Here is a 57,303-nt window from a genome sequence, read left to right as displayed (position 1 = left end):
TTAAGGCAATCCTGTGAAGGACACAACATTCATTTCAATAAAGTAGCTTTCCTTCGTTTTGAAAAAGAAAAAATCTTGTCTTTCTTTCTTCTTCTTCTCCTTTTATAAATTTTCTTTGACGACAAGGAACAGAGCAATTCATATTTCAATTGATGACCATTCAATGTTTCCTTACTTGATCAATGAAGTAAAAGACAAATAGCATTCTCCCTTGCCACACTATTCTGTATTCATCATGTATATTCTCAATAAATAAAAACTTCATTTATCAGAAGAATTATGAGAATTGAACAACAGATAAACTCCAGTAATCATAATCATACATACATTGCAAAAAATCTGCTCCTGTATTGTACAAAATATTTTTTTGCTAAAAAAAGAGGAGAATTCTTAAAAACAATTTATTCCATAAACAGAGATAGGTAAACACCTAAACTCAAAATCAACAAAGGAAAAGAATTTATAGGAAGTCCACAGTCAAACTTGGAACACATCAGATCAGTTCACCTAGCTTGCTAAAGCACCTGCCATAGAATTACTTTGCGTGACCATGTTAGATGCATCTCCATTCCAAAGCGATTCCACTTTCCAAACAGAGAAGTCTCACTAAAGCAGTTTCCCACTTGAAAACAATTGAGTCAGCAATATCAGTAACAGCGTTGTGCACTAGACCATCCCATCCGCAACAAAGCCTTCATAGCCACTTCAATTAAATCCAACCTCAACATCCTAGGATGACAGTCGCTCAACATTGATTGCTACAAAATTCATGTCCAATAGCCACACCAACAAGTTGAAGAGCCGGGCTATAAAAAAAATTCAGTTAATTTCTGAATTTGCATTTTCCCTAGGAGTCGAGCTTGAGGCAGTACCATTTTGTGCCGCAGCATCAGAAAGCAACTTCAACTCCTTCGCCTTCCCAATACGTTCATCAAGCTCAGTACACCCAAACAACTGATTCCTCAACAACCCATGCAAATGCCCAAACAACTGCTTCTTAACCAACTCAAACGCCCAATCTAACCTCTCCAATTGCTCCATAGCATTCTGATTGTACAGAAACAACCCATAAAACAGCTCAAAACTATCTTTCGACGTATTATCCACTAAATTCAACAAACTCTCATACCCTTTGGTATTAATCGGCGTATCCTCTAAATCAAGCTTCTCCAACACCCTCCCTAAGAAATGTGTAATGAACTGAGACCCGGCCGCGTACTTATCGTGCTCGGCACAAGTCATCTCCTCAACCCTACACCCAGCTCTCCTAAAAACATCCAAAAAATTCTCACACCTCCTAATTCTACCCTCTGAACTCCCAATCCTAACCTTATCATAAACAAATGGCAAACCTCCCCACCCATTTTTCCCAGATTCAGGTCCAAACATAGGATGAGTACATAATATATCAAAATCAGGAGGTAAAATTTGAAGAAACAAATTACGAGGAAATTCTTTCACTGATAAAACATCAACAAAAAGCGTCGATCTCTTAAGACGTTGCAATGGAAGTGAATTCAACATATATTCAGTTGATAAAATCGAAGTACACAACAAAATTACCTCCGGATGTTCTTCGCACAAATCATGAGGATCAGAAAAGTACGAAACACCGAGATTCGACGCAATTTTCGAGTAATCTGACCTAGAATACGCAAGAACAGTATGACCTTGTGAAACTAGGGTTTTCGCGAGAAATTGGCCGTAATTTCCAAACCCAACGATTGCAACCTTGAGCTTCGGGTAATCCGATGATGGTGAAGATGAATTGCCATTAACGGCGGCAAGTTTGGATTCATAGTCGTATGGTTGAGCTGCATCGATGCTGCGAATAGTTAGGGTTTTGACGCCGCCATGAAATTTCCGGCGAATAGAAAGGAGGTTGCCGGAGTTATTAGAGAGACAAGTGTGGTTCGCCGGAAAAACCGCCGGCGCCGGCGAGAGTTTGGCGGTGGTTGTGGAGGAGAGAAAAAGCATTTGGATGTGATTGGTCGGAATATTCGAGGGAGAATTTGGGGATTTTTTTTTGTTGGAGGTGGAAAATTAATTTGGTGGTTCTCAATAATATGGAAAATTATATTTTAAGGTTTTTTTTTTTTTTTTTCCCTTACTTCAGTCACTCGTTAGTTAGACTACCAAACATTTCAACATTATACCGGCATGGTTTTAGGAGAGCCTACATCCGGATATACCATCATTTGGAGTCAATTTTTTTTTGCTCATTTGTTGATTAAATAAGCAAATGACTCCGAGTGTATATAACAAATGTTAGGGTTTTAGTGTTTTATTAGTAGTTTAAAAAAAATCATGTACGAATCTGTAAAATAAGTCTGGTATTTTTAGGTCGGGTTTGAGGTTCGTCCTGAAAAATACTCCATACCAATAAAGATGCAGAGGATCATGTAACTCGTTCGTCAAAATAAGTCTAATAATAAAAAGCCACGCAAAAATGTTTTTCCTTATAAAAAGTACTACTCAATATGGAAGTTTTGTCAAAAATAGAAATTGTATAGTATGTGAAACTATGAATGGTGTAAATTTAAAAGTGTTATACGGAGTAGTTAAAACACGAAGGAAGTATAATTACGGAACTAGTTTTAGGCCCGGGCGATGCCCCGGGTCATTTTTTGTATATAATAAATTAAAGTGAAATATATTGGTGGTTTTATAATTGAAAAAAAATATTATTGAATTTTTCAAAATTCATTATGAAATAAGCAATAACCTAACTTTTATACTCATATTAGTTTGTTTTATTTGTTAAAGGAATCTTTATCTACCCTTATAAATTTCTTCAAAGTAAACACATGTTGTGGTTTTAAAATTGATATATATTTTTGTGTTACATATTTTAAATACGTAGTACATATAACCTATATGAATTATGGATGAGTAAACGAAAGAATGAGATTATATTGAAATCAATTTGCTATTATATATATATAAGTTCAATTAAAAATTTAGAATTTATGAACATAAATTTTTTGTGAGGAAACATTGATGAACGATTTTAATATGACATGAGTCACACATGACCCCACATCATTTATCAAGTCATGACGACACGTGGTAAGAATCATGACACGTGACATGATTACAATTTTTGTCATGGGTTTTAATATATATATATAGATAAATAGATATAGATACTTCATATTAGCTACTCCACAATCCACAGTAGGGTACTCCTTACATGAGTCAATTAAGTCGATTGACCTAGCATCAAATGGACCGTGTGGATCAAATATCGTAAAAGATTGTTTATCTTCAACTAATACATTAATACGTAACATTCATAATTTGATTAGGTTAGATTAGATTGTACTAGTATATGTATGTGTTGACTGACTATTGTCTGTTAAGTAGTTGCTTTGGTGAGATGCGAAGATTAGGTTAGAATATTGTATGTGCGCGTTTGACCTATTAATTAAGTACAGTAGTAGCTTAGCTTTGGTGAGATGTCATTCATGCATGCAAATGCAATACATAATTTTATAATTGTGTGATAATGATGCAAACAATTTAATTAAACATCAAATTTTGGAGTAATAAGTGTATCTGTGTATGAAGTTGATAGAGTGATTTTTTGAACTTTAGATAGATACAATGTGAATGCATTGGAAATTTGTTCCAATAATTCTTTAATACAATTTCCTAAGATTTTAACCAACAAATCTAGTTACGGTGTACTAACATTCTTCATTCGTACTCAATTTCAACTTGTTGTATCAACAAAAACCGAGAGAGAATAAATTTCTAGTGAAAATTAAACTAAGAGTATGTTCTCATACGTTTATTTTCAGTTCAGTTTAGTTCAGCTCAGTTCAGTTCAGCTCAGCTCCTAATTAATTTCCTTCTCTTATAAATATTCAGTTCAATTCAGTTTAGCTGAGTTCAGTCAATGAGAACAGACCCTAAATCCCTTAGTTGTTAGCTTGCTAAAAGGGTCAAAAATTAAAAAAATGTTGTCTAAAGACACAAATACTCCAAGTGTAATGTATCTATTTGTCGTGGAGTGAGTGAAAGAAATACTTTCCTTTGTCATAAAATGAAAATATAAGAAGTGTGGAAAATTAATAAGAAATACATCGATGGATTAGAAAGTAAGAAGATCAACAAAAGGCACCAAATAGTATCATAATTTAACATAACATTAAGTAGGTAAGAGAACAATAATGTACAAAGTCACAATGACTTAGACCACATGTCAAAAAATGTAATCGTATTGAAAAACTATTATTATTATAGTAGCTTTTTATTGGCTGATATTGATTTAATTTTCAATATCAAAACTAATTATAAATCATTTGTGTAATTTTTAAATTCATTTATTAATTATTAAATAAATATTGAATTTTTTATCATTCTACTAATTAATTTACAAATTTTATTTTTTATTATTATTGAAAATAAAAATAATTCATAAATTAATTATGAAAATATAGAAAAAAAATAGTAAATTCAAAAAAAGAAAAAACATTTATAATTAATTTGTCATAAAAAAAATAAAAATCAGCCAATAAAATATTAATTTAAGGATCACTATCAAACAATTTTTAGTCAAGAAAATATACTCATGGGTAGTTGGTGATTTTCTTACTAATATTTTAAGTAGTCTTAAGAGCTAGTCTTACCTTATACGAAGTTATTTAAAAAAAAAAAAAAAAAAAAAAACAACGAAGTACGAAGTAGCTAATATTATGTCATGCATGTTGATTTTCCTTACAAAGTTCAAAGATACATATTGACATGTTGTCTGTATAAGACCCACAATTAATCATTTGTATGTCCATGTCCATGTCCATGGTCTTCTAGGTTGAAATAAAATCTATTATTATATTTTTAAAATTAGATATAGTGTGAGGTTTATGTAGTGATGTGTTGTTTTTGTGGAAGAAAAACGTGAACCGAAAATAATACTGCAAATCAAATATATTATATACTCCGTAAGGTTTACATGTGATCTATTGATCTGGAGGTGTAGGTTTGATAAAAATAATTAATGTATTGTCATCATATATATAGTATGATACAGAGTATATATATTGTTTTTTTTTTTTTTTTTAAGTAGATATATTGTTAGTTTATTGTAAAAATAAAAATTATTTTTAATCAACTAGCATTCAAGCCTCATATAAGAATATAGACATTTGTCATGTAATAATAAATTAAATGATTGCACCAAAATAAAATATAAACAATTGAGGCACCACTTGGACCCAATAATAAGGCAATAACCTAGTTAGTTTTAAATTAGGAAATTTATCTATTCAAAAAAAATATTAGGAAATTTATAAATACTGTATATTTTAAAATTAATTAATGAATAAATGATAGATTCGATTCCAAAAATACCAACTCCTACATTTAGGAATGGTTCTAATGGATCACAATAAATTAGGATGGGTACACAAAAACACAATCTCAATTGCATGAGATTGTTAATTAAGATTTGATGAACATCTGTTTCACTCTTCTTTTTTTTTTCTTTTTTTTTTTTTTGACAGAACATCTGTTTCACTTTCAACACTAATACATGTAATACCATAATAATAATAATATAATAATTAATTGGAAATTAAATTTTGTATTTTACCACCCACAAATAATTCAATTTTTGAAATTACTACCAAAAAAAAAAAATTAAAATACCATAAAAAAAAAATAGATTCACCACCAAAACCGTTAAATCTAACATTTTTAAAAAAAAAAAAAAATTCTTCGATTTTCGTACCAAAAACATGACCTTCACAAGAAGTTTACATATATGGGATGATGGGAATGCATGGAGGGATTAATTAGATGTTCATTGAAATAATTATTAGTTTGAATTAAGGCTAGTTGTCTATATTAGGATCTTTTACTAATGTTTGGTGCAATTAAGTAAAAGATGCCACTAGTTTGGCTTTGTATCGACATGGGTAGGTCAAAATGTCAAATATTTATGCTTTCTACTTTAATTGTTAAAACTTTTATTTCATAAGAATTATTTAGCTTTACTTTGGTAGGTAAGTGCAAGACTTTGAACTCTGGTTTTACTTAGTCTTTGACATGAGGTCATATATATATATGCTGGAGGCTTGGAGCGTTTACATTGTGATACAAATTAAAGGTAGGTAAATAGCTTATGTAGGACATCTTGTAAATTCTAATATGTAGTATGCAATAATTGTTGTAATGGCCTGCATGCAGAGGATAAATAGTAAAGGGAAGATAGGTCGTAAATTCGTAATAGTGTTCTTCACTCTGTTTATTTTTATTTGCCATGTTTTCTTGTTTAAGACGTCCGTACTAGTATATATTACTGATTAATTACTGACACGTCTACTAAAAATAATCAAATTCTTATAGATTGGACAAATAGGAACGAAGAGAATATTCGTGTTTGATTTCATGTACCAAGCATAGGTTTGGGGTGTGGACTTTGGAGTATGTAACTTGCAAATAGAATGATTAAAATAAGTGAATTAATTGATGAGGTGCCTTAACAATAATACAACACGTAGGTTTTTTTTTCCTTTCTATTTGAGGAAGATACAATAACACGTAGTTTTGCAGACAAAATTAGAAGAAGAGTATGAACACAATACCTTCATAATTGATTTTTTGCAACCAACTTAAAATTAAAGTAATTTTGTCGAATTGACACCTACCTTATCCCTTTTCTTGGGATGTTTGACAATATAATCAGTTCATTTAATTTGTACTTAATTAGCTCAGAATATGCAATATGTAACATTATCACTTATAATGCTTGGGGTGGGTTCGCCCACCTGTTCTGTCATTTTGATCATTTATAGGTGTCCGTTGTAGTATGTATCACTTCCGGTGCATTTTATTCACCTTCTGATTTTTACTTATTTAATCTTATTTGAACTTATTAACCTTTATTAGAACTTATTGTTGTTATGAGCTAAACTTGGTAGCTCAGAACATGCAATTTGTAATATTATCACTTATAATTAAGCTTGGGGTGGATGTGGATTCGATCCACCTGTTCTGTCATTTTGATCATTTATATAGAATATAGGTGTCCGTTGTAGTACGTATTACTTACGGTGCGTTTTATTCACCTGATTTTTACTTAACTGAACTTATCTTAACTTATTTTATTTTAGTTATAAATCAAACTTGACCGCCCTGATTAACCCTCATCACAACTTATTTGAACTTATCTGAACTTTGAAATAAGTGAAAATAAGGTGAACAGAACAGGAGCTTAGAACCTCAAATCAACTTTCATTTATTTTCTCATACGTACTCTTATGAATCATTTATCGACCTTATCATCTATTTTTAATTTACTAATCGCAAGATTCGCAACATATTTCTCTTTGGTAAGTTGTTACAGAGTAAAATCATTATGCATGTCTCGTACTTCTTTAGAAATATTTGCAAATTGAATCTATATGAAAACTTTAAGCAGAACATATACTACGTGTGTATTGCTATTTAGGGTCTGTTCTCTTCCGTTGAAATTAAGTTCAGTTCAGCTCAGCTCAGTTCAGTTAGCCAAATTTCATTCTTTTAAGCTCTTATTACAACGACGACGACGACGACGACGACAACAACAACAACAACAACAACAACAACAACAACAACAACAACAACAACAACAACAACAACAACAATAATAATAATAATAATAATAATCAATAAATAATAATAATAATAACAATAATAATTGAAATAATAATACTAATAATAATAATCAATAAATAATAATAATAATAATCATCAATAAATAATAACAATAATAATAACAATAATAATAATAATAATCAATAAATAATAATAATAATAATAATAATAATAATAATAATAATAATCAAAATTAATAATAATAATAATATAAATAATAATAATATGTACATTTGTATATACACATATGTATAGTAATTAATAATCAAAGATCACTAATCCGTAGTTAGAAATCACTAATTAATAAGTTCAGTTCAGTTCAGTTCAGCTGAGTTCAGTCAATCGGAACAGGCCCTTAGAGACATGTATTATTCCATATTTTAAAATTGTCTTTCATTCGGTGATACTTGGACCAACAATAGGATAGGATTTTCTAGAAATTATAGCTAACCTTTCTACTAGACACTCAACTTTATTTGACTTGATCAAACACCAACTCTTGATTATAATTAACCAGTTTAATGATTGAGTCGACCTAAACTTTCATCTAACCAATGTTGTATTTCTACTCCGATCATTATAATTAGTAATATACTGCAAAAGATATCCCTCAATATATACCATATACTTGATGAAAACTCTTAAAATTAAGATTTAAAATTATTGAAAACAATACCAATAATAATTTATCTACTTCTACTTGAATTCTTATCAATGCCATGTTCATTTCCACTTAATTATTTAAGATTTCAACCTTTAATTTCAAGCCAAGCCACGTTAAGGTAAGCCAAATATATATAAGCTTGACTTTTTATTTTTGTGATTTTGTTCGGATCTTTAATAGAACAATATTCTATAGTACATTAATTAATTATTTTAGTACGTACAAATTAAAGTATAATGCAACACGACTTTAATCGTTATAATTAAATTACGTCGAGGATAATCAATACTATAAGCTACGAAGTATTTAGAATTATTGACAAACATGCAATTAATTCGGTGATGTTTTTTCATTGAGAATTAAATTTGCAATTTGAGACTTGATTGAGAAAGAATATTAAAACGAACGCTCCAAAATTAATAGGAAGTTAGCATGCATGAAACGCACTTCTCGTTTAGACAGCCACATAAATTTCTACTACTCGTACCATTTTGCACGCAATTTAATTGTTTTGATAGATGCATGACAATTGATTGAAGAGAGTGATGGATCGATCAATAATGATTTCGTATCTTTTTTTTTTGAGGAATAATGATTTCGTAAGTAAATGGATACAAGTTACAATTAGGACAAAGCAAAATTAAAAGGAGGGTTACGTTCCAAAAAAACTAAGGAGTGGTCGAATGGAGATATAGATTTTGTGGAAAACTTTTAATATACTACCTCCGTTTTATATTTTTTGCAATTTTAGTTTATTATTTGTGAGATATTAAATATTCCAAACTTGTAAAAAAATTTGAAACTGAAGTAGTTTATGACTTTATAACATTCAAAAGATGGTGAACCAGTAATAATTGGTGTTTGTTAGATGTGCATAGAGACAACGTGGTACAACATATACTTTGTAAAAAATGTTTCATGTCAATATCTATTATTATCTAACCAGACCATCTAATACCCTCCAAAATTTAATTAAACTAATCATTAAGTACATGTAAAATATATACTTCGTAGTATAAACTATTTATTTTATCATCCTCAGTGATAATAATACAAATGAAATTTTGCCCCTACTTTAATTTACTCTTAGGGCTTGTTCTCATACGTTTATTTTCAGTTCAGTTCAGTTCACTTCAGCTTCTAATTTCCTTCTCTTATAAAATATTCATTTCAGTTCAGTTCAGCTGAGTTCAGTCAATGAAGCCAGGCCCTTAGTCGATGACAAATTGTTGAATGTCACACCATATATGAACAATAAAAACAAAGGTATAGTATTTAATTAAATGTGTTCAATTATACGCAAAAATTCTATAGGTCTAATTTCTTCTTCTCTTCTTCAACCATAGACATTGAAGTGATGAGTTTGGTATAGTATTACGTACAAATTGTACTTTTTAACTTTAATAATATTGGGGATTTAAATATTTAATCCCTATTACGAGCATTTTAAAAGTGATCATCACAAGGGATGAACATTCTTCATTATAAAAGTATCTAGCTTGCTAATCCACGCCACTTCTAACTTGATAGGGCAGTTGTTTGTTCCCATATGGAGTTTCGATTTATTTTAAATTTTCCAAATCCTATTAAAAACACAAATAGTAGTTTGTTTAATTTTCTAATTTGATTTAAAGTTAAAAAAATTCGCTTAAAAGACTAATTTAAAGTTAAGAATTATCACCTAACTACCTCAGTGGGGCAGATATATTTGGAATGTATAAAAAATGAGCTTATGTAAACGTCAACTTATTAAAGTATATATATGTAAGTACTATGCAATATGTATTAGGTAGAAAATGCTACTCGCACAAATTTGGTACAAGAACACAACCATAATAATGACATAATAATTGATGTTGCTAAGCTAGCTGTATTACTCGATCAATTACTGTTTTTTTAACAGATTGAGAGTACAAATTAATTTAAATATGGAAATTAAGTGTACAATTTACAAAATATCTCATTCTAAACATGTAAATATGATGGTTGTTGAAATCAAATACAAGTACTTATTTAGGATTGTTAATTTGGCACACATTTTAGTTAAATGTGTTTCTCGCCAGATAACTAAACTTGCGTATTTAGCATATTTCTTAAATAGGAAAATCTGGTAGCTAACCTGGCAAATCTAACATATAAGGAGTTTGAAGTCATCTACTCATCCATATTTTTTTACTTTTAGGAAGCTTGTATGCTAAGATACTCCACAATTAAGCGTGCATACATGACATATGCACATCTAATATTGCGCCTTGGTGGTCGAGTTGTTAGATGATATGCTAATTAGCTTATAAAATTGAGGTATGCCAACAGTTTAAACTGAAATGAAGAATACAACATGCATGTGTAAAAGCAGAGTCGTCCCACCTTGATCTTGTTAAAACTTTAAAGTGTCATTTTATTAATCAACACATGAAAAAATAAATTAACTTTCATGATTTGTACATTTATTTATCATCTCATGAAACTTACTTTCACTTAGCTATAATTTACTTTGATTAATATTATACATGCTTAATAACCTAATTATACTACTTGAGCAAAAAAAATAACATAGGTACATAACCATCAGTAACAAAAAAAATGCAGTTAATGAGGCTGCAATGGATTCAGGAACCCCCAAAACATCCTGTATCCCCTCTCTAGCACCAACGGCTCAATACGTACGTGCTCGAATATTGTTATTGTTGTTGTTGTCGTTGTTGCTGTTGTCGCCGATTTCATTATTTGTTACCACTACCTTGTCTACCTAGTACCATTGACCACAACAAAATCGACCTTCTTCTCTGGAATCTCAGACGAGGGAGGTATTTGAAGACGATCATCACTAGGAGAAGGAAGCATGAATGTTTGATCCACCCCATTTTGTTCATTATTAGTCTCAAGCATCAATTGTTTTCTAACAAGATCATGCAAATAACCTGAAAGTTGCTTCTTTACCATCTCAAAAGCCCAATCCATTCTATCCAACTGTTCCATTGCATTTTTATTGTACAAAAACAATCCATAAAACAACTCAAAGCTGTCTCTTGCTGTGTTATCCACCAAATTCAACAAACTTTCATACCCTTTTGTGTTAATTGGTGTGTTTTCTAGGGCCAACTTCTCCAAAACCCGGCCCATCATGTGGGTTATAAATTGTGACCCGGCCGCGTGCTTGTCATGGTCGGCGCAGGTCATCTCCACCATCCTACACCCAGCATTCCTGAAGACGTCCAGGAATGCCTCGGCCCGAGAGGTCCGGGTCGGGTCTGACCCGACCCGGACCTTGTCGAAGACAAACGGGAGCCCGCCCCACCCGTTCTTGCCCGAGTCAGGGCCGAACATTGGGTGGGTGCAAAGGATGTCAAAGTCCTTAGGAAGGACTTGTAGGAAGAGGGAGCGGGGGAACTCCTTGACCGAGAGGACATCCGCAAAGAGGGTGGACCGACGAAGGCGGTGGAGGGGGAGCGAGCGGAGGACTTTCTCCGTTGATAGAATGGAGGTGCATAGAAGGATCACCTGAAAAAAGGATAACAATAATGTACACAATTAGAATTGGTCAAGCTACTACTTCGTACCATGCATTTCCTACCAAATCCAATTTATTGATGAACAATAATGTTGTAATAATGAAAATAACTACTAGTGCTACAAAACCGCGTGAACAAAACCAACTTGATACGTGAGATATTTTACTAGGACGACTAGAGGAGACAAATGGGGACTTAAATTCATTGTTGTACTACTACGTATGTCAATTTTAATCCGATTCATTGCATGATAAAATAGAACAGTTTTAGCATAGGAGACTGTAGACAAGTCGTGCTTAATTTTGAAATTCGATCACGTTTACAACATTATCCTTTACAATTCTCGAGTCGTACGCACCAGATTTTCAATCATCGAAATGTCACAACCTTATAAGTAAAGGAGCGTTTTAGATTTTACTTTTAGAAAGTGATAGATTACAAAATAAATAATTGACCTTCTTGTGTCTTTTTTAAATAAACACGACGTGGTCAAACAAAAACGGTTCAAAATTTTTGCGTAAGGCTACTTTATGTCATTTTAACATCCCATTTTCTAACTTGTTGTATATTTTGTCTTTTTTCTAAAAAAGATGCGAAATACTTGAATAGGCTAATGAATTAAAAATCAAAGTCACTACACATTATTATTGTACGTCATTTGCTACAATTTCATAAACCGGCTAAACTAGGTGATATGATAATGAATATTTTCACAATGGATAATTGTCATGTTAATAAGGTTAAAAGCCATAAAATAATCAAGTTTATGGACTTCATTAGTACTCCTTATTTGTTTTAATTTATCAACAATGATATAGACTCTAAAAGTAAAGAATAGCTCAAATGGTGAGAGATTTCCTCCTGATTTCTGGAGATCCTGAGATCGGTTTTTACCCTGCCCTAGTGGCTTTCTAAACACCAAATTTAAAACAATAATATCGACTCTTTAAAAATTTATACTTAAAAGTGAGACATGTTTAATTGTTACGCTAGGTCATTTATTAATTATTATGGGCCAACTTATAAAAAGCTACTTGAATTATCTATGCAAGTTGCATTTTTTTTATTTTTTTTTTTTAAGTTTCAACCAAAATAATTCCCACTCTTTCGAAATTATTGTCCCAATCCCATTATCTCAACCTATCACAATATAACCATAAATGAAATGACTAACTAGTATTTTTGAGCAACCACAAGTTATAATTATTATGCCAATAATTATGATAATAACAAACATCGCAAAATAGTAAACGTGACTGAATAAAAAAGCTCACCTCAGGATGCTCCTCACATAAATCATCGGCATCAGAGAAATACTCGACGCCGATCTCCTTAGCAGCACGGGAGTAGTCGGACCTAGAATAAGCCAAAACTCTATGACCTTGCTGAGCAATAGTCTTAGCCAAAAACTGACCAAAGTTACCAAACCCAATAATACCAATCTTAAGCTTAACATCTCTATTAGCAACTTCAAGGGGGTCACTACAACTCCGAGTTGATGATGATGAAATTGATGAGGATACAACGAAATCATTAGACTCCGACCCACCACCGCCGCCACAACGAACATGAAGGTTGTTGTTGCGGCGGTGGCGGAGAGGGAGAGCGAGGTGAGTAGGAGGAGAAAATAAGGCTGAGCATTGTTGTGAGTGGTGGTTGACGGCGGCGGCGGCGGTGGTGGTTGAAGGGTGGAATGATGAGATAGAAAGCATATTTATTTACTATTTAGGGAATAATAAAGAGAATGAGAAGTGGAGAGTAGAGAGAAAAGGGTAGGTGGACAAAGTTGGAGGGCTAAGAGTTAGGACTAAATAAGCTAGATCTTGGCAACGAGTTATTGGGAAGAGAAATGGTTAGATTTTATAGAAGTTAGTAGTAGTCATAGGAGTAGTAGAGGACACCACCTTCCTCTCTTTAGACTTTTTTGGGTGATTTTGACACATGTCAACTTGTGATGGTGGGTGGTGTTTTTAGGTGGGACCTACTTTTTTATATTACTAATCATTTTTTTTTATCAAAGATATTCTTGATTTATTTATATTAATAGGTCTTGTTTAGTGATTAGTTGTTAGCTATTTTGACTAGCTGATATATCTAGCTTGTAGATGTTTGCATTAGTTGTTTGCATTAGTTGTTTGAAATTAGTTTGTATGTAAAAACAATATGTTTGATAAATAATTGGTACTATACCTATTTTGACCTTTTTATACCAAAAAAACTCTTTTAAATACGAGTATTTATCAAATGAACACCCAAAATACCTTTTTAAAAATGTTAAATAACTCTTTTTGCTTCAAAACCCTTTTAACCAAATATCCCTAATAGCAATCTGGTTTGATTTAATATACATTCAAGTCACCTACAAAAATTAAATTAAGCAATAAGTAGGTGTAATTAATCATGTGTACAAAAGGTTAAACCAGATTTGATTGAATTCTTATATCAACTATCAAGGTGAAAAAAAAAAGCACATGAACTTAGGATAGGAGTTTGAAGGTTAATCTCATTAAATATACTTGTGTGTTAATCAAGTTTTACCCGTATTGCTTTAGCTAAATTGTTTTTGTCCAATTTCGTTTATCGGGTAATATTGAACTGAAGTATTTAGGTTAAATTCGAAAGTTGACCAATCATGCTAAGCCACTTCTTATTACAAAAATGGATTAACTTGCCGTACTAAATTTGCTTTGAATTGTGATGCTAAATATCGTGAGATAAGAAATTGGTCATTATGACATGCGATAAACCGATCTCCCAACACTATAAACACTAAATATTAATCATAATGTATTACAATAATATAAGCCGCACTAATTAATTGTATGTCTTACAAGATACTAGAGTTAATATTTTATACTCCGTTATGAATTTAATCAATCATTATGTAGTCATATATAATAATAAGATATTTCGTGTATCACTCTATATCATTATATATATGGTCATATAACCATGTCAAATCGATCTTATTACACCAAAATAATTAAATAGTACAAGTAAATCTCCTTAAAGCTATTTCGACATTTTACATGTATTAGGTATGGTATGTATGAGACTATGATCGAGTTAGGTAAGGCGACACATTAATTTGTTTTAGTTTTTTGGGGGAAATATCTTAGTACAATAGTTAATTTGACCCAAACACTCATTTTAGAATAATAGGAAATTTAAATGTTTGACCTAGCCATTATATTACAAAAGTAAAGGTTAAAATAAACAAGGAAATTAAAAGGTGTAACAAATATAGCAAAGTCGGCTTTCTACTTGTTGGTGAAAGTTATACTAGCTTATTGCTATATTTAGTATGAGACATTACAGAGACTTACATGTTGTATTTGTGACCAAAATTATGATGAAAACTCACAATGAATGGTGAGACATAAACTATGAAATCCGTTAATTAGTAGTTAGTTCCATTAAGAGTATTGTATATAGGACCATCGATAACTGAATGTTTTCGAGTTGGTTAGGTCAAATTACCATTGTTTAGGGGAGGCAAATCAGGCAAATAATTTCGGTCATAGTCAACCTAATATAAAATGCGTTGTTGATTTTATTTTAAACGATTACTCCATATATAGTCGTATTTGTTAGTTTTGATTTCTGTTGTAGATATTGTATGATTTATCTACTGTGTATATAATAATGAGTTAATTGAATTTTTTACGGTATAAAATAAAATATTTCAAAAAGGTAAATTAGGTTGGTTACTATGTACTTGTATTAATAACCTAAATTTTACTTTCTCCATTGTTTATATATAATCACAACATGTGGCCTTAATTGAGTCTTTGACACGCATTTACGGAAGTGAAAAAATCAATTAATATTCTTTTTAAACGATTAAAGGTGAAAATTGTTTAATATGACATATAAGTGTCAATATTTCAATTGAGTGTATCTATTGTTAACTTTCAATTGATTGTAAAGTATTAACCATTCTTATTGAAATTATTATCAAACACTTGTTGCATTGACTAAATGAATTTATAATGTATAAAAGATTATTAGACGGAGGATATTCCAAGTTCTAATTAAACTCGATCATCTAGGCCTTAATCAATTGATTATGAGAAATTAATTAAAGAAATGGCAAAGATACCACAACATTATATATAGTGACTAGCAGCCTTTGACTGTTTACCAATTTTAAACAACAAGTTATTAAATCCAATTATTAAATAAATAAATAAATAAATAAAATACGAAGCAAATAGATATAAATAAATACTTGGTATATATTTGTAAAATGTTTGACTGTAAAAAAAACATGGATTTTAATGGAATTTCCCACGTGAGTAAACTAGCTAGCTGAAAATTATAATGCTTATGATTATAGGTACGACCAAATTTTGCCGGCGGCCCAAATTAAAATTGATGATCAATATTAATTAGGTAATACTCAAGAAAAAACAAAAAGTTTCACTACTCGTACTTTCCTAGTTATTCACTTAATTCCTTCGACTGGGTAATATACTCCATAACATTCATGAATCTTTATATCAAAGTCATAAGAAACATTATAATATTCACTCCGTTTTTTTTTTTCTTTGTATGTGTCCTATTTTAGATTAAAAAATTTTGAACAAAATTATTTATTGATTGAAATATAAAAGGTACGGAGTATATAAGAATTAAGAACCAAAAAAAAAATCCTTTTAGATTGAATTGGTTGAGATTTTATGTATTATGATTTCAAAATGTAAACTTTTTATACATTTTAATCACTAATGATTTCGTTACTTAAAAATATTCATTAAACGTTTAAAACTTGTGGATAAAAAATAAAAAAAATCAAATGAGATAAAATATTAAGAACCGAATGTATACTGAAAGTGTGTTTCTACTGCGGTTGGCCGCACCATACAACAGGGTGCTAAATTAGCAAATGATAAAGTAACTCCACCAACCTAATAACCTCTCCAACCAAGTAACCCCTGATGACCGGACCAAGTAACCCCTGACCAAACCTAGTAACCTCTGACCGGGTCAAGTAACCCCTGACCGGACCAAGTAACCCCTCCGATTTAGTAACCCCTGACTGGACCAAGTAACCCCGCTTAAGTAACCCCTCCAGTAATCCCACTTAAGTAATCCCTCCAGTAACCCCTCAAGTAACCTCATTTTAATAACCTCCCAAGTAACCCCCAAGTAATCCCTACTAACCCCACTTAAGTAACCTATTTAGTAACCCCTTAAATAACCGGCCCCTGACCTACCCATTTAGTAACCCTTTAAGTAACCCCCGACCTAGTGACCCTTGACCCACCACCGTACCACCCCCAAAACGCCACTAGCCCCACCCCCAATACGCCATGCCACCACCACCACCATACACCAAACCCACAAACAAACATAGATCCAACTGAACCCACAACCAAATCGTTAAAAAAAAATTAAATTGAACAAATACCTTTAAAATTAACAATGGTTCAAATTTCACTTCAAATATGGCTAAAAAGGCTAAATTCGACCGTGAAAACTCTAGATCTAGAGTTCTTATGGTCGAATTTGGCCTTAAAAACCTTTAAGTTGTTTTCCGACGACGGAGTATGAGGAGCTCACGGAGTACGATGACAGGTTGGTGGAGCACATGCGTTCTTCCTTTGTAATTGCAGGTAGTTTGTTATGCAAGTATGCTGCCCTTTTTTTGGAGAAAGAGGAAATAGCTTGGTGAAAGAGATGATATGGATAGCTTACCGGAGAAGAAGAAATTAAAAGAGGAGAGAGATAGAGAAGAAAGGGAAGAAGAATTAAAAAATTAAAAATATATATATATTGTGCCTGGTCGTACGGTACGGTCAACCACATATGAAACTTTGTGAATCCTTTAGAGCAACTCCAAGGGCAAGCTAATTGCCAAATTAGCTTGCCATGCCACTTAGGATAGCAAAGCTATTCTTTCTTCTAGCTAATTCATACCACAATGGTTAGGCTAATTAGCATTTAGATTTTTCAGCTTTATTTTTTAAATAATTAGTATTTTATTAGAGACAATTAATTTCTAAGCTAATTAGCTTAGTTAAGCTAATTTGCTTGGCATTAGCTTGGCCAAACTAATTATCAAAGTATCCTCCAATAGTTTGACTATTAGCTTGAAAATTATTAAAATTGCAATGTTGCCTTATAAAAATAACTACTCCATATTATCCAACTTAAATTTAGTGATATAATAAGTAAACAGATTAGATCTCATCATTACCTTTACGACCATGACATGCATGCACTACTAGTATTATTGATCGATTAGGTTGGTCGATTTATTTTTGGATGTTATACTAAAATTCGCATTATTGTCATCATACACATATTCTTTGTGGATAATGTAATACTTCGTATACAATATCGAAGTACATTATAATACAAGTACGTTAATAATTGTTGTTTAGCTAATGTTTAATAATATGTAAGAGAAACAACCTGATAAAAAGGGTGTAAGAAGAGACCGGAAGAATCAATTACATACTACTAAAAGCGAATCTTAAGACACACTTGTCAATGTATTATTAAAAAATTCCCCGCCAAAAGTACCTTCTAAAAAAATTATCAATTACATACTACTAAAAGCGAATCTTAAGACACACTTGTCAATGTATTATTAAAAAATTTCCCGCCAAAAGTACCTTCTAAAAAAATTATTGTTACTTAAGGAAAAAAAAATTATATCTAAATTATGACATAATTTGTTTTATATGAAATATAAATTTTTTTCTAAAAGATTAAACTATCCATTATAAGTTTATAATTTAATTATCATATGTTTTTTAAATATTTTTTCTTGCATGCTTTTATTTTTAATATACTCTATATTTTTTAATACTCAAGTCATTATATTAAAAAATTTATAATAAAATCAATCAATTACATACTACTAAAAGCGAATCTTAAGACACACTTGTCAATGTATTATTAAAAAATTTCCCGCCAAAAGTACCTTCTAAAAAAATTATTGTTACTTAAGAAAAAAAAAATCAATCAATTACATACTACTAAAAGCGAATCTTAAGACACACTTGTCAATGTATTATTAAAAAATTTCCCGCCAAAAGTACCTTCTAAAAAAATTATTGTTACTTAAGAAAAAAAAATTATATCTAAATTATGACATAATTTGTTTTATATAAAATATAAATTTTTTTCTAAAAGATTAAACTATCAATCAATTACATACTACTAAAAGCGAATCTTAAGACACACTTGTCAATGTATTATTAAAAAATTTCCCGCCAAAAATACCTTCTAAAAAAATTATTGTTACTTAAGGAAAAAAAAATTATATCTAAATTATGACATAATTTTTTTATATAAAATATAAATTTTTTTCTAAAAGATTAAACTATCAATTATCAATCAATTACATACTACTAAAAGCGAATCTTAAGACACACTTGTCAATGTATTATTAAAAAATTTCCCGCCAAAAATACCTTCTAAAAAAATTATTGTTACTTAAGGAAAAAAAAATTATATCTAAATTATGACATAATTTTTTTATATAAAATATAAATTTTTTTCTAAAAGATTAAACTATCAATTATCAATTACATACTACTAAAAGCGAATCTTAAGACACACTTGTCAATGTATTATTAAAAAATTTCCCGCCAAAAGTACCTTCTAAAAAAATTATTGTTACTTAAGGAAAAAAAAATTATATCTAAATTATGACATAATTTGTTTTATATAAAATATAAATTTTTTTCTAAAAGATTAAACTATCCATTATAAGTTTATAATTTAATTATTATATGTTTTTTAAATATTTTTTCTTGCATGCTTTTATTTTTAATATACTCTATATTTTTTAATACTCAAGTCATTATATTAAAAAATTTATAATAAAATCAATTACATACTACTAAAAGCGAATCTTAAGACACACTTGTCAATGTATTATTAAAAAATTTCCCGCCAAAAGTACCTTCTAAAAAAATTATTGTTACTTAAGGAAAAAAAAATTATATCTAAATTATGACATAATTTGTTTTATATAAAATATAAATTTTTTTCTAAAAGATTAAACTATCCATTATAAGTTTATAATTTAATTATTATATGTTTTTTAAATATTTTTTCTTGCATGCTTTTATTTTTAATATACTCTATATTTTTTAATACTCAAGTCATTATATTAAAAAATTTATAATAAAATCAATTACATACTACTAAAAGCGAATCTTAAGACACACTTGTCAATGCATTATTAAAAAAATTTCCGCCAAAAGTACCTTCTAAAAAAACTATTGTTACTTAAGAAAAAAAAAAATTATAACTAAATTATGACATAATTTGTTTTATATAAAATATAAATTTTTTTCTAAAAGATTAAACTATCCATTATAAGTTTATAATTTAATTATTATATGTTTTTTAAATATTTTTTCTTGCATGCTTTTATTTTTAATATACTCTATATTTTTTAATACTCAAGTCATTATATTAAAAAATTTTATCATGAAAGTGAAATTCCCCAATAAAATCAGTCACAATAAAATTATAATGAAATTATTGGAGAGAATACGCATATATGCTACTTTTAATGATAAAGTATATAAATTTTTAGTTTAAGGCAAGTATATAATCTTTATATTGTCAAATTATATTCCAAGAATAATTATATATGGAGTATATGGGTACCACTAGACCTTTATATGGTGTAGCATCCGTAAAATTTAGAGGGAACAAGTATCCTTAGCTTGCTAGCTATTACAGCTAATTAGTTTTTCTTTTTTTTTTTTTTTTTTTTTTTTTTTTTAGAGCCACAAGGGAGGGTGATGAGAATCGATCCCAGGATCACCTGGAATCAGGAGGGGAGCTAACCACTTGAGCTATCCCTCACTCCCAGCTATTACAGCTAATTGTAGTTTATCTTCTTTTAATAATATGTTATAGTGTGTTACTTGTTAGTTTGAGCTCATTTAAAAAAAAAAAAAAAAAAAAAAAAAAAAAACACTATAAATATTTTTTCTTGCATGCTTTTATTTTTAATATACTCTATATTTTTTAATACTCAAGTCATTATTAAAAAAAAAAACACTATAAATATATGTCTCTTTTATGAATAAAAGAAGATTTAGACGTCACATAAAAACATCTTAGCTCTACTCACATCACATGTGCCTCTAAATTCTCAATATAAATATATAACCAATTCAACCGGTCATAATAATACAGTACTCAACATTTATACGTATAATAACAATCTCTACAATGAAATACGGTAGTATATTAATTATTACCCAAAATAAACTTATTGAAATAAATTAATAAATATTTATTGCTACTCGTAGTTTCTATTCTTAACCAATGATGAAAAATTCAAAGAATACGCCAAGATACATGATTTTCATTTCATATCACTTGATTAAAAAAAAAAAAAAGGTGTGTAATGAGGAATCTAAAAGTTTGACACTTGTAATATTGTAAGATTTGTTGCTTAAACTAATTACAATTATGCACATTTCTAATCTAATTTTATTACTAAATGATTTTATTTTTTAAAATTTAAATCAAAGAATATAATTCAATACCCGTGTGAATTGACTATAAAGTCTATAATTTATTAATAAATAGTTAGGCATATAAGCCAAAAACATAATGCGAAGTATGCAAGCAAACAATAGCCATCACCTCATTTCATTGACCAAAATTTATGCAAATTTTAAATATTCATGTAAAATTTTCACTTTAATAATTAAAGATGTGAAGTTATTAATTAAATGTTTTAAAAAGATAGTTAAGGATAAGATCAAATAAATCATGCGCAAAAAACTAATCTCACTCTCGGTCCGCTTCTTCTCATATAATTGCGGTAATTAGGGGTTAATTAACCTCAACCCTATACATGTAACAACTCTTTAATTATTATATACGATTATTCGTACAGTTTGATAGGTGTTTTTGTTGAGCAGGTTTAAATGGGTTAATTTTCTCAACGCTATACAGCAAATTGAGTTGAATTAAACACATATATTTGATCAAAGTCGCTTAGTTTGGTTCATATTGTAATATTTAAATACTCCCACCTTTCATAATGTTAGTCCCATATATTATTTTGGGCGTTTCAAAATGATCTACCCATATTGAATCTATTCCTTTTTTTATTTTATTTTATTTTACTAATTTGGTCTTATAATTTCTAATCCCATAAGTGAATTGATGACATGGCAGTAATTAAATATTCCGATTGGTCATCAATCCCATTAGTGGATTGATGACATGGCATTCGATAGATATTCCTCACGTTAAAGTTTAAACAAGCATTGTAATTGATGCTTTCCAAAGAAAAAAAATCAGAACATTTAATAAGATAGATTTAATTAAGCAATTTTTATACTTAAATGTAAGATTCCAAATATTATTCATGCATGTTATACTACTAAGCAATAAAACAGAAATTACTTATCTCTTGATGCGTGAACCAAAGTGACAATAGCCGCGTCGTGGAGAACCATTGACCTAAAAGACGATTCCGCGCTACCTCCCGGTGCAGTAGACTAGAAGCGGTCGCCCTCCAGGATAAGCACGGCGCCGGAGTTTATGTGCACTCATAAACCCGACCGGAACTCAGAATACTTGCCCAGAAAACAGAACAGAAAGAACTCGTGTTTTGATAATTTTAGAGAAGAGAGATGACTGATTGAGTTGTGTTTTTGACTGGGAAAAACAACGAATATATATAGGCAGTGGAAGGGAGACATGAAACATAAAACGAGGGACGAATCTGGCTAAGAAAACGACCAGATTCATTCAGCCAGTCAACAACGAAAGCAAGAAACAAGGAATTAATAATCAGTCAGCTACAATCAAGGGATTAATGACTGAATTAATTCCGTAATCCCAACAGTCAGAAAAGAATATTTTCAACTGACAAAAAAAAATATTCTGTTTAACAAAGAAAAGGAAATAAAATTTCTCCATAAAGATAACAAGGACACACGCCCGCGCATCGCATTCCCCAAGACCCGAGGCCGAGCCCGACTCGGCTCGACGCGCGCGGGTGTGTGTGGAGTAACACTTAACTCTCACTCACTCAACTAAGTAGTGTTAAGACACTACAATATAAAAACAAGGAAAAACCTTTCCCCCCAACCAATGTGGGATTTTCCCCTTTCATTTGTTTCTCTCTCTCTCTTGTTTTTTCCCCAACTCTCTTATTTTATATCAAGAACTTCCAACAATTCATTCTCTTATTTTTTTTGTGATTGATTCTATATGGGACTGACGAAGTAAAACGGAGAAAGTAACTTTTAATTGAGAGTGTATTATTACTAACACTACGTTACAAATTTTAAGAGTCGCGTTATCTCTGTGATAACCACTTAAAGGATTGTTTTTACAAATTATTACATTATCATTTTGATTAGGACATTTTGAAATAGAAAAGTATCCTGTAACTCATGTCAAAATTACTTCAAAATTCATTGACAAAAAGATGGTAGATAAAAGAACACATCAAAAAATAGATACATAGTAAAAGTAAGAAAATGAAAATCTATCGTTGTTATTATTACAACCAAGAAACATTATACCGACAGATACCTACTTTTGTTGAGCTTATTCTCACATGTTTAGTAGGCTGAGAAAATAGATGTTTTTTTTTAAAAAAAAAAAAATTATTCTTGTACTTGTAAATTAAATTATACTACTGAATATACTCTCGCGGTCTTTAATTATTTTTGCTTTTTTTTTTTTTAGTTAAAGTTCATCGACTTTTTTTGGATTTAATTATGTAAATAACGAAGTATATGTATGTGAAATCTTATTCGAAGTATAAGAAAATAACGAAGTTCAACTTTTTATTGATAAACGAAGTATAAGAAAATAACAAAGTTTATGTACGTGAAATCTTACATGATCATAAATTTGCAAGATATAAATTTTTATAACTATTTGCTAATAAAATGAAGATAATAATGGTAAAATTATACTCTGTATTAAATATGATTTCTTAAAGACTAAGCTAACAAAATGAAGGGATTACTCCGCCCTTCGTATTACTCACTTTAAGAGCAAAATTGTTCCATTGTATTCATTTTTGACAATCTAGAAGGTAATACCTCATCGTTTTAAGTTTCATAATTAAAATACTTCGTAGAAGATTTAGTTACTTGTAATTAACTAGTATTAGTATATCACTAAGTATATGTTAATCATTGTACTTGTTGTCACATGTTCATTGATAGTCAAGCCGTCAAGCCACTTTTACTAAATATGAATAATTTGACCAAAAGTAAGTTTCCACGAAGAATGGTTCGTCACACAACTAGGCATACATAATAAATGAAATGATTGATTTGGTCCAAACCAATTTTGTTTTTATTTCGAAGTCATAATTTAATCGTGTATATAAGATAGGCCTCGATTTTGCTCTTTATTATGATTGATACTTGGCTTAAATGATTTATGTTATGTCAATTTAATAAAAAAAATGAAGTAGAACATTACTCGCTAAGGACAAGTTTCATAAGCTCTCATGTTCGAGAGCTAATATAAGCTCATCACCTTGTCTTTTAGCGGAATTTGATTTAATTTGTTATAATTTGTGTATACTTTTCATGTCAAAAGTACGTGATTAATATTGAATAATAAATTTTAAACGGAGTAGAAAACTTCTATAGATATAGACCGTAAAATCTCTACACAATATGCATAGCATGAAGGTTCAAGAGATTCCTACCAATAATGAAACTTGTCAATAAAAGACTACCAGCCTTAATTGTATTCCTCTTGAGATTCTTTATAACAACTTGTATCCTCTTTTTTAATTTTAAGCTTGTTAATAATATTTTGACCATCTTTATTTTGATGGTATTCAGTGTATTTTAGTATGAATCTACCTTAATTTGGTAGCTACTAACTATTCATTTCCAATCAATCTTTCTATTAGATTGATTATGTCTTACAAATACTCATTATAATTTGACATTTTGTCAATGATAAATGGCGTACATATGTAGATATTTATATTGCTAGAAAGGTATATTAAATAACACTTACTCATTATCTGTCCAAGAGCAAGATATTGCGTAGCTCCAATCACTTACTCTCAAGTCATTTTCATTGTATAATAGAATGGTGCTAAACCTAGAGAACAACTCAACCATAACGTTTTAGTATCTTGGATGGATTGAATTTCAAATTCAAAGCAATACCTCCTATATTTTGCTACTAACTCCAAATACCAAATCTTTCTAACTTCTTTTGTCACTTTCGCTCTAATATTTTCCCTTTTAACCATTAACCCCGGATAAGGTTTAAGATTAAAAAACTCTATATCTATAGCACTATACAAAGCAAATGGGCTTCTTCATTGATACATTTTGCTTTTCCTAAAATACCCATCTACTTTGTAAAAATAACATTATTTATTCATAATTAAAAATTAATTAAAAAATTATCTTATCATAACTACCTATAAACATAAATCATTATTTTAATAAAAAAAAAATAAAAAATAAAAAAAATACACTGTCATATCATAAGATTCATAACTACCCATAAAATAGTAAAAGATATTAAATTATTTAATAATCATATCATATAACTAATATATAAAGCTAAACTTTTAGCCAGGCGACGAGGTAGCGACATTTGGCGTTCTAACATTTCGCCAAGTGTCGCGCCACGTAGGATAGAGTTATATAGAATTCAATTTGTAGGATAAAAGAGTTAATTTAAAATTCTATTTTCAATCAAATTTGGATAGAATTTTAGGATAAAATTGTTAATTTAGAGTTTTATTTTCGATAAAGTACCAATATTTCATATGTATAAATTAAATTATAATTTTATTAAAAAAATTATAACACTCATAAATTATCATATAAATTTATTTTTTGTATCATAGTATTTTTTTGGAGCGAAGGAATTAGCTCAAAAAGCACCACATCCATTATTTATAATATATTCTAATCTATTAAAACAATATACTTTACAATCTAATATAATTTATTACTGTGTGTAGACCTGTCAATCGGGTCGGGTCATGAGTCATTTCGGACATGGTCATTATTTCAGGTTACAGGTCAAGAAATGTTTTTCACCATTGTTATTATTAGTCATTACATGCCTACTATATAGTTTAAATCATCAAAAAACACATCAATTCCTAACTAATTTTGTATCAATGATATGTTTTAAAATTTGAAATATAGATTAAAAATTTATCTTAAAATTCAATAAACAACCCGGCATCGCACGGGCACAAAACTAGTAATAATAATAAAGGTAATAATAATTGCGCATAAGTTAAACCACGTTTGAATTAGTTAACTGTACAATTTTTAAAAAAAATAAAAATAAAATAAAATAAAAAACAGTTTCAATCACAATATTTAACTCCTTTTTAAAGTTTTTATTTTCAATCACCATCACTTTTTTTTTTGGGACAAGATGGTGAAAACACTGTTAATTTGTTATGCTTGGATATGATAAACTTGAAAGAAATAATACGAGAGTATGGAAAATTGGAAAGGAATTCTTAATAGTTGGCATATTAGTTAGTTATAAGCAAAATAAAACTTTTCATTAGTTATGGTTGCACACTCACTGCGTGTGTCTCTTGGGCCTCTCGGCTTGTATCTTGTATAGTTAATGGCTAGAATAACTAGTTATGTTTAGTCTTGTCATGATTGTGCCAAATGAATATACGGATTGTCCGAATCAAATCTAGCAACAGCCATGTGCTTTTTAATCTTTGTTGTCCTCAATAGCATGGACCACTAAGTTTACTATATAAAAATTACCCCAATTTCTAATCAAAAAGATTTGCGTGGACCTGGACCCGAGGTTTATACACACGCAACTGACATTATATTGAACATAGTAACCTTTAATTTTTACATAGTAACCCTATTTTTAACATAGTAATCTTTAGTAAAAACTAGTACGGAGTATAACGTTTAATATTATTGTGAATTTAAAGTATAACTTTATGACCCTAATTTTAACATAGTGACTTTTATTATTCATGTTAACCGGTATATAAAATATTTTATTAAAAAAATTAACCTCTTATAGCCTATATATATTACCAAAATGACTTTAATTTCAACATAGAGACCTTTTTTCTATTATAGTGACTCTTTTTTTTAACTAATAAAACAACCATGATTTTCCTGATGTTAGTGGTCCACAATAAATTAGTGTGAACCAGGTCCATTTAAGAATTTGTAATTTCTAATTATATAAGTAATTCTCAAAGTTGCTCAATTATATAATATATGTAAGGATAAATTCAATGAATAATAATAGCAAAAGTTATTTACAATAATAGGAAGGTGTATAAAGAGCCACAAGGACGGATGATGACAATCGATTCAAGATCTCCTGAAACCGGAAAGGAAGTTTTGATCACCTGAGCTATCCTTCACTCTCACAATAATACGAAGGTTCTCATAATCTAATTATCTTACTCAAAATGTAATGTTCTAAGCTATTCCCGTTTCGAATATAACCAAGTTTAAAGATCAAAACTTTGTTCGTAACTCGTTTTTGGGTCAGGTGATTTGATATTGATCCAAATGTTATCCTGAGAAAAGAAAGTGGTCGGCTTACCAAGAATAGCTTATCAAGTATCAACATTTTAGAGAAATTGTCGAACCATGGTATCATAATACTACTCGTATAAAGATGCAAATTTCAATTTTAACAATAACTTTCTCAAGGGAAATATCATACAAGTATTGAAGTATACAACACTTACAAACAATTCTACATTGAAGAATAATTTGCCATTGAAATTTTTTTACATCTACACGTACAGAGATACTACAAAACTGAGTACAAAGTAACTGATTTACTGGGGAAAAAAAAAGGTTTAAAGCAGGTACTCATAATCACTCGTTAGCTCCAGTTTTTTGCTTCTTCTTCCATTTGTATGCTGCCTCCAAGATCTTCAAATTGGTAGTTTGTGTCTCTTCGGGGAACATATAGTCGAAGTACTCCTCGAATCTGTTAGATTTTAAGAGTGTGAGATCATGTCACACCAGGAGATACAATTTCAAAATAACACATGAACAAAATGTGGACAAAACTAGATACAATGAATTTCACATGCCCTGAATCAGACCAAAGGGGTCAACCTGATTTCAAAATATAACACAAATGAAATGCAAACAAGTGATGGCAATAGACTTTCACATACCCGGCTGGACCATCCTCTGTCATTAGAGGTCGTCGCCTCTTGAGTTTCTTCGGCATTTTAGCTTGAACTGAACCAACATCGCCAAGCTCGCCGAAATCTTTCTCCATCTTCAGCCACTCATCCAAGAGCATAGCTCTCTCCTCTTTCAGCTCAGGAGCGGAAACTCTAAAATGATTTAGAGCTTTTTCAAATACCCCTGAAGAATGAAACAAATAAGTTAAGAATTTCAGCTCAGCTGTACAAGGCTACAAAAGCAGAATCTTTTGATGAAAAAAAGGGGTTTCGCAGTTAAGCATTTGTTGTAATGCAGTTGCAGAAATATAAAGTACAAAGTTGAATTTGCAGCATATCATAACATAGACCCCAAAGTTCATGATGGGACGCAATGTGAAGATAAAACTAATCATTACCATTGCCTAAGATTATCCTAGTGTCTCACACCAAAAAAAATACCCCAAAATACCTCTAATAAGGCTCCAATATGACAGGTAAAGATGAAATTCACTGAGCATACCACTTATATCTCAGCATTACAAGAAGATTGTAAAATAAAAATTAAAACAAGAAAAGTCCATTCACTTAACACTAAATTAGTGGCTACAAAATCAATTGACACCTAAAGAGAGAGATCAATACTCAGAGAAGACATAAAATGGAGGCATCCACTTTGGGGTCACTGCCACTTTCATGTTTTTGGACGTGAGATTTTAGAATCATATGAAATGGTAATATAATTAACTAAATATTAGTCATCCTTGTACGAATCACTTATTTTGATAACTGACAATAATATAAATAAACAAAAAAAAAAATGCTTTCTCAGGCTTTAACTAATTTTTAATTTTTGAATAAAACTGAAAACACAAAAAAGTTGCAACGATAACAAACAGACAATATTTAGATACTGGTTAGGAAAATCACACACATATAAGGCCCTGTTTGATTCACCTTAATTTTGCTGAACTGAAATTATTTTTACTGAACTGAACTTAATTTTACTGAACTGAAATTATTTTTACTGAACTTAAATTATTTTTACTGAACTTAAATTATTTTTACTGAACTTAAATTATTTTTACTGATATTCTATTATAATTCTTCTTTAAGAAAACTGAATTTTACTGAACTGAACTTATTTTTACTGAACTGAAATTATTTTTACTGAACTGAAATTATTTTTACTTAATATTATTATTTTAAGGTGAAGAGAACAGGGCCTAACTGGTATATTTCTAATGTGTCAGGTATAGTATCTTCTTGAAAACTCAGTAAAGAATTCCAACATTAAGTGGACAAGATGCTTACGTCTAGCACGTTGTACACACAATCTCTTCTTTTCAAGTTGAAGTTCTTGGGGCTCATCCTCTGGCACGTCTGAGCCACCATTTTCCTCTGCAGCAGAAGCTTCAAACTTGGCATAGCTGATCCACACCTTCAAATGCTTTGTTCTGTCAAGCAATCTCTCATATAAAGCTCTTGTATTTTCAAATTCGCCCTCTGCTATCTCAAAATCAATGTATGCCTGTCAAAAGCCAAAGTGTTAATATAAATTGAGATATGTTTTCCTGTCATAAAGCCAAAGGGTTTTTATAAACAAAGATATGCATGCCTCAGAAGTCAGAACGTCCAACATGATCCAATTAACACATCAAGACTCATAAGGAGGTTAATTTTTTCTTAAAGACCAAAAATATAGCTCAAATGATCTGAATGCAAACCTACACATCAACTATGCAAAAACAAGATAAAAGACACATTAATCAAATACTTATAGATAAGTAGAGACCAAACAAACATAACTACTTAGGGCATATCAGAAATTGGATTGAAACAGTAAGAAACTACCAGAGAGATCGCATCTAATCCTATCAGTATCTTTTTGGATAAAAGAACCAATTTTAAAAGAACCAATTTTATTATACAGAGACTGAAAAAATGAGACCAGGCCAAAAGAGTCCACAGGCTATCAAAGTATCAAAGGAGGAATCTCAGATACAAGGAAGCGGCTTTATAGCAATTGCAAAGATAGACCACTTTATCCATCACATAAACTTTAACTAGGAATTTACAAGCACTTTTTTCCCCAATGATAAAAGCAAACAACATCCAAAAGGAAGGTCATAGTTAATTACCTTCCACAACAGTTCCGGCATATCCAATGCAGGTTGAGCTATGGCAAGCTCATAGATAGCCCTAGCTCTTTCTATTTCGCACAAAGAACGCTCCAACTCAGCATACTTGGTCCATGCATAGCAATTCTCTGGTGACCACTCCAAATATTTTTCATATAGCTTCCGACACCTATCTATGTTTCCCAATTGCAACTCTATTTCGATGTATTTTTTGAAAATCTGTCAGGGAAAAACACAATTGTTATAGCATGAACATATATATTTGACAGCTATGTAAATGAAGTTCCACACATGATGCTACCTTATCCTTTGGCGCCCTCCCAATGGCATTGCCCAATATCTGGCGAGCTCCATTGAGATTCAATTGTCGTAACTCAAACTGAGCTGCCAAAAGCCAAATCTTTGCAAAGGAGAATTTGTCGTGAGGAATCAACTTAAGGCACTCCCTGAATGAAGCAAGGGCAACAGTTAGTACCCACAAGACACAAAACTAAATGAAAAAAAAAAAAAAAAAAAGGAAACCAAATATATCCGGAATAGTGTGTTTTAGAGACCAAATTTGGAGGGTGTTGAGTTAAAAACAATTTTCCTCCACAGTTAGATATTGGCCAATAATTTTTCAGATGTTTCAATCCTCTTCCTGGTCTTACATTATATATGCTGCTATGCTGGGGTTAAAAAAGGAAACAATTTCCAAGTTGAACTGATTACTACAATCTGTGAAACCTGGCAGGAGAGGATTGGGATATTTATTTACTAAATGCTAGAGAAATTTACAAAGCATCAAATTGCATACTAAATGCTAGAGAAATTTACAAAGCATCAAATTGCAAAATTAGTCAAACTAGTGCCTGAATGTGATGATGATTGAGCAATTGGATGTAAGTATCTTCTTCTTTTTCAGGTTTCATATGTCTTTTCTGAGCTTTTACCTAATCAGCTTCAGTTCCAGGTTAAGTTACTTCCCTTTTCGATCGTTTCCCCTGGACTACAGTCTACAGGGAAGTGTTCTTGTACTGTGCTGCTTTTGCACTTTGTAGAGTAGGGTCGGTTATAAAGGTGTGTTTTGTTTTTATTTTAAAGGCTAGCAGTCATCCTTCGGGGAAAATGAGTTTTATAAACATTATTATTTTCCATTCCCCTAAAACTCTTATGACATTACCACGTCCATTTTTACCATCTAGATCAGAGTTTGAGGCGCACTGGCATTACAATAGCATCAGGTAGCCAGTGGGCACTAGGAATCTATACATAGTCTCTAGATGAACGGATGTCGTGAAAGACATTTTACACCCCAAGATGAAGCCTGATACCTACAGTTTAAGAGCTAATTTATTCCTCCACAGAAGGTATTAAACAAGAATGCCAATATCTAGCACCGAAAAAAGATAAAAACTCAAAGCTATAAGAAGCAAAATATTATAAGACTAGACAAGCATCCTACACTATTCTTACATATCTACATACTGCCAACACATCTTCATCTAAGCACATATGTGGGTCAATTCTTCTTCGTCAAAGAGAGAAGATGGCATCTTCAGCCTAAGCATTATTACACTAGTATGTCCTGACAGATAACTTTCATTCATATACATATATGAAAAGTGCATGTGACTCTCGCAACAGAAGGTGAAAGACATTAGTGTCAATGTAGTAGTCTAAAATATTACCTGTATACTTCTCTTGTTCGCTCCATATCTTGTGCATCAAGTTCTTCATATAAAGCATAATTGATCCTAGAAATTAAACAGAAGCTGCTCAGTATCCACTACTCAAACAAAAACAGATAAACTGCAGAATTTTATTATCAATACCTACCATAGGTAAATGTAACGCTGCCAATAGCGTTTTTCCTCAGCTGGAGGAACATTGGCTATAGCCCTCTCATAAACTTCTCTGACTCTATCTGTGACACCTACACTTTCCTCCAACCGAATGTAATCAAACCAAGTGTCATAATTAAAAGAACTCTTTCTAACTTCATCTTCATATTGAAATCTCTTTTTTCCCACAATTGCATCATCAATACCTCCCTTATCTCCATACTGCTTCTCAAATGCAACAAACTTCTTATACACCTCCTCTGCTCGTCCCTTAGGTATATGGTCGAGTGCAAATTTATAAATACATCTAGCACGTTCCGTCTCCTTGCACCTTTCTTCAAACTCCGCAAAAGCCACAAACAGCACCTCTGCTTCTTCATCATCTGCCAACTTGTCAACCGCTCTCTCATAGACATTCCTAGCTCGAGCAATTTCCCCATTTTTCATTTCAAACTTAGCATAACGTATCCACGCATCAACCTTTGGATGACACTGCAAAAACTTCTCATAAATACCCCTAGCACGATCAATCTCATTGTAACGCAACTCAAACTTAATGTAGGAGCGCCATCCTTGCTGATCAGGCTGCCACATCATCCATCTCTCAAACACCTGCCTAGCACCAGCCACATTCCCAAGCATCTCCTCCATATGGATATACTTATACCACAGTTGATCCACTCTCGGGAGCAAAGACACAGCACGATCCCACACATTCCGAGCATGATTTATAAACTTATTCTTCATCTCCATATCCGCATACTTCAACCACAATGTATGATTCCTATAATCAACCTCCAAAGCACGCTCCCAAACCGAGCGAGCACGTTTAAAATCCTTCTGTGACTCCTCCCATTTAGCATACTTAACCCACACACTAACATTCCACCGCACCCTCCGGATTAAATCCTCAAACTCCTTTCGCTTCCTAAGACGATAATCTGCAAGCTCGGTCGAATCAGTAATCTTCTGCTTGGGTGGACGGATTTCAGATTCTTGCCTTTCACGAGCTTCACGCAGAATTTGCTCAGCAGTGATCTGAACAGGAGCAGGAGTCTTGTTCTTGACTCGGGTGGATCGAGGAAGCTTAACTTCCGTTTCCTTCTTTGTTAGGAACCCCAACGAGGGGTCCGACTCCTTGTACGAACCCATAGTATCGGGCTAACTCGCGACCTTCAACTCACAACATAAATATTACACTGCATAACACGGATATGAAAAATATCCTAAATCGAACATCGTATGAAATGCGAAATCAAACAAATTATCAAATACAGTTCAATTATAACATTAAAATTGATTGAATTATCAGGGATTATGAAATTAAAAGAAACACAATCGATAGTTATGATCTTTCATCTAATCTTAGTAATAATTTTGGAACCCTAAACTTACTACACTGACAATTAAATTTAATAAAATTAAATTAAAACCAAGATTGTGAAATTGAGATAAAGATTAGAAATAGAAACAGCAAATTAAATTACCTCTGAAGCTTCTTTAATGGAGGATAGGAGTATCAGAAGGCGCTTCAATGGAGAACGATGAGTGCGCTTCAATGGAGAGGGAGAGAAAGAGGAGGTAATCCGATTTTTTTATTAACTTGGTATTTTTTTTAGTTTTTTGTTTTGGTAATCGCAATTAGAGCTGAGCTTTTAAATGGGTTAAAGCCCCATTAAAAAAACCCTAACCCGCTGCAGCTATGAATGGGTCAAGTGTCCAATACATAAATAGGACGAGTCTTTATAGGGTAGTCCAATAATAAAATATACCAAGAAAGATTAAGGGTAATGTTAACCATTTGCATCCTCATATTAAAACCAGATTCAACTCTTTTTTTTCGGTATATTATATTAAGGGTCTGTTCACATTTACTAAAATTAGCTGAACTGAATTGATTGGAGCTGAACTGAACTGATTGGAGATATACTGAGCTGAAATGAATATTTTATGAGAGAGGAAAATTAGAAGCTGAACTAAGCTAAAATTAAGTTGAAGTGAACACACCCTAAGTGATTTTGAAATTTACGATTGTTTATTGGTGGTTAAATGTGAGAATTATGGACTTTTGAATTAAGGGTTTTGAGTCATATTTACGTGATTCTTCTCCAACTTCTTTATTTCTCTACATAGTTGGTTCATTGGTTGTGGGGATAAAGAGTCACATACCGCTATATGGCCTATATCAATCAAGGAAAGAGAAAATGGATATAATTTTGTCAAATTCTTTTTTTACCTATACTTTACTCGGGAGGTGTAGGTTTCGACCACGCATTTTCTATTCTCTTGTCATGTACTTTCATTTCCCTTCTTTTTCCATATTAAAATTCTCGATTTTCAAGCAGTTTCTATAAACTCTCTTTTTGATTTCTCTCAATGCTTAAATTTCTTCAAATATAATCTAAAATTAGTTTATAGCAAATTAATTTGTTCTGTTACAAACAACCAATGAAATTGTTAATCTGCTATGGTTTGATTAAAATCGGGAGGCGTAGGCTATTCGCTGTAAATAGGTTAAAGTCCATCCGTTAAAACAAGATAATCTTTTAATTGTCTAAAAAATAAAGGCTATTAGTACGGTGCATTTTTCAAGGTTTCTATAATGTAAATAGTGATTTGCTTTCGAAATTTTGGGTGCTATTTGCTATGGATTGATTTCGGGAAATTATGGTAGTTCTTAAATGGGTAGGTTTAGTATTAATTGGTTTAGCTTTAATATCAGTTAGGTTAATTTACTTTATTCATTGGTTGGTTACCAAGCTACATGGACTTTAACCTATTTAAAGCGAAAAGCCTTCATCCTGAGACAACTAAAAGATTATCTTGTTTAAACTGCAGGCCCAATTTCGTACGGAGAACAAGTATTATCTTTGACAATTTTCCTCGCTATGAAGCGCATCATTGCAAGATATATATGGATGACAACAATCTGTTTAGATATATATATGTGTTCACAACAATGCTCAACAACAGAATCTCTCCGGCGAAAAAAGATGAACACATACACTTTCTCAGGGGGAAAAAGACGACTGCAAACTAAAATTGAAACCAGATTTTGCCCTAAAAAAGTTTGCAAAATGATTACTACAATCCCGTTGGTACATAAAAAGAAAAAAGAAAAGAATATTGTTGACCATATAATTCTATTTAACCAAGACTGACCCAAATTATCATCATCGTCAACCTCCTACCCCCCTCAATACAAAGTGAAGTAGGAGTTTAGCCCCTCAGCCTTGCCTTCTAACGACGTTCAAAAATTGTGCGATAAAATTAAAAACTACCAAATTTGTAGGCGACAAAATGGGGAGAAATCACCGCGAACTCCTCCCTTCGTTGCCTGCATTCCTTGATCATCTTTAGAAGATCTTGAAGAGCAAGCCACCGTGGGTAGCAAAGAAGGGGGCAAACACTAGTGACTCAACAGCCATCAGCTTGATCAGAATGTTGAGTGATGGTCCAGATGTATCCTTAAGAGGGTCACCAATGGTGTCACCGATCACAGCTGCCTTGTGTGCGTCCGATCCCTTAGGGCCGAGAGACACTGCATGCTCAGAAGCACCAGCCTGCAACAAGTTATTGTAACAGAATTAATACAATGACCTCATTTCATAGAGTTGTTTCTGTTAACACAAGACACACTATTGTAAAAGAATTTACTAGTTTTTTCAGCATAGAGCTAAGGCAACACAAAGTGGAAGGTAGAATCATGGGGCGTCAATTGCTTACCTCAATGTATTTCTTGGCATTGTCCCAAGCACCACCAGTGTTGGATGCAGAAATAGCGATCTGTAGTGCAAATAAAGGATTTTAATCTTAATAACTAAACAACAAATTACTATACACAAGGAAAATTCTCAATACAGATGCATGTTGATTCTAGCACGGGGATTTGATTTAGGTGCAGAAGAAAATCCCAATTCTCATCTTAATAACTAATCAACTAGACAAAACTGTAGAAAAATGTACACAGGAATTTAAAATCCAGCAATTGGAATTTTAGACTCCCTATAAAACATGCGGTAATAGGAAGGTTTGCGTCTCTCTCCTATACCACCCCCCCCCCCCTCCCCCTCCTCCCCCCGCACCCAAAAAAAAAACAATTTACACATATTCAATATAACTCAATTTTAATAGACAGCACAGTCGAAGAAAAGGACTTATTCTTACCTGTACACCAGACACGAGAGACCCAGCAAGAACACCAGAAAGAGTTTCAACACCGAAGAGGGTTCCAACAATCAATGGTGTCAGCATGACTAGAGCACCAGGGGGGATCATCTCCTTGATGGAAGCATCAGTGGAGATCTTGACACAGTTAGCGTAGTCAGGCTTGGTAGTACCTTCCATCAAGCCAGGGATTTCATTAAATTGCCTACGGACCTCTTCAACCATCTTCAAAGCTGCACTTCCCACACTCTTCATGGTCATGGCAGAGAACCAGTACGGAAGCATGGCTCCCACAAGAAGGCCAATGAAGACTTTTGGGGTCAAGACATCAACAGTTGAGATAGCAGCACGGCTCACAAAAGCACCAAAAAGGGCTAGAGAAACAAGAGCTGCAGAACCAATGGCAAAACCCTGAAAAGTACCACAGCAAATTGGTAAGAGAAGATTATTTTTTGACATGCTTACATAGGCAGGTGTTAACCAATAAAAAACCTCAAAGCTGATCAGAGGTGTAAACTAGCTTATTAGCATAGCCACCAGACATTATATGTAAGCTAAGTCTTGGGGCCAACCCCATATTTGATCAGCCACCTATTGGTTATCCAGAAGAATTATACACCAAGAAATAAGAATTGCAATACCTTTCCAATAGCAGCAGTTGTGTTTCCAGCAGCATCAAGAGCGTCGGTTCTCTCACGGATGCTGTGGCTCATACCAGCCATCTCAGCAATACCTCCAGCATTGTCACTGATGGGGCCATATGCATCGATAGCTAATCCAGTGGCAATGGTGCTCAGCATACCAAGGGCAGCCACAGCAATTCCATACATAGCTGCAAAGCTAAAACTAACAAATATACTGACAGCAATGGCAAATATGGGGATAATGACTGATTTGTAACCCAAAGCCAGGCCAAAAATAACATTTGTGGCAGCTCCAGTTCGGCATGAATCAGCAACATCTTGCACAGGGCTACAATTGTAGATGACAGTCAGAGTTTAGCCAAAAACAAAGAGCAAGTAGATTAGTAGAGATGGTAGTTATCATGAGAGATACCTGTATGCATTGCTAGTATAGTATTCAGTTACAAATCCAATGATGAGACCAGCCCACAAACCAACAGCAACACATAAGAACAATTGCCTACACATTGAAAGAGAAGCAATTAGCCCAAAGAAACGATATGAATACTTGCATCATGTGGAAAATCAAATCAAGTAAACATACTACTACTCATAAAAAATACAGCAAAGTTTTGATATTTAAAGAAGCTTATAATACAAGAAATAGGCTAAGGGTAGGAGAAGTCGCTTACCAGTTCTTCACCTCCCTCTGAGTTCCAAAATCAAAAATGGTAAATGAAGAAGGAAGGGCAACCCATGAAATAACTGCAACTGCAACAGTCATTAGACCAGTGGAGATGACTAGTTGCTTCTTGAGTGCAGGCTCAATCTCCTTAACAGCCTTGATCTCGAAGAAATCAGTTGCAAATAAAGTCGTGATCAAACAGATAACAATACCAACAGAGCTGATCAATAGTGGGTACAATATTGCAGTAAATTCATGATTGATCCCAAATGAGGAAATTGATGCCACGACAAGAGCAGCACAGGATGACTCAGCAAAGGATCCAAAGAGATCAGAACCCATACCAGCAATATCACCAACATTATCACCGACATTGTCAGCAATAACCTAAAAAGAAAAATAGGCACCCATGTAAGTCACCATGCTACAATATACAAACAACTCATTCAACTATTAAAGTTGAATATAAATATCAAACATTTCACTGAGAGTGAGAGGAAGGCTTACAGCTGGATTCCTAGGGTCATCCTCGGGGATGTTTCTTTCAATTTTACCGACAAGATCAGCACCAACATCAGCAGCTTTGGTGTAAATACCTCCACCAACTCTGCCAAAGAGGGCCATGGAAGATCCTCCAAGACCGTAACCAGTGATAGCCTCAAAAAGACCTTCCCAGTCATCACCATAGTACAGCTTAAAGAGCAGGATGGTAATGTAAAGCACCAAAAGACCATTTGCTGCAAGCAGGAAGCCCATGACAGCTCCAGACCTGAATGCTACAATAAAAGCTTTACCAACACTCTTTCTGGCCTCTAGTGTTGTTCGTGCATTTGCATATGTTGCAATCTTCATCCCAAGGAAACCAGAAGCCAAAGAGGTGATAGCACCAAGCAAAAATGACACTGTACTGAAGACAGCAGTGGCAAGTGCAGGTTTGCAGGTCTTGGATTTGTCATAGGTGCACTCCTGGTTTTTTGTACTGAAACCCTCCACAGATCCGAGGAAAACGAATATCAGCACAGCAAAAGCAACCATGAAGATGCCAACGTAAAAATACATAGTGTACAGGAAGGAGGTTGCTCCTGTAAAAGTAATGCACAATGTAATGTTAGCAACTTATCAATTAAAAAAAATACAAAAGAATTGACAGCACATTTGAAAAATGATAGTTTATGCACAGTTTTATATCTCTACCTAAGTTTAAATTCCGCAAGACATATCAAGAAAAAACTTCAGATACACAAGCATTCTTTTCATAACCTAACAGCCAAAATCTCAACTAGAACTAGAATATAAGATCCAGCCAGCATATAAAGTGTCTTCACATCCTATTGTGAAATAAGGTAATGGTGTCTACAGTAAAGCTAGAATCATGACAAAATATTTACACTTTACAGTGCAACCAGAAGAGCCACCAAAAATCAAAAGAAATTATATAATCTATTCAATTCCGTTATTTGGTCAAGTTTGCTTTCACGCAGCATTGATGAAGCTAACACATTGTTTACATAAAATACTTTTTACAGTATCATCACATCACAGGAACAGTATCATACCATGCAGAAACTTGACATCAAAAATTCCACAATTCTAAACAGTACTCTTAAAACTTTGATAACAAGAATAGAGGCAGCTTGATGTCATACACTCATACGACTAAGCAAGAAGCTACACATGAAGAAACAGATATTTCAAACTGAAAAACTAGAACTCAAACATCAGAGACGGAAGGAATCAATTAAGCAAAGCAGCATCATGGAAGCTCAATTCTCCGACTAGTCACTGTAACCCACAAAGGGAACTATAAGTTTTTAAGATTGTCCAAAAGCCCACCCACACATACACAAATGGGCTTAAAGAAAACAAAGACAGTCAGTTGAAGTCAATATCATGGCCCACGACATAAAACGGCCCATAACAAAATTTACACTGTCTTTTAATCAATGTAAAACAAAACATTACAAAAAGAAAAGAAAAGAAAAAAAATCAAAAAGTAAGGCTATTTGGAAAAATAAATAAATAAATAAATTAAAGTATGAAGAATAAAAATAAAGAATAAAGAAGTCCTAAATGGGAAGGGGGAATAAACAAATAACTAAAACACACAAGCAGTACAAATCCGAGCATTATACAAGCCTTAATGTCCCCCATTTCCCAGTAATGCCGCTAAAACAAGATCACAAGCAGCATGTTCCACAATATATTAGTCCTGAAAGGACAACATGCCAGTTCACACTTGCAGAGCTATACTATAAATACAAATCCCAACTGCACAAACAAGATGCCATACGGAGCAAATGTGCATATTTTAGAACTAAAAAGAAATTGACAAAAAGCCTTGATTTGTAAGTCTGCACACCATGTGCAAAACATTAAAGATATAATTAAACATCAGATCTAGATTGAGAACTCCTAGGATTTGACAAATTATATCGCTAATTTTACTATATAGAAATCTCATAGCGGCACAGTATCCCCACATTCGTGGGCATCGGACCCAAAATCAGCATAATCATGATCGCAACAACATGACTAGCAAACAAATATAGCACATTAACCTCACAACTTCCGAATCTTTTCATAAATCCTACTAAACCCTACCGACTTAAACCACAGCTTATTGAACAATTCCCTAGTTCCCTACATGAAAGTACACAGTCAAGCGCAATATCAAAGCTTAAACAATTATAAAAACAATCAGATCTGGAAGAAAGAGTCAAATTCAAAAGGTTGAATGGCACAAACATATACATAGTTGATAGTATTGAAATTAAATTTCACAGGTCATGTATTCCACAACTTATTGAACAATTCCCAATCTAAATTATCACCACACAACGTGAGCTACACAAATAAATTAATCAAATAACAAAAATTACAAGTTCTAAAGTTTTCTGCTCTTTTCTTGGTCCAAAACTACAACCAAATGACAGTTACAAATTCGAAAGGTTTTCGCTCTTTCCTTAATCCACATGTACAACCAAATTGCCAATGCAAGCTGAAAATGTGTGAGCTAACAATGAATTTAACAGCAATTGACCGACACTATAATATCATATTCCATGTGATAAAATCAATCTCTTCAAATGCAGATAAAAGGAGAAGCCATTTTCTCCACCAATCAGCAATTATAAGAGTCCAATTATATTTAAGTATCAAAATTCCAAACCAAATCTAAAAATTATGCAAAAATTCCCAAATGACTATAAATTGCAAAGAAATATCCTAAATTAATTTCTTGAACACATAGAATATATTTAAAGGGTCAATAATAATTCAAATCATAAGCATTTACATCAAATTCTCCATTACCATTTTTAATTCTAAGCATTTAAATCACAGCCCAGATAAATAAATAAAAAGTTAAACTCAAAATCTAGAATTGCCGATAAATAGAGCTCCCAAATTTGATTTTTTTTTTTTTTTTGTATAGAATTAATTTATGAAGTAAAAATCCTAGTTAAAGAACCCCACAAAATTAAAATCACAAAAATTATACAGACCCAAAAATGAATTAATCTTGGACACATTCCACCAAAAAAAAAAAAAAAAAAAAAAAAAAAAAAAAAAACAAACACACACAGAATTTCGATTCCATCAATGTATACAACAAAATATCCAGCAAAATTAACACAAACCCATAAATCATCCAAATCAAATCACACAAATTAGATCAAACAAACCCAGAAATAAAAAAATCAAAAATCAAAATGAACCCAGAGATTTAAAAAAAATAAATAAATAAATAAATCAAAATGAACTCAGAAACAAATATTTAAAAATAAAACCCCAAACAAATAATCAAACGAAAACCCCAAAAAATGAGAAATTAGTCCACCTTCAGAAATAGCACTCTGAATCTCAGCACATTTTGCAACAACGCCAGGGTCATTGAGACCTTCTTCTTCTTCAATCAAACTCTCAGAGTATCCATTCTTATTATTGTTACTACGCCCAGAATCAGGGGAAAGCTTAACCTGTGAAACGATGTACCATTGAACTAAAGAGAAAACGATTCCAATTACCCCACAAACTGGAATCAAAATCTCTGTTCCGAGATCTGGAAGAAGAACAACACCCATATTTTTTTTTTTTCTTTTTTTTTGGGGGGGGGGGGTGATGAAGATAAGGAGAGAGAGAGAAGAAGAGGGTTTGAAAGAGGAGAAGAGGAGAGGAAATGTGAGATTTGTGAGAGACCGATTTTATAGAGAGAGAAATGAGGAAAATGTTTTTTTTTTTTTTTAAAAAAAACTATTTTTTATTGTTTTTTTTTTTTTTATGAAGTACTTTTATTTATTTATTTATTTACATAATTACATACTTGTTGTGGGCTTGAGTCCTGTGGTATGAAACATGAAATCTTTGTTAAAAAGAAATTATTGAAATCTTCCAACTTTTCCTATTAAGTGAGAACTCAAGGATTGATGGTGTTTTGTCTAAAATTGGTATTTTCAAATGCAATGTTTACATTTTCCTTAAAACAAAAAATTTACTTCCATCATTTTCTACACTGAAGCCTCTAATTATTAAAGAAAAATTTTAAGACCAAATGTGAATAAAAGATATTAAGGAAATTGGACACAAACTCATTCACTTTAAAACAAAATACAATCTAATATAATCTATGAGTTTAAATAGATTATCATGTGCATATGAATATATGATGCATCCTTAATTTACTTTTTTGCCAAAAAAAATAATACAGAAGTATGCATTTGGAGATCATTATTAAGCCATATATAACACTAATATACTCAATATCATATACTACTTGTACGTATTATTAGGGATGGCAGTGGATCAAGTTAAATGGGAGACTTGTCTCATCTTCGTCCTGTCCCATACCCGCCTTATACCTACCCCATAATCCTACTATAATAGTTTAGAATTTTTGAAACTTGATATCCACTAAGGCCCAATCCGCCCAAACAATAAGACTACCAAAATTTTTAACATAATTTGATATAATTATCATTAATGTGATACAATAAAGCATCATGACGAACTCACAGATTATATTGCTTCAGATGAAGGTTTCTATTAAAGCGATTACTAATCAAAACTACGATGTATTATTTAGTTTTAAGGTGTGTACTTGTGTTGAAATTCTTGATTTCTTTGGAATTATATGTAAATGACGTTTGACTTTATTTTATTAATGAAATCTCTTTTTCTTCTTGTAAAAAAAAATAAAAATAAAAATAAAAAAAATCATGGCAGTGGGCAAGGGCGAATCCAGAATTTAAAAAAAAATAAAAATAAAAATAAAAAAATCATGGCAGTGGGCAAGGGCGAATCCAGAATTTATTTAAAAGAAATGTGCAAACAAGGGGAATTGAACCCTTAACCTTCCCACATCTATACATCAAGTATCTAACCAACTAAACCAACTACAAAACTTATATATTTTACACAAGATTTTTTATTTATATGTATCAAAATATGGGCATAGGGGGGCCAAGGCCCGGGTACGCCACCCTCTAGATCCGCCTATGGCAGTGGGTTTGGGGCGGGTATGAATATCCAAGTGGGTGGTGAGGCGAGGATAGATTCTATCTTATACTCGGCGAGGCAGGTATGGATGTGGATTTTGTACCCGCCACGGGTGGTGAGGCGGGGATGGGTATAAGATTTTTAAGAGGGTATGAGTATAGAGGTACCATCATCCGCATTCGAGCCACCCCATTGTCATCCCTGCGTATTATATACGAAGTATGGTATAAACTAAATCTATAGATAATTTGTTTCTAAATTTTGAAATGCCTTTCTCTCTACTTTTTTTTTCCGAAAATATGTTATGCGCTATGCGGTAATGCCAACTACTAAACAGATAACGTGCCACTTGTCACTGGTGCGGAAATTTTTTATTTATGAACTTAAGACATTTTTGTCCAATTGGAACCAAATATGGTTGCTTAAGTGAGCACATTTATAATGGAGAGGCAAAGGTTCAAAGTGTAGAGACTTGAATTTTAGGGTTCAATCCTCATTAATTTCATATAATGAAGTTTATAGAAGGTAATCATACTACAAATCAGTAATTAATGTTGGCAATTTTTGTAGTTGGTCTTAAAACTATTCCTTCACCCAAATTCTCAACTGTTTAATATTCAAGGTTTTTTTTTTTTTTTTTTTTCATGTGAATGAATTAACTAATTTCTTGAATGGGAAGAATTACCTTAAATCGCATTCTTCATTAAAAAAAATAATAAATATAATTGGGCATAATTTTAAAGGAACGAGTGCGCAACTACTTTTTATCATTATTGAGTCTAAAAAATTTTATAAGAAAGTCATTTTGGACATTGGAGGGAAGAGGGGCCAAAACTCAAACTGTACTTTCTAGCTACTAAGGGTCTGTGTCATATTTACTGAATTGAGCTTAACTGAAATAGATTGAAATGATTGAAGCTGAGCTGAATTAAACTGAACTGAATATAGCTGAAATGAATGAGAGAGGAAAATTAGGAGCTGAACTGAATTGATTGGAATTGATGTGAACTGAAATTAAGCTGAAGTGAACAACCCCTATTTAAGTTAGTACTCACCCCTCTAAAGTTCAACTCATTAAGTGTGGTTTAATTCATAGTAATCTCAAACTTTTTATTTTAGTCTTGGAAAACACATTAAATTACTCAATTTGTGCTTTATCACGAGCTTTAATTTACCAGTTTGACATTGTCATTTTTGACAAAATAAATATATGTTTCATTCTTACAACCATATACAGTGCAATTAATCTTTCACCTTATATCCCAATTTACATATAGGAAGTATTACTTTCAATAAAAAGAGATAAAACACCCTAAATTCCAAAATTATGTTTTTTTTATGTGTTTCTTTACCAATAATACATAATTATGTCTTCGTGCTTGTGGGTGTACATTTAGGGTCTGTTCTGATTGACTGAACTGAGTTGAATTGAACCGAATTTATTGGAGCTGAACTGAACAAAATATTTAATGAGAGAAGGAAATTATAAACTGAATTGAATTGAACTGAACTGAACTGATTGATTGAAGCTGAACTAAATTGTAAATAATTTCAAGAGAAGACCCTTAAGTCAAGTTTGTAAAGTGGAGCTAGATAGATAGATCAAGATCGAAGAGAATGCACTTTGTATTTATTACTCCTTGCGAGCATCTTTTAAGGCAACGGTTGGTTGTCCACAATACATAGCATTCCTTATAGCACTTTGTTTTTTTCATTGGTCATTCACATGGTTAAACTTAAAACTTAAAGATTTTATGGTAAAATGTGTACATTTAAATTAACACAAACACATGAATAGAAATATGTATCCAGAACATATGATATAAATATATTGTTGATGTGGCGTTTTTATCTATAACCCATTTTCAAAATATTAAATCTAGATTAAATTGTTTCATCTTATCCATATCGTAAAGAAAAGTAAACATTAAAATAAGTGTTTTTAAAGAGAAAATCACTTGTGAATATATTCCAAAAAAACTTAAAATCCTTACCAAAAAATTATTGTATATTATGGTAAAATTTGCCAAATGTAGAAAACATTGTTGTAAAACTTATTTTTCATTACATAATTTATGATGTGTTTTTTGACAGGACAAAGATATAAGTAGTATTTGGATCATGCCCAACTAAAGAATAAAGATGATGTAGGATAATTACCAAGCAACTTACCAAATTAAGTTTTTCACGTCAATTTTAAATAAATAAATTACTTGTAAAAATCAATGCATGTTGATTTGAAAAAGGATGACAAAAAGCCAACGGTGGAGAGGATAAAGATTTACAATACACGGTTTTGTGACGTGTAAAATATTTAAAAATGGATGGCGCCAAAAGTATGGGCTAAATTTGGGTGAGAAATTGGCTAACTATATTACAATATTACATAAGCATCCCTAAATATTGCATACCATAAGAAAAAAATATATTGGGTGTTACACAAGCAGCCCTAATTAAATATTTGCATATTGATTGATTTTTTAATTATTATATATTATCCAAAAAGTATAAAATTCGTTCAATATAATCCAATAATGAATATTCAAATTACACTATATGATGTGTTTTATTCCCTTAATTTTTACTCATTTAAACTAATTTTTTAAACTAAACTTTTCAGGATTTACCTAAACTCATTATACCTTACTAAAACCTATTTTATTTGTATTTGTCAAAACTTATTTTTTTCTAAACGACACTTATCTAAAGTCTAAACTTAACTGAACTTAAGGCATGCTCGCATTTACTGAACTGAATTAATTGGAACTGAACTGAATTAAATAGAGCTGAAATGAATATTTTATGAGAAAAGGAAATTAGGAGCTGAACTGAACTGATTAGAGCTGAATTGAACTGAACTAATTGAAACTGAACTGAAATTAAGCTGAAGTGAATAGGCATGTTCTCATTTTCTCTGAACTGAACTGAGCTGGACTAAATTGTTTATGAGAGAAAGAAATTAGGAACTAAAATGAACTGAAATTAACTTGAGAGAACAGGCCCTAAGTGTGTTTTATTCGATTAATATCCACTAGTCTTATCTTATTTGGACTTATTAAAACTAACTTTAGTTGTAATTTGAAGTTAGATAACTCTTATCCATATTTATTTTTGCTAAATTGAACTTATATAAACTAATTATAACTAAAATTAGTAAGTGAAAATAAGATAAGTAGGACCCTTAAATTTAAAGTTATCTTAACTTATTACACTTATAATAAGTGAAAATAATATGAATAATCAAAGATGGTTGAGATTTTCAACTTTTAAAACTATAGATAGATATTACCCTTGTGACAAGAAACAAGATTATACTACCATATAATCATCCAGAGTATACAAATACCTTCCAATTCCATAAAGTTTTTTACACATCAGTCATTGGAATCATTATTAATTCGTCGGAATCACTTTTTGTACATGGATAGAATTGTTAGCATGGCAATAATCTACTCTTTATGTTTTAAAAGTTGGAAAAAAAAAAAACATATAAACAGGCAGATAAGGTAGGAATATTCCTCTTATCTTGGTTACACTAATTCAGTGGCATAGAATTTGTTCTAGAACAGAATTTAAATGGGGCGAATTTTATTCTTCGATGCTTTTTTTTTTTTTTTTTCGTTATTTATTTTTATTTTTAGAAAAATTTATAATTTTATCCGTTGTGGTTATTTTATCCATATTTATTTTTATTATTGATTTTCTCTCTTTGGCTTTTACCTTCAAACCTTTTTACTCTTATTATGAAAGCATGACAGATAGTATGGTGACATAAGTTTTATAATCAACCAAACATATCCTTGAAAGGTCCACCAAAATATCTTTTTTTTTTTTTTTTTTTTTTTTTTTTTTTGGTTAAAGAGGATACAAATCATGCAATAGTTGATTTTCATTTGATGTTACTCCATAACAAACTACTCAATATATATACCGATCCCACTTAAGAAATCTATCAATAACACGAATCAAAATCAAGGGATGAGATTTGAGAAAACTTCATTCAAGTTGCATATACAAGTAGGAATATTTTTTATTTATTTATTTATTTATTTTTGTCTATTTCTCACGAACTTTAGATTTTCACGCGACAATATATACCTTGAATTTATTTTTTTAATATATAATTAGTGTTATAGATGCCAACAAATTAAAAGAGTTGGTAAAGTCTAAATCAAGAAGTACATGGGACTACGTGAGTGCCAAGATTAAAATCTGATTATTGTGTGGTAAGATTAATATAAACTACTCCCTCCGTCCCCGATTGATAGTCACTTTTGAAGAAAAATCACGGGAATTAAGGAGAATTAAAGAAGTACATTGAAAAAGTAAATTTACATTGGGTATGCAAAAAAGTAGAGAGAGAAAGTAATTAAAATACATGGGAAAGTAAAATTTACATGGGAAAGTTAAATTTGCACAAATATTTTTACAAATGTTAGAGAATTTTGGTAAAAAAATAATATTAATGATACTTGAAAAAAGCAAATGTGACTAACATTTTGAGTCACAAAAAATGGCAAAAGTGACTATCAATCGGGGACGGAGGAAGTAATTAATATCTTAAGTGATAATTATGTAGTGTATATGTACAAGGTGGTATATATGAATAAAATTTACTCCCTATTAGTTAACCTATCACTTTCAAGTTTCATTCATAAGTATTACTCCGTATTTGAAATCCAATTCAAGTCCATGTGTGTATATAATTGCCCTCTTAATTTAATCAGCACTACTTGACCCAAAAAAATAATATAAGAAATAAGAATATAGCATATGCTCAATTATATATACAAGTCATGACTTGCATAAAACGTATGAGTTGGTCATAATAAGTGCTAATTAATTTCTATAGTCATTAATGGGGTTAACACGGAAGGTTAAAATACATAATAATGTTTGCCGTAAAGATGATTAATACTAACTACGGAGTACTAAACAAAGACATGGAAAATGAGGTATGATTATTTTATAGAGGATATTTCGATATTTTGGATCAACATGTTATATGCTAATATAATATTCCAATTCTATTGACTTTAATCAATGAGCTAAGGCAAATTGCTCCTCTCGGTCATCATAATAAGCCGAATTAATTCAATAACTTCTTACTCTAAGGGCATGTTCACATTTACTGAACTGAATTTATTGAAGCTGAATTGAACTAAACTGAACTGGACTGAATAGAGAGCTGATTCATGAGAGAAGGAAATTAGAAGGTGAACTGAATTCATGAACTGATTGAAGCTAAATTGAATTGAAATGAAATTAAGCTGAATTGAACAAGCCCTATTCTAAGCTTTTTTACAATATGCATTTAATTAATTTAAAGTAATAAAAAAAGCTTAATTTATAAGGTTTTAAAACTAACTAAAGCTAATAATGTTAGTATAAAGAGTGAAGTATATGCTATACTTAATTTTATCTTTTTTCTTGACATGGTTAATTCATATGTTAGCACATTGAATTGAAAAATTACATAAAACTATAATCGATTTTTTTTCTTTTGCTTTTAGAATTATAATGAAATAGATGGTACCAACCACGAAGTATAATTGTAATGATGGATGGGGTGTGGATGGTTGAGTGTGGATCTTAGATCTTATGATTTTGGATGTACTTACCAATAATTTAATGATTAAGACAATCTTGAACTTTATAAATTATAAAAACTGGTATAATTATGTCTAAGATATGACTCATATGAGCCTGTTGTTATTAATTGTTAGCTAGAAAAATAAAAGCAAGTTGATTAAACTTATTGTTAATTGTGTGCGTGCTAATTACTTAGTTAATGAATTATGCTTTGTATAATTTAATAACTGTACTATCTAAGCCCAGACCTTTGGACGATGGGAAAGATAACGGTAAGGCCATATAGAATTTCAATCCACAAGTGTCGTTATTGGACTTGAATCTCATAAATGATTTCAAGGCTACGACAGAACACCCTCTTAAATCATGACAAGTTAGATAAATTTTTGGTCAGATTAAGGTAAATCAAAGTAGTATATTAACATTGTAATTATTTAGGCTATAAGTTAAAAATACATTTTATTATTAAATTGATTTTTGCTAAATTGATTTTGTTTTTAGGCATGAGTAAGTATTTAAGACAATTAGGTATGCATGGGGCAAAGTTTGCATTACTATGGCATGGACACAATAAATGATTTGGACATTGAATTAGTCCAATGATGATTAAAAAAACTGGACCATGAAAATAATGGTTAATAAAAAAATCTTTTAAAAAAATATTAAAAAATATCTAAAAAATGCATGCAGAATAAGGTGAAAAGGCCCACGTAAACATTGAATGGTGTGCAATTGGGTGATTGAAGAATGAAGATAATAGTCGTTTTCTTTATTTGTTTATCACTTTCAATTCCTTACTATTATTGCTCGCTTCTCAAAGGGGACATTTGGATTCCTAGCTTAAAATGCTCTTACACCCATAGAAGATTCTTATGTTAGTTTCTACTACATTATTTTTTTAAAAAAGATTTTTTTTTTTCAAAAAATTAATAGATTCATAATTAAATTAGTGAATGAGTTAAAAGTGATTGATTATAAGAGTTTCTATAACCTCATGAATTTAGAAAATGCTTCATAATGTGCAAAAGATTAGGGACATGTTCGGCAAAATATAGCTGTAAAGGTAGCTGTAGTTGTGGAGATAGCTGTGAACTGTGTATGTAGCTGTTAGCTGTTAACAAGCTGTTAGCTGTGAAAAAAGATAATTTAGGTATGATTGTTCGGTAAAGTAGTGGTTGACTAGCTGTTACATTTAAGAATCAATATTTTATTTTTAAAACTATACATTAAATTTTCAAAAGCTACCTCTAACTTCAAAAGCTAATAATCCTAGCTTTTAATAAAAGCTACCTCTACCACTAAAAGCTACTTAAACCATTACTTTGCCAATCACTCACATTTTTTGTTGAGTAGTGGTTTGTCCAAGTCATTGAAAATTTAGTAACATTTTACAAAATCATTGAAAATTTCAAATGCAAGCAAAAAAGCACAAAATAATTTAACCAAATGTATGCGCCCCTAAGATAATATTAGATAAATAATATAGTTTTATAATATACATGCATACATAAGGGGAATATATATGTGGTTAAGCAGCTTAGAATTAACTTAAATTTGTAAATGCATTGTGGATTTGAGTCTCATCTTATACTCGTATAAGACTAGCTAATTAAAAAAAAACGATCAAAAAAGGGATGATTGTGTGTGTTTGAGCCAAAAATACTTTTTAATCTTGTCTTATATAAAATCACATTTTGCCTGAATTAAGTGAAATTAAATTCTTTGAGAATAACACGTCTAAATCTTACCCTCGAATCTTAAATAAGCATTTGGAATGTCATCTTGTTTCTTAGGACTTAAGACCTACTTAGCCACTCTTAACTGTTTAACTAAATTAAACAAGGACCCACTAAACTTTTTAAGAAAAAAAGAATATGTTAACATGAGTAATATGCACTTTTCTCATTCGTCTTTATTCCCTATCGTTTTATCTACTAAATACCAATGAAGTAGAAGTGTGAACTTAATTAAACTCTTATACAACTTTTTTCTTACTTATTCTCAATTGAATTTGCAATTGTCAATTCACACTTAATTCTAACCAATTACCTTTCAACAACACTAATTAACTACCACTAATTTTAATTGTGTATATATGTAGTCTTATTTTTCATTGCTCGGTTGTCCAAATTGTTGAAGCAATATTAATCAAACATTAATATTCCCTATCAAATAAGGGAAAATAAAAGTTAATATGCCAAATAAACGAATTTTTGTTAATCTGATGACATTTTTGTATATATATTGAAAAAACAGGGTCATTTATTCAATACTTTTGGTGAGCTGTCTAATTACTGTTTGCTTTTTTGCTTTTACTGTTTGGTGAAAAAATTACACATGTACCCCTCAACTAGTACATGAAAAGACGCATATACCCCTCCATTGGTACTCGAAAAGACAATAATAAACCGGGTATAGCCCATCAAATAATATGGACACGTAATATATAGATTTTCGTATAAAATAAGAAGTAACATGTTTTTAACATAAAATACTCCTTAATTACATGCTTCAAAAAGGCATTTTTGTTTTATTTATTTTTTTACACAATTTTATAGAATATTTGTATTATAGAACCAAACTTAAACAACATTAAGTATTTTCAAATTATTTTGACATGATTCTATAAAAATGTTATCAATCTTAAATGGATGCAATTATATTATTTTCCTTCAATTTGGTCTCATTTTTTGTTACTTCGTAACTATTTGGTTGTGAATAACACAAACTCATACTTTAACCTTTATAAGTTCATCGAATTCAAGATCATAAAACTAGAAATCAACGCCACTATATTGAGAATGACAAGAAGCAAGTCAAGTAACTAAATCTGTAATTCATCGATCTATTCAATTCGTCTATGAGATGATATATATCCTATTAAACAATTTCCAGGGACACCAACCAAATAAATAAATAATTGTCAATAAATTAAGGACCTTGGATCCTCTTGCTGATCAGATTTGATATCAACTATCAAGATCACTTGCCCAAATTGTAGATGCATGGGATAGCTAATTTCTCACCTAGTTTACTCACCAATAAGGTCCACTTTTAGATCCTTGTCTAACACATGACCTAAAATTAATCAATTGTTTCACCAAAATAACAACAATAATAATAATAACGCAAAGTTTTACATATGTTGCTGGCCACACCGTGTCACCGGTATTACATGGCCAGGGGTTACTCGATCGATCATGAATTACCAATCTGTTAGAGGTTACTCGGTCAGAGGATTCAGTTAATTAAAAGTTACTCGGTCAGTTAGAAGTATTTGTAATTAATTTATTAAAAAAAAAAAATAGTTGTACTGTCCCAATATAACTAAATTTAGTTGTGGGGTATTTGTAATTTAGCTAATTAAATATATGTCCCTACGTAAGCCAGGTTGGATTGTTTGGCAAAATAGATCAATCACAAATTATGCAATTAAATTTGCAAAATCTGGCCAAATTTCATTTCCACTCAATTTGGGTTATTAGCCTTAGGCCATCACCCTTCTACTTTTCCCTTTCATAAACAACCTGTCGTTATTTTGGCTTCTTACTTACTCCTATGATACTTTTTCTCTCATCATTTTAATGTTTTTGTCCTTGTGTTGTGTTTGTACAATATTTATTATGGTACCAATTACTTTGCACCTTAATTGATTTAGGAAAGGAGTGGAAATCACTACTCCTCTTATCATTCCTCACATCTTATAATAGGTAGTGTTCATCCTTGTTATCTTCTTTTAGGATTGAGGTTTTCTTTCCTCTTACAGCCTTGTCATCTCCGATTCTTGGATACGGTCTTAATTGATAAGTCATTGGTCAATAATATCACAAATCACTGTACCCTTATTAATAAAATTTAGTAATAAAGCCAAAGATATTGGTAAGTGGATTCAAATATTATTAAGTACAGTTAATTTTTTTATTTTATTTTTTTTATTTTTATTTTTAAAATCGTTAAAGTGTTGGAGCATAAGTTTACATTAAAAAAAAAAAAAAAAAAAAAAAAAAACTATTTTATGTTAGTGGGATCAATTGAACCCACTTGTTTCAATGTTGTCATAGGATCATAAAATCGATCTATTGATCAATTTTTTTTTTTTTTGTTTTATACAACTTTAACTTACCTTATTTAAATTTAAATATACGTTAAAATCCATTGCTTCCTTGTGAATCTTGTCCATTAATAGCACATGTGAGAATAATTCAGTGATAGAGTTATTATTAATCATGAATCTTACTCATTTGTATATTGCAAGAGGAAAATGATGAGACATGGTCAGGTATTATAATATGAGTATAATTCTTGTATTATCTTATGGTTGATTCACAAAAAAAGATTTCCTTATGTGTATGATCTACATGTTTGACTGTTTGTAACATAGTATCCAGCAGGCAACTAGGCACTGTCCCTGTTATATTTTGCATTAAACAATGACAATTTAACCGGGGGGATAGAAAAGGAATTTGCTCTAGATACTGGATTATTAAAAACAACGGCTTATATTTTGAAACGGAAAAAGGTCAACTTTAAGGGCCTGTTCTCATACGTTTATTTTCAGTTCAGTTTAGTTTAGTTTAGTTCAGTTCCGTTCCTAATTTTTTTCTCTTATAAATATATTCATTTCAGTTCAGCTCAGTTCAGTTCAGTTCATCTGAGTTCAGTCTATGAGAACAAACCCTAAATTTTTTAAAAAAATCAAACCAATAAGGCTAACCAAGCTCTATTTACTACAGTATAAATAGATTAGATGGTGCTTTGCCAAATCACCAAAATCAACTTTTGAGATAGTGCTTTGCTTGATCTAGAGTAACATAATTTGAAAAATGATACAAATATATCTAATACTTAACAAAATAACCCATTTTCACCTTTGGGAAATTTTCTAACATCTTCCTCTGGTTATTTTTAGTCGTGACATTTTCTTTTCATGATTGTCAATACATAAATTATTTTTGTCTTAAGATAAATTGAGATTAGTAACAATGTTACTAAATACTTTCCCATTCTTTTATCTCGTCAAATTCTCTCCCCTAACCTTTCTCAGCCGTAGTCTGCAAGACCATACCGACTGCTATCGGTTAGTTCGTATTTATTAAATTGGTGAGACAATCGCAGAGCCAGAGGGGATCGATGGATCATCTATATCCCCCACCATCTAAACAAAAACACTAGAAAAGATTTGAATATCAACTATGAGTATTGAGACTATTGAGTAGTAAAATACTCATGCAATAAGACAGAAGAGGAAACCTACATCATTGCTAAAGAGTTTAATCCACACAAAATTAAAGAGAGATCAACTTTATCTTTTTATTTATCTAGAAGATGAGTTTATCACTCATCATCAACTCTTTAAAGCAACACATTAATCAACTATCATTATCCGTAAATGACAAGCTAAGGCCCAATATTGGCTAACATCATTTCACATTTTTAAAAGGTGGTGTGGGCCAAAATATATACTTGTAAAAAAGGTGTTTCATAGAATTATAGTTCATGGCTTCATGTGATTCATGAACTTCGTATAATACTATAGCTCATAAATGTCAAATATATACTTCGTATTTTTTTTTGTTTCTAAAAAAACAACGGCTAAGTTTTAAAGACATTATTTGTGATGTTATATAACATCAAGGTCTAAAGAATTTCAAAAAGGGTTACATATGATATTCCATAGAATAGAATTTCACGTGAAAAAGCTTCTATAATTAAAAACTTCGAAACGTTAACATTAAAACATACAACAACAATTAACGTGTAATATGATCACAAAATCTTAGACTAACACCGATTTAGGAAATACTACGTATATTACAGAGTAATACTACGAGTAGTACTTGGTCATTACTCATTAGGGTTGCATATATCATGATCACAGAATAATCTAAAGTAATGACACATATCAACTTTTATTTTTATTCTAGATTATAAGCCCGAAAAAATCAAAATAATAGTGCATGTACATTGTGTTGCCATGTCAAGCATTGATAGATAATGTCATAAGAAAAAAAAAACAAGAAAATTTTCTGTGATATTCTTTAGCTCTTTGTTGGCACAAGGAATTTGGAAAAAAGTTGTCCAGAAAATATACCATCTGAATACCTGGAAAGACACTGACGAAAGGCCAATACATTTTCTTGATCAGAATATGAAGAAAAAAGCTATACAAAATGTTCAACACAATGAGTTGTTTACTACAAGAAATCTTAGAACCAGAGATGGTCAGTGACGAAGGCCATTGAAATTGTATGACTACTCGACGACTACAGAAAGAGCATCATCTATATTAAGTGAAGCATAGATTAATATAAACTGTTGAAATAAGTATAAGCCTGTCACCACGAAGATTTTCCTCAACTGTGCAAAACTGAAGAGCATCAAGCTACTCTAATCTCTAGATGTGCAAATAACGGTTCACTTGTTAACTAATCTCAAAACAGGTACATATCTGATGTCCCACCAAATTGGCAATATAATACTTGTATAATAGCCTAAATGTTGCAAAGACTATTAAGCACCTTTAGCAGCATTGGATTTACTAGCATTAGCAGCTGCCTCATTTGTTCCTTTGTCCGTCTCGCGTCCATTGACAAAAAGACCAACTGACCTGAACCAGCGCATAAGATTCCGATGATCCTTTACATATAGCCATGCTTGAAGGAAAGGAAAAAGACTCTCATTTATGCCACGTTCCTCTATATAATTGTGAAAGGCATCTCTTGTTGCTTCATCAAGATTTCTGTTAATGAGAGGGACATCCAAGTTTATTAAATTTCAGGAAAACAAATCTGTTCACCTTCAACATTTCAAAATATTTGCTAATAAGACATTAAGACATGCTATAACCTTACATAGTCAAATAAACAAAACAATATCAAATGAAGCTGCAAAACATATACGCCTGGTCAAAATCCAAGGTAGACTCTTAACGACCCAAATATCTGTTATACAGCAATTATCTTCGATATTGTGTGCTTCATACCAATTTGAAACATACAAATCTTCCTTAAAATCAGCTCATAGAAGAAAACAGTAATTCTCAATCAACAAAAAACTCAATTACTAACACATCTAGACCAGAATTCAAATTGATAAGAGTAAATCAAAATAAAAGCACAAAACTTATGAATCTGTGATCAACTGATTAATAATCCATTTATCCTAACCAAATTACCATTTCTCGAACAACTCCCAATCTGAAACTAACACCTATACAACCCCTCAAAAAAAAAAAAAAAAAAAAAAACTTTAATTAACTTGGATATAAGTCAAAAAGCCCATTTCAATATCAAATGCCAACAAGTATGTGCATTTTGTGTCTTAAACAAGCATTGATGCTACACCAATACAGGATTTTGTCATGGGCATGGCACAAAACAGGACGTCCATCAAGCATAAATAAAAAAGTACATGATCAAAAGGTGTCAAAATTAAACATTTACGGATAGAGTTGTGGGGATCTATTAAACCAAATAAAAAGAACAAGAATCCAATATCTAAGGGCTTGTTTGGGATCATTTTTGGTTTTCAGTTTTCAGTTTTTTTAAAAACTAAAAACCAAAAACAGGAAACAAGAAAAAGGTGTTTCCACTTTTCTGTTGTCAGTTTTCAAAATTATCATGATTTTAATATGTCTAAATATTTTTTGATTCATTATGTGACATATATAATATACTTTTAAAAAACAAAAAACCAAAAAACAGAAAACCACAGCGATGCCAAACGAACCCTAATTTAATTGTTCAAGCAAATAGTATTCAACTATAAATAATCTGTAGAAATGACTCAACTCTCCCCACTATTCCAAATTTCAAAAATAAGGTATTCTTGACAACTAATTTTCTGATTTACCTTAAAAAATTCATCAAATAATCAAAATGATAGATAATTTGATAATCTTCCTCCAATTAAATTAGTTAAAGATAAAATTTTAAAGCTGTATCCAATCATGAAAAAAGAAATAATAATAATTAAACCAAAAAAATTTGCATAAACACTCACAAGGGGTACGATACAAAAATTAAAAAATGGGTTGTTCTCAGCAGTCCCATAAAACTAGTTGGAACTTGGAAGTTACAGTGAAAATAATCAAAATAATTTGCCGTTTGAAAACTTTTCTTCTATTGCAAATTTCCCCCTTCCGTTCCATTAGTTCTCAAAATTGGTGTTCCCAGCATATCATTATTAGTTGTACTACCTAACATATCAACTTTGATTACATATTGTCTGTAGGGAAATGAACAGAAGAAAATAGCAGAAGAGACATTGATAAGAACAGAGTGAGACCCTAGTGTATCAGGTTATTGCTTGCCAATGTATGCCCTAATGCTGACTATATCAATGAATAACCATCGTGCTCTGCAGGTTGGCTTAGACTTGAAATATATTGCTCTAAATAAGCAAATATAAAGTTGATTAAGCTGAGCAGTATATCAGGTTGATGTTTGCCAGGTGTGCCCTATTGCTGATTATATACATCTATGTCGTCAAATGTGCTCTAGATGCCACAACTACAACTCCATGGATAAACAATAGACATCTTTTTTTTGAATAGATAAACAATAGACATCTAGTTGTGTATGAGGCTGGGTATGGAAATAGAATTGTTTTTAAGGATCATAGAGGCATATAAAGGTAAATATTTCAACTTTTTGATTCAAGATCAAGAATTAAACAATAATCCATCCAAAATTAGAGCAGGCAATTAGTAAATGACAGAACAATCAACAAAAAACGATAACCTTTATTCAATGAGTGGCCAATGCAACCCTATCCTAAACAGAAACATTTTGTAGAGGGGAAAGACCTTGCATAGCAGATGAAA

At 31.4% G+C, this 57,303-nt stretch overlaps 4 protein-coding genes across 6 annotated transcripts in view; all 4 read right to left on the bottom strand.

Annotated features, from left to right (window-relative positions):
* Positions 1-240: 240 nt before the first annotated feature.
* LOC145635707 (arogenate dehydrogenase 1, chloroplastic-like) lies at positions 241-13,645 on the bottom strand. Its single transcript, XM_081687040.1, has 4 exons — positions 13,092-13,645; positions 11,125-11,806; positions 11,040-11,054; positions 241-1,814 (listed from the first exon to the last, which is right to left on the bottom strand). Exons 1-4 carry the CDS (start codon positions 13,527-13,529, stop codon positions 820-822), a joined length of 2,130 nt encoding a protein of 709 aa, XP_081543166.1. The 5' UTR covers positions 13,530-13,645; the 3' UTR covers positions 241-819.
* Positions 13,646-27,440: 13,795 nt separating this feature from the next.
* Positions 27,441-33,563, bottom strand: LOC145635706 (uncharacterized). 3 transcript variants are annotated; one of them, XM_081687037.1, is made up of 8 exons: positions 33,407-33,563; positions 31,915-33,118; positions 31,767-31,832; positions 30,398-30,542; positions 30,097-30,315; positions 29,270-29,486; positions 27,965-28,160; positions 27,441-27,771 (listed from the first exon to the last, which is right to left on the bottom strand). In XM_081687037.1, the coding sequence occupies exons 2-8, from the start codon at positions 33,069-33,071 to the stop codon at positions 27,657-27,659; spliced, it is 2,115 nt and encodes a 704-aa protein (XP_081543163.1). In that variant the 5' UTR covers positions 33,072-33,118; positions 33,407-33,563; the 3' UTR covers positions 27,441-27,656. The 3 variants fall into 3 exon arrangements, with proteins under 3 accessions (XP_081543163.1, XP_081543165.1, XP_081543164.1); XM_081687039.1 differs by having other exon boundaries at positions 31,915-33,092; positions 33,407-33,553; XM_081687038.1 differs by having other exon boundaries at positions 31,915-33,145; positions 33,407-33,536.
* Positions 33,564-34,834: 1,271 nt separating this feature from the next.
* On the bottom strand, positions 34,835-41,521 carry LOC145635705 (pyrophosphate-energized vacuolar membrane proton pump-like). Its single transcript, XM_081687036.1, has 8 exons — positions 41,233-41,521; positions 37,902-38,476; positions 37,402-37,781; positions 37,143-37,229; positions 36,728-37,058; positions 36,087-36,497; positions 35,646-35,705; positions 34,835-35,482 (listed from the first exon to the last, which is right to left on the bottom strand). Exons 1-8 carry the CDS (start codon positions 41,474-41,476, stop codon positions 35,276-35,278), a joined length of 2,295 nt encoding a protein of 764 aa, XP_081543162.1. The 5' UTR covers positions 41,477-41,521; the 3' UTR covers positions 34,835-35,275.
* Positions 41,522-54,582: 13,061 nt separating this feature from the next.
* The window catches only part of LOC145634393 (uncharacterized protein At2g39795, mitochondrial-like), a 4,138-nt gene continuing 1,417 nt past the window's right edge, over positions 54,583-57,303 (bottom strand). The window contains exon 3 of the mRNA XM_081685814.1: positions 54,583-55,218. Within this exon, the coding sequence (XP_081541940.1) occupies positions 54,990-55,218 (229 nt within the window). The 3' untranslated portion in view covers positions 54,583-54,989. The remainder of the gene's footprint in view (positions 55,219-57,303) is intronic.

This window comes from Chenopodium album, chromosome 6 (genome assembly GCF_948465745.1).
Source record: "Chenopodium album chromosome 6, dcCheAlbu1.1, whole genome shotgun sequence".
NCBI lineage: Eukaryota > Viridiplantae > Streptophyta > Magnoliopsida > Caryophyllales > Amaranthaceae > Chenopodium > Chenopodium album.
The sequence above is the reverse complement of the archived record's forward strand: the minus strand, read 5'-3'. Positions and strand labels throughout refer to the sequence as shown.

Coding starts and splice junctions, on each gene's coding strand:
- LOC145635706 (XM_081687037.1), bottom strand. CDS start 33,071: ATGGGTTCGTACAAGGAGTCGGACCCCTCGTTGGGGTTCCTAACAAAG. Junction 30,316..30,397: donor GGAGGGCGCCAAAGGATAAG/GTAGCATCATGT, acceptor TTTCCCTGACAG/ATTTTCAAAAAATACATCGA. Junction 29,487..30,096: donor TGCCGGAACTGTTGTGGAAG/GTAATTAACTAT, acceptor GGCTTTTGACAG/GCATACATTGATTTTGAGAT.
- LOC145635705 (XM_081687036.1), bottom strand. CDS start 41,476: ATGGGTGTTGTTCTTCTTCCAGATCTCGGAACAGAGATTTTGATTCCA. Junction 37,230..37,401: donor CAGAGGGAGGTGAAGAACTG/GTAAGCGACTTC, acceptor TTCAATGTGTAG/GCAATTGTTCTTATGTGTTG. Junction 35,483..35,645: donor ATGCCAAGAAATACATTGAG/GTAAGCAATTGA, acceptor AACTTGTTGCAG/GCTGGTGCTTCTGAGCATGC.
- LOC145635707 (XM_081687040.1), bottom strand. CDS start 13,529: ATGCTTTCTATCTCATCATTCCACCCTTCAACCACCACCGCCGCCGCC. Junction 11,807..13,091: donor TATGTGAGGAGCATCCTGAG/GTGAGCTTTTTT, acceptor TCCTTTTTTCAG/GTGATCCTTCTATGCACCTC.